The following is a 69,469-nucleotide window of genomic DNA, read 5'->3' on the forward strand; positions in this document are numbered from 1 at the left end:
TCACTCGTTTTTGTTTTTGTTTTTAATTATACTGGGCACTCGCTCTGGGCTGGGTAAGGCAATGTTCTAGGTGCTGGGGTAGAAGTCAAGATACCAACCCAAACTTTCATCCTCGTGAAATTTCCACTCTAGCTGGGATATAAACAACAAGCATGAAAAATAAGAATGTCATACAGATGTGAGAAGACCAAAAGTGCCTTGAGAGAGGGCCTGGCACGTTCTGGAACAGCAGGGTGATCAGTGGGGCTGGAGTGGAGAGTACAGGAGAGAAGGAGGCTAGAAGGGGAAAATGCGGCCAGGTCAAGTAGGGCCTTAGAAACCATTGTGAGGACTCCGTGCAATGGGGACCCGCTGGAGAATTCTAGCAGAGGAATATGGGAGACTGAATATATGAGCCAACAATGGCCAGGCTACATATAAAAACAGAACTCTGACACACACCTGCAGTGACCTGTACAGGAAACCACGCTCTTTTCTACAATCATCAGCGCAGGAAGCCAGCCCGCTGTACCGCAGGTTTGTGGGAAGCCACACCCCTTTCTCTAGTGATGATCCAGGAAGCCAAATAACAGTCTCTGTGACAAATGGCCTCCCAAAGGGTCAATAACCGACAGGTTCCCGCCTTTTGGTCCCTCGTCCCCACAACGGTTACATACATGGGACCATGCCATATGGGTTCTGAGACTGGCTCCTCCACGCCGCATCATTGCCTGCAGATTCATCCAAGTTGTCGCCTGCATCACTGGCTCATTCCCTTTTGTTGCTGAGTTGCGCTCCACGGTACAGATGTGCTGTCCTACGTTGAGCCACTCACCTTCTGAGGGAAATCTTGGTGGGTTCCAGGCTGGGGTTTTACAAACAAAGCTACTTAGGAACAAGTTCCTTGCAGACAAGTCCCTCTGCGAAAACAAGTCTTTAGTCCTCTGGGCTAAATGCAGTTGCTGGGCCCTTGGTAAGTTCATTTTTAATTTGGGAAGGAAGTGGTTTTATTTTGAAGACAGAGCCACAGGGTCATCCAACAGATTAGTTGTGGGTGTGAGAGAAAAGACAGGAGTTGGGGAAGGTTTAGAAGGAACGGATACACTTAGAGCAGTGCTGGGACATGGTGTTGGCTCACGTCGGCTAGATAGCAGCTACGCAATTGACAGCAAACAACAGCACGACGTCTGGGGAAATGAGAAGACTCGTGAGACACCACAGGCCACGGGCACCAGGGAGTCCGTCAGAGGGCAGCTGGTACATGGAAAGCCGTTTGATTATCTGCTTGTATCAAAAGTGAAAGAGGGGAATTCCGCTTTCTCTTGTGACGCAGAAAGGCACAAGAGAATGTCACTCCCATTCTAAAAAGAAAAAGCCAGATAATCTACAAACTGCAAGTTTTAAAACTCACCAGGCTGAGGTGGTTGTGAGCAACCAAGAGAACTGAATTCCCGGGAGTGCCAAGTGCCTCTTAGGAAAGACAGGACAGTTTGCTTTGGGAGCTCATGTGGGGGTCCAGAGGGAGTTGTCCCCCTTTCCCAGGAGGAAGACTAGAGGCAGAGCAGGAGGAGCAGGAGAGGGGAGACCCCTCCCCCCACACACATACATGAGCAGGAGGTCATTAGCTGCTGCTGGAGCTAATGGAGCTAACAGCCTCACCTGTTTCTCAAGGAGGTTCTCTCAACCCCCTCGGGTGGGGCGGGGGAGGGTGGGGCGCAGCCAGCTTTGGTTCCACAGCTGCTGGAGAAGGGGCAGAAACTAAGATCCTCCACTTTGGGGGAAGAATAAAAGTCAGACACCGCCTCTTGCCCTTGTGGGAGGTGCAGATCTACCACCAAGGTCGGGTTTTGTCAAAAACCCACTAAAAGACACAAGGCGAAGGTCAGGAGCAGGGCCCACCCTCTGAATCGCAGGTGCCCAAGTTGGGCGAGGCTGGGCCCGGGGAACGGAGAAACAGTAACAGAAGTCTACCACTAGGGGGAGAGCAAGAGCACACAGAGGGACGACTCGTCGCGCAGGCAGTCAGGGACCTCTGAAGGCTGAGGCTGGAACAGCCACAGCGGGACCCCCCCTCCCAGTCCCACCCCTTGCCCTGCACCCCAGGCTGCCTACAAGAAACCCACTTTAAATATAAAGACCTCGGTAGGTTAAAACTAAAAGAATGAAAAATAGACACGCCACGCAAACACCAATCCAAAGAAAGATCAAGTGCCTAGACTAACACCACACGAAGGAGACTTCGGGACAGAGTCAAGTTCATCAAGAGGAAAATCAACCTCTGGGGGGAGAACAGGCCCCCCAGGGATAATTACAACTGATAGAACCAAAAGGAGACATAGACGCATTCACTTGTCTCTCAGTACTTCAAAGAACGAGAGAGTAGACAATCTCAGTCTGGATGTATAACTCGAAAAACTGTTAACTGACTAAACCCGACTGACATTTATGGGACACTCCACCCAACAACAGTGGAATACACATTCTTCTCGAAGCATGTGGAACCGCCCCAACATTGATCATATTCTGAGCCATAAAACAAATCTCAAACAACTTAAAAATAATTAAAATCACACAAGGATGTTCTCTCATCATAATAAAATTAAACTATAAATCAATGACTGAGAGATATTGGGAAAATTCCTGGATATTTGAAAATCAAACAATAGGCTTTTAAGTAACTCATAATTCAAAGAAGAAACCACGAGACTAATTCAAAATACTGTCATTAAATAAAACAACACAACCTAGAAAAATTTGTGGAATAAAATTTAAAGCAGTGCTTACAGGGAAATGACAACATTACACATTTATATTAAAGAATAAAGGAGAGTATCTTGGTGACCTTGTGTAGGTAGAGATTTCTTCACTGGAACAAACAGTACAGTCCATAAAAGAAAAACATGATTATATTGGCTTTCACCAAAATTAAAAACTTCTGCTTTTCCAAAGGTACTAGCAAGAGAATGAAAACACAAACTCCAGACTGGGAGAAAATACTTGGATACAGTATTTTATAAAGTTCTTATAAAGAACCTATGTTGAAAATAGATGAAGAAGCCTTCTGACTCAATAATAAGACAGGCAGGCCATTTAAACATGGGCAAAGGATTTAAAGAGAGACTTCCTCAAAGATGAGATATGATGGAAATACATACATAAACATATTCTTACCACTATTTGTCATTAGGGTATGAAAAATTAAAAACATAATGAAAAAAGTGGGAAAAACCCCATAATGAAATACCATTACATACCTATGAGAATGGCTTAAAAAAAAAAAAGGCAGTCAAAAGTCCTGGCAACAGACACTTTATGGAGCAATAGCCACTTTGGACAATAGTTTGGCAGGTTCTTGTACAGTTAAGCATGCTCTTATCATATGACCTAGTAATCTCATTCCTCGATGTTTACCCAAGAAAAATGAAGACATATGTCCACTCAAAGATCTGTTTGTGAATGATGACAGCAGTTTTCTTCATAATGTTGCCAAACTAGAAATGACCCAAATACTCATCTTCTGGTAAGGGGGGGGGGAATCTATGGTCTCTGGGATGGGATATTACTCCACAAGAGAAAGGGACAAGGTATTGTCATACGAGGACAGGGATGAATTTCAAAAGCATCCCATTGTCAAAGACGACAGACACGAAAGGCCATGCATAGTATGATTCCATTTATATAAGGTTCTAGAAAAGGCTAACTGTAGGGGCAGAAAGGAGATCTGTGGTGGCCAGGGGCTGGAGGTAGGGGTAGAAAATTGGCACACAGAAGCGTGAGAGAACTTTTAAGGAAATATTTTACATCTTGATTTTGCAGGTGTTTTTTTTTTAACAACTGCACATGCTCATCAAAACTTATCTAACTGGGTGAATTTCACTGCATACAAATTATTCTTTAATATATCTGAATTAGTTTAAAAGTGAAAAAGACAGTTGCTGAGAATCAGAAGCGAGGTGGCTCTTGATGTCAAGTATCCTGGAAACAGAGTCGTGCCCCCTCTGGTGGTGTCCAGAGACAGTGAAGTCTGTTTTCTGGCTGAGAAGCTCCCAGCCAGCTGGGACCCCAGATGGAGGCCCAGACCCACATCTCTTGTCTGGCCCAGGTGCACCTCCAGCTGGATCAAGTCCCTCAGGCTCAGGATTTGGTTGCCCTGGTCATTGCAGGCACCGCCCCCGAGTTTTTTGAGGGTACACATATTGGTATCGCAAAGAGGGAATTCCTTCAGGACTTGATTATTTAATCAGATGTTAGCAAGCCCAGCAGGGAGAGGGCGGAGGACGTAAACTCTTTAAAAGCAAACAAGCAAAGACTTAAGAACCTCTCAAAAAGAAAAAGAAATGACAAATTGTCAACCTCGTGGGGTATTCTGGCTGACTGCAAGTTTCCAGCCAGTAGCAGTGACTCAAGTTGTAGCCTTTTTGCAGCAAGCTTTGCGTGCTGTCTCTGCATCCTGAGTGGGGTGCTTAAGACTGGAAGGGAGTGTTGCGTCCCTCTCATTTGGATCGAGATAGGGGTCTAGTTTAGCCCCCCAGCACAGATCAGGGGTACGGGAAAGCATGACGCATGCTGGGTGTTGGATAATTGTGGGCAACACTGACTGCGTTAGAGGACACAATGAAACAGGGTTCCATTTGCTGGTCTTTTATCCAGGTTTTATATGCACTGCCAAGAGTAAAATTGGTCTGTGGTTATCGTCATGCGGGCAGGTGGGGTGATATGGTTTTCTCTGTCAGATTTGGGTGTCAGGATTCTGCTAGCTTCATAAAATCCATTCAGAAGCATAACATCAATCTACATTTCTCCTATATGTTCTGGGAGAGTTTAGCATAGAAATGGCCTGCTCCCCCGGTTTGAAATAACTCATCCTAATACTCTCTACCTGTAGTGTCTCTTTAAGGGATGATAACTTTTTTTTTTTTTTTTTTTTTTTTAAGATTTTATTTATTTGAGAGAGAGAGAGAGAGCGCACAAACAGGGAGAAGGGCAGAGAGAGAGGGAGAAGCAGGCTCCACGCTGAGCAGGGAGTCCAAGGCGGGGCTCCATCCCAGGACCCTGGGATCATGACCTGAGCCAAAAGCAGACGCTTAACCGATTGAACCACCTAGGCGCCCCTAGAGATGATAACTTTAAAAATTTATTTTGTCGTTATTGGTCTTTTGCTCATTGAGTCAATTTTGGCAATTTACAAAAGTGTTCCTAGAATGCTCTGATTTAATGTTGAAACACTCGAACTTATAAGCATAGAGTTGTACATACTACTCTCTTTAATTTCCAAAATAACCTCCACGTGTTACTATTCCCTTTCTAATCTCATATTTTGTGTCGTTTTTCTTGACTAGACTCATTGATGGCTTGTCTGTTTTAATTTGTTCCTACCTTCCCCTGCTCGGAAAGAACAATCTAAGTATGAATTATACTGCTTCTAAGAGGAATTTTGCCTCCCACCTCCCAACCACTTTTTGAACTGCTGTTTCCAGGAATCATGATTCCAGAGAGCCGCAGAGGAAGGAGATGAAGGTTTGAACAGTGGTCTGGCTGTGCTTCAAAGCACAGGCATATGGCATTCTGTCTCTTTCCAGATGCCCACCTCTAGAAATGTGGCTCTCCTACTTACCAGCTGGGGGAAGTGGGGCAAGCCACATGGCTTCTCTTTGCCTCAGCTTCCCCATCAGCAAAATGGGAATAATAATAGCGCTGCCTTCAGAGGGTCATCGTGAGGATCAAAGGTGAATATTTGAATAGCACTTAGTGGGGAGCCTGGCACATGGCTGTGTTCCAGAAGTTACCTTTCGTTAGCATCATTCCTGGTGTGTTCTCCTGCAGGGTCTTCCCCTCCCATCCCCCCGGAAGGTACTAGCTCTTCCCCACCCCAAGGGCCAGATCTGCAGTGGCTTTGTGAACCAATGCACAACGTGGGGGTGATGGAAGGTTGTCCCAAAGAGGAAGAGGAAAGGAGGGAGGGATTGGGGAGGGCATGGTGGAAGCAGACAGCAGCAGGAGGCTGGGAGAGCATTGCCCTGGACTGGAGAGACGGGACTGTGCCTCTGTTCGTAGCACGGAAGGTGTCGGCTCTGGGCAGCACCCTGAGGCTGTAGTGAGCCTCCAGGCACATGTGTGGTGTCCTTGTGCCACTCCATGGAGTTCAGCCAGTGGGCCAGCGTGCCTGGAGCGGACTGAAGACAGAGGGTCCTGCTCTGTTGTTCGGGGTAAACCAACTAGGAGTCAGCGGTGCGAAGCAGGTTAAGTTTGATTTTGAAGAATTAAAAAGAAGAAGACGTGATTTCACATAGTCAGGGAATGTGGAAACCCAAATAGATACCCGCTCCCCTGCCTTCTGTGTTTTGAGTTTCTCTCTGAAAGCTTCTCGGGACCTTCTTAATCTCAGAAAGTTCTGCTCCAATGTCCAGGGTGATGTCTGTCCCCCACAGGCTCCGGTGAGAGTCCTGGGGGGTGGGTGGCCTCACTCATTCTCCCTGGCTAGCTGCTGCCGACCCCGTCCCTGGGCACCCTCTTCATGACTCAGTCTGGGGGGACGGCTGGGGGGCTTTTGGGCAGGCGTGTGGCACTTTCCAGCAAGTGCTGTGGTTGTAGGATGCACCCGCATGTAGACATAGGGAGGACCCAGCCCTGTGAGTGGCCACAGGGCTCAGAGGCTGTGGGTAGACAGCCCGTGGGGGGCTTTGGCCTCTTTTTTTTTTTTTTAATTTTAATTTCTTTTCAGCGTAGCAGTATTCATTGTTTTTGCACCACACCCAGTGCTCCATGCAATCTGTGCCCTCCCCAATACCCACCACCTGTTTCCCCCAACCTCTCACCACCTCCCCCCACCCCGCCTGCCCTTTGGGCTTTGGCCTCTTGTCCTGAGCAGGGAGGGGAAAGAGAGGCCTGGAGGAGCTGCGAAGCAGATGCCCCGCCCTCCCCCACCCAGGCTGGAGGGCACGTGTCATCAAGCTCACTCAGTCTGAAATCCTCAGGGCCCATGGGAACCTCCGTTGGGAGGCTGGCCTTAGAGGTATCATCAGGGGTGAGGTGGGCCTGCGGGTCGGGGTGAGGGCTGCTGGATCAGGCAACAGGACCTCCGATGCAGAGGGATAGGGGCTGGGCTCGTGTTCCCCATTTCTTTAGGGTCAAACATCCGGGGCTTTGTTTTCATGAAATCTGTAAATATCTCACAGGCCCCTTGCCCCTCCCTGGCCAAGCAGGGAGTGCTCTCTTCTGGTCCGTCCTACAGATTACAAAGCTCCTTGCCTAAAAGTCAGGAAGGATGTGGGCCAGCTAGGCCTGCTCACACTATAGTTACCAGATGCTTCCATGACCCAGACCTAAGTAGCTTCTCAAAAGAAGTGGGGTTTTTGTCAAGTGGGGGGAGCTAGGAGGGGTAATGTTTTCTCTCCGACCCTACCCAGTAGGTGCTGCTGCTCTGGGGAGGGGGTGGGCGTGGAACTAGGTGGCGGAGAGGGGAGAGGATCCAGGCTGTGGCCAGGAGAGTGGAGGGATCTGGGTCTGAGCGGTCCTTTCATCAGAGGCCTCTGCACCCCCGCTCCCCCAGCCCAAGGCCCCCTGGAAGCCTTTATGAAGGTTCTAGCCGCAGCCTGGTTTGGCATCTGATGCCCTCACTTCAGGGCAGATGCCTGTCTGTGGACTCCCACAAGCCTCACGATGCCCCAGGCCCTCCTCAGGCGGCTGTCTTGCCCCTGGTGCCCTGCTTGTGGTCCCCTGACCCGTCCCAGGCGTGTCACCACCTCTCCTCTCCTCTGCTCAGTTCTCTGGAAGACAAGACGCAGTATGGGTGTCCAAAGTGCCTGGCTCCAGGGCACAGGTGGGGAGACTGAGGCCCAGTGGCCAGGAGCGTTAGGTCCACAGCCAGGTCTCCTGCGCTTGCAGGGCGTCTGCTCTCTCTGTCCTTCCTGCTTCCAGCCATGCCCTCCCCAAACTGTTAGTACTTCACAGATCCCATGGCCCAGACCTGTGAGGAGGCTGACAGGAGGGCCGCTGTGCCCTGAGATGTTTCTCACAGCGTGGTCTGAGAGAGAGGTGGTGAGCTTCTCTGCCATGGGCCTGAGCAAGCTCAGGGTGGGGGTCGGGGGGGGGGGTACTGGGCAGGTGTCCAGGAGGCCCTTTGTGACCCAGATGCCACATGGGTGCCCAGACATGCTGGTGGAACCCCTCTGGGTCTGTGGGCCCTGGAGGGAGGTCCTGAGTGATGGCTTGCTCACCAGGCCTCTCTTCGTCCCCTGGAAGGTCCTGTGTGGGGCTGAGTGCTCAGCTCCGTGGGGCACACAGGACCAAGACGGACTCTGGCACTGAGGACCTCGCTGACCAGTCCAACACTATACTGTTTTCTTGGGATGGGAAGGATTCCAGCGAATCACCCTTCGGTTCAGGCAGGGAAGATGGTCCCACTCTTCCCCCATTCTTCCTGCTGTGGTGCTGCTCTCTCTATACCCACCCCACCCCACCCCAACCCTGTGCCTCCTAGGAGGCTTCCTAGAGCTGAGGGTACAGATACGCCCCCCTGAATACACCAGCACAAACCCGGCATTCAGCCCAGGCCCAGGACTGAGAGCATGGGTTCCAGCATGGGGTCTGTCTTGAAACTCACCTGGGCCCTCAGACAGGCTCCCCTTCTGGGTTCCAGTTGTCCGACCTGGGAACTGGGGACTTTTGACTTGACCTTCTAGGCTCCTTCTTGTCTGAGACCTCCCTTGCTCACTCTGGGAGCACCCAGAAAGGAGGGGTCTGGGGCTGGAATCGGGGCAGCATCTCTGGGGTACATATGGGCAAGGCCACAGCACAACGGGGAGACCCGGATGACAGGTTCCCACCCACACTCCTCAATCCTCTAGGCCGCCCTTCTCCAGCGCCTTACGGAGAGAGGCAGTGTCTCAGTGCCTGCCCTCGCCAGGAAAAGAATCCCAGCACGACTCAGTGAAGGGAGGTGTGAGGCTACAGACTGGCTTCACTGCAGCCTGTGGCCTGGGCTGGGCTGGGGCCCCAGGACTCTTCTGGAAGAACTGCTTGGCTCCAAACAGCCCTGCCTTTCCACCCTGTTGCTGCCAGGGGGCCCCAAGGCATGAAGCATGTGGGAGCCGAAGGGAGGTGGAGGGCTGGGCTCCCATGTGGCTCCCCCGTGCCTGTCCCTGTCACAGTGGCTCACCGGCTCTCTGTGTCAGCATGTGAGCCAGGCACAAGGGCATTCCCATCTTATGGATCGGGAAACCAAGACCCAGAGCATGCCTGACCCAAAGTCATATAGACAGTGAATGAGGAGAATTGGCCTTGGCCCCTTAGGGCCCTGGTTCTCGCCAAGTACCCGTTCTCACTAGTGTTGGTCCCCTAGGAAGGAAGGAGGCTGGCAGGGGCAGATGGGTGCAGAGATACTCCAAGAGGAGGGTGAGAGGTGCCCACCTTCTGCTTCTTCCTGCACCGACCTGCTGTCCAGGACCTCGGGGATACCCCACCCAGGGCAGGAGAGGGAGGGCTGCCCAGCCACGGGGCCTCCCTCCATCTCCCACTTGGACCCCGTTCAGCCAAGTACATTCTAGTCCCTTCCCTTCCTGGGAGATGCCACCCGCCTTCAGAAGTCTCTCCCACTTCCCATGGTCTCACTAGGCGTGGTGAACACATTCCTCCCGTCCCTGGGAGCTCCCTCACAGCAAGACGATGGTGCAGCCCCAGCACAGGCCGGGCATTCAGTAGGAACTCAATATGTGAGTAAGGCCTTCGGTGGCTGGTAGAATGAGGGACGGTGTGAGGAAGGGAGGGGGTGGGAGTGTGAAGCTGCAGGAGGAGGGGAGGGGGAGGTGGGGGACCCTGAGTAGGGGTGAGTGGGCTATAGCTACCGCTCCCGCCCAGGGTCTTCCCGCAGGGCTGTGGGCCCCTGGCCACACAGCAGCCTTGTCCTTGGGATAAACCCACCGGGTTTCCACACTGGTCAAGCTGTGGTCCTGACAGGTGGTGGCTGTCCTTCCCACATTCTGCTAGGGGAAGGAGGAAGCTGGAGGATGTCCCCTGAGCCCGACCTCGCTCTGGCCAGCCCAGCCTGGCCGGCCACAGTGCTGAACCACAGAGTAGAAAATCCTTGTTTTATTCAGCCCAGGTCTGGGCAATCTTGCTCTGTGATATGGCCAAAATATAAAAAATAAAAACCAACAAACGACAAAATACCGTTGTAGAGAAGAGTTAAGTACAAAATTGGGCCTGGCATCCGGAATCCCTGTGGTTTCGGTCTGCGTTTGCTCCCTGAGGCCGGCAGGGAAGGATGCCTGTGGCTTCCAGCTGCCCCTGCCTGTGGGGTGGGGGCGGGGGGGCTGAGCCCCTTGGGCCGGGTCTGTCCTGGCAGGAGGCTTCCTGGGGGAGCCTGGCCGGCTTTGGGGAGTAGGGAGATTGACCGTCTGTCCATCTTCTGTGAGATCAGGATCTAAGGAAAGAAAGCGAGCAGTCAGTGGTAGGCTGTGGGACAGGTCTCCTTCCTTGAGTGTCGGCAAGGCGCCCCTTCCACGGCCCGGATCCCACATGGGAGGGAGGGCAGGTGCGGGTGGAACCCTCAGCCAGCCCCAACCTCCAGAAGAGGGGTGTCCCGGCCTCCCCCACCCACGCAGGGGCCATCTTGGCACCACCCCCTCCCCGTGCCCCGGGTTCCACAGTGTTCTCTAGGCCATTAGGAGAGCTACTACTGTCTGGGAACGCTTTCTTGTTTTTTTTTTCTAACAAAGTACTTTTTTAAAAAAGCCTCCTTCCTCCTCTTCAGAAACACGATCGCAAGCCACAGGCGTCAGTCCTGTGGCCTTTCTGGGAACACTGCGTCCAGCTTCCTGTGCTCTGGCCCGGCCGCCCGCCTGCGGTCAGGGTACCACAGACGCTCTAATGAGACTTGAGCCTTTCCAAGCACTTATGTAAAGGGCTTAGAAAGGAGGGCCTCCGCCCTCCCTGGCCCATAGGCCCCTGGGGCTGCTTCTCCGTCTGCCTTGTTGAGGAGCCTAGCTTGTGGCATGGCTGGGGATAGGGATGCTGTTTTATTCCACCCTTCCCGGTGGCGGCGGGCAGGACAAGAGGGACGTAGGCTCCCTGCCTCCCTGCACACCCCTTGGCCCTCTTTTCCTCTTGTGTGCCCCTTCCTTTCTTCCTCCTTCTCCTTCCACGGTATTGCTTCCCAGAAACCCTCTACCGTTTATGTGACCCCTGAATTGGGAATGGCTGAATGAGACAGGCCCTGGGGAGGGAGGGGTGTCAGAAAACCAGGCCTACAAAAGAGCCGCCGTGCTGGGGATGGGGCAGGAATCAGTTGTTTTAAATATACTCTGTGACCTGGACAATCTGATCAAATTCAGTTTATGAGGAATCTAATCTCTATACTGGACTAAAGACCGCTATTCTAATTTTTAATATACATGGGCTAGTGGTGGTGGTGATGTTGTTGTTGTTGTTGTTGGTGTGTGTGTGTGTGTGTGTGTGTGTGTGTGTGTGTGTGACCAGTCAGCTTAGTGGTTGCAACTAAAGGGCCAAAGGGCTGTCTCTAAACAGGTTCTGACTCTGATACACAAAGTGAGCCTTAATCCTGGTCACACAGTGAACCCTAATCCCGGTCTCACGCTGAGCCCTAATCCTGGACATACACTGAGCCCTGACCCTGGTCACACATTGAGCCCTGACTCTGGACACACAGAGTCTTAATCCTGGTCACACACTGAGCCCTGACCCTGGACACACACTGAGCCCTGAGCCTGGTCACAGGCTAAACTTCATACCTGTCAATCATTAATAAGCATATGCTTTTGTCTCTCTGGGCCTTGAAATCTCTGCCATTTTCCCCCCAGATGATGGACTGAAGTTCTAGAACTAAGCCTGTTTTGTTTTAGTTTTTGTTTTAATGGCAAAGTGTTGATTTGAGCTGATTAAACATTTTAAATTCTCATGGAGTGGGGCGGGGGGTTTCTTGGTGAGTCTGTAAGCAGAAGGTCCCTCTGCAAAGTACTTTACCTGGGGAATCAGAAGAGAGGCTAAAGACAGATAGCCTGGAGCAGTGGCAACCAAAGTCCTGCCCCGGAGCCATGTGCCCAAGGTCTGGGCCAGAGTCCTGCAGTTTCCAGTACACCCGGGCCCAGCCACTGGGGGAAGCTCGTCCCAACCAGAATCAGCTCTAATCTGGGGCTGTTTCATTGAACGCACTTGACAGAGACACAGCTGCCATTCTCTGGGCACCCTCGGAAGGGTTCTCTGACACCACACAGCAGGCCTTTCAATCTTTTAATCTCCCAAGCCTGAATGGGAAGGGTCTCTTTTGTAGTTGAGAAAAGGAGTTCAGAGAGATGAGGCGACCTGCCCGATGTCACAGCTCAGAAGCTCAGAAGCAGGACTACAGACTTTGCCCCAGTTACACTGCCCCTGCCGGTCCCCCGCTCCTCCCCGTCTGAGAAAGCTTAGGGAGCCACACCATCTGGGCCCAGAGCCCCACCAGGAGCACTCAACTGGGGTTGGCAACGGACAAGGCTCTTCGCCCTGAGTGGTTCAAGTGGCCCCATTTGTTCCCCCGGGAGGACAGGGACCGCATGGAGAGGATGACGGGTGAGCACTTACTGGACGATTTTGCAGTTTGTTGTAGAAACATAGCGACCTGTGTAGTGAATGTTGCATCTCACCACATTGTTGGTGAAGTCCGACTCCAGAACAATGTACTTGGGGTTCACATGGACCTGAGGAAGAAAGGACACCAAGGGAAAAGGGATCCGGTCAGAGAGCCGCCCTTCACCTGTTCACCAGGGAAGGTGGTAGAGATGCAGACAGACAGACAGACAGATGCGGAGGGGCCAGAGGGAAGGAGATGGGAGGGCCAAGAACGACTACTTGAGACTGAGTGCTATGGAGACAGAGATATGCTGGTGCAGAGACGTGGAGAGATGCAGAGAGAGGAAAGAAGAGATCGTGCGTGGTTGAAGAAAACAGCACCAGGTCGCTCCTACTGGAAGATGGGAGGCTGCCCCAGACCCAGAGCCTAGGTCCCAGTGGGCCCTGCGTGGGGCGCTTAGGGTCAGAGAGTTTGCATCTCTGCCCCAGAGGACACAGCAGTGAACGAGGGGGGTTGAGCAGGGATCCTGAGCTTGGTCTCCCGAGTCCGAGTCCGACACCCTTTGACCACACATGTCTGTCAAGATGACACAGGCAAAGGCTGTCCCCTGTCAGGTGGCATTTCCCAGCGTGGAGCCGGAATGTCTGACACGGAGTTCATGGCCCAGGTATAACCTGTGCTTTTTGTCTGGAAAAGAGCTGTTGGGACACAAGGAAGCCTTCAGAATGTTGGATTAACGGTGGGGGAGGGGGGGCGGGCTGTACCAGGGGCGGCTACACCCAGACTTAGAGTTGCAGAATCTCTAAGAACATGTTACTTTTAAACCCTTTACTCTCCCCCCACCCCCAAGGCAGGAAGTGTGGGCTACGGATGTGGTTTGAATCCCGAGTGCCTGGAACTCAGAGGGCCTGTGTACACATGTGGTGAGTGGCTGGACATGGGAAGGAGAATAGCCCCACCAACCCTGGCCCTGGTCTGAGGCTGAGCAGAGGGGCTGCTGAGCCCGCTGGGAGCCACCAGGTTCGGGGCATGACCAGAGGCTTCTGGGTTGCCTGTGTTCCCAGTGCAGCTTTCCCAGCAGGCCGCGTTCACGCGGGTCAGCGTGCCTCCCAAGCCCCTCTTCACTGCTCACTGCTCTGTGTAGTGCTTTAGGGTGTGGAGCGGCGGGTCCGAGGGCCCACAGGAAGGTTCCCCGCCCTTGCTTCGCACCTGCACAAAGGAGGAGGCCATGACGCCCTGGTCCCAGAGCAGCGTGCGTGGACGTACCACACTAGGCTATGTGTCCTTGACACGCTTTTCTCCTTGTACCCACCCCGCCTCAGGGGAAGTGGCATTGGAGCAAGCAGACATTGGAGAAGGGGTTCAGGCCAGAAGGGACTCTTGGTCCCAGGAGCCTTTGGCTTTGCAGATATCCCTGTGGGGAGCGGGAGGTCTCTTTCGAGCACGGCGATGTCCTCTCGCAGATGGCACAGAGCCTCCCCTGTCTGCAGACAGGGGGTGCACCCTGTAGTGTAGCTTTCCTAGTCCTCTGTCCCCTAGGGAAGACAGTGTCACTACCCCCTCTAGTGGCGCCACACCTAGGCCGAAGGTTCATTTTCTTATAGAAAGGGAGGCTCTGCCTGCTTGAGGCCAATACCCTCCAATGGGAAGAGGACACCTCCACGTGATGTCCAGGCTGCTCCACAGCCGGGGAGGAGGGAATGCCCTAGAGGCCAGAGCACATCCCTGGGGCAGGGACATGGAGCGGGAGGGGCAGGCAGGAGGGAGCGCCCTGGACCAGGAGGCCCACCTTGAGGATGTAGTTCCCAGGCTGCACATCCGTTATGTCAATCCACTGGCAGTCGATGTCCGCATTGTAAGTGTCATAGCAGCCGGGGCTCAGACCCTGGGAAGAGGGACAGGAGTCAAGGCTGGGGTGCTGGGCCCTGCTCAGAGCCACTCCAGCAGTCTGGGCCCCTCCTTCCTCCCTTCTAGAGCCCACTGGGTAGATGGACCAGACAGAAGATAGGGAGGCATAACAGCCAGCTGGGAGGGACAGAAGGAGGGGGATGCCTGGGGAGTTGGACAGAGGAACAGATGAAGAGACAGACAGGCAGGATAGACAGATGTTCTGTGGATACCTGGACAGACTGACAGAAAGGTACATTTGGGTGGACAAACAGGCAATGGAACACCATGTCATCTAGAATTTGTTGGAATGTTCCTTTCTTTCCACAGGCGGACTCGCCTGGGAGCGATGCAGGAAGGGCTGCCGTGGTGACCCGATGACGGGTGAGAAGACCCTTGTTGCCATGGAGTGGAGTGGCCAGGAGCCTTGGCACAGGCCCAGCTGGGCATTGCTCTCTGCTCCCCCACCCCCCTCGACCCTGCTCCCCTGGGCAGGGCTTTGTCCCCGGACCCCTAGGTCCCCGCCTTGGCCCTCTCGCCCGGCCCGGACCTGCGTGTGAGACGTGCACGCGTAGCGCTTGAGGTTGCCGAAGTCACAGGTGCTGTCCTCCAGGCAGAAGCTGGCCTTGTGGCCCTCTGCCACCTTCTTGCCTGTGGCTGCATCCAGCAGGTCATAGTGGCTGAACTCATCCATGCTGTGGTAGTGTCTGGGGGCAGAGCACGGGAGGAGAGACAAGGGGGCCTAGTCACCCCTGCGCTTTCTGAGACGGGCCTGGAGAGCCTGCTGTGACCCAGACTCCTGACCATCTGGGCTCCTGGGGCTCCTTGTCCCCTGTGTCTCCCAGGGCAGTGTCTCTGGGGCTGCTCCCAGCCAGATCACCCAGGGAGAGCACCTCCTCTGGAGCCCTTGCTGGGCTCCCACCTGGGCTAGCCTTCCTTGGACCATTCCCTGTATTCTAGACATTCCCCCTTAAAACCCATCCTCCTCTGGGGAGCTTTAGCAAAGGAACTCTTGCCCGGGGGCGGGGGAGTGGTGTTGGTGGGGGAGTGGTGGCGCTGTGGATCCTGGCAGGCCCTCGCACCAGCATGGGCTCCGCCCAGAGCACGGAAGTGGGGGGAGGAGCTCAGGCACCAAGGCCCCGCCCCATGGGAGGGGCCCGACTTACTGATGGCAGCTGTGCCATTCCCACGTGTGCCTGGGCCGGTTGGGGAGGAAGTCCGCGGTGCCCTGGTTCTTCACGCGCTGGGGGAAGCGTAGCAGCACCCGCACGTCATAGTCGGTGGCCTCCGGGGTGTAGGCTGTGCTGCAGGGACAGGAGGGGAGACCGGAGTGGGGCTGGATCCGGGGGACACCGAAGCCCAGAATGGGCCCACCATCCCTGAAGTTCCTCTCCACCGACTCCCTGTCCTGTGGCGGAGGCTCAGGCCTCTCCCCATCTCCCCTGAGCGCAGCGGAGAGGCTGTCCGCTTCTTTCTGGCCTCCAGCCTGTGGCCGGCAGCTACCAGGAAAGCCTTGCTCAAGTGGCATGGGGCCTAACCAGGACAACCGCACCTGCTGGGGACAGCCTGGGGGGGGGTGTGGGGTGGGGAGAAAGGCATATAGAAATCTTTGGAGGGCTTTTTGAAAGTGGCCCTATCCAGGAGATTCTGATAAGGGGACAGAGCCCTGACTGTTGACCCAAGTACGCCATCTCTCAGGTGCGGCTCTTCAGTGTCAAAGCCGTTTCAGTTTCCCAATCCTGTCTGCCCTGCTGCTCCCCCACACATCCTGGGGTTCCAGCTCCAAACACTGTTTCTCGAGCAGACTTCTCTCCTGCTAAGCTATACTGTTGCGCGTGTTTGACCCAGAACTCACCCAGCCTCCTAGGCCTAACTCAGGTTCCCTCCTTCAGGAAGTCTGCCTTGATTGCCTCACTCACAGTCCTCCTGACTGCCTGTGAGCTCCAGCAGCACCTCCTGTGGCCCAGCCTGATACCACAGGCCCCGTGGGCTCTGTTAGTGTGACTAGGCCACCTTTCCCTGACTGCAAAGCTGCCAGGACTGAGAGGGGCTTTGTAAGAAAAGGAAGGAAGAGAGGAAAGAGGGGCAGCAGCAAGGGGGGTGAGACAGACAGCCCAACACAGACACAGACACACATGTGTGCAGGGACTGACCAAGGCTCCTCCCCTCCCCGGAGGCCTGCTGACAGCTGTCCTGGCTGGCCTCAGGGGCACTTCCTGGCACTCCTGAAGGTCTGGGTCCTGAAGCCAGAGGCAGGAGGCAGCCAGTTGCAGGGATTAGCTCGCTCTCCGAGAGGACATCTCCTGTCTGCCAGGACATAAGGCCCTTGGCCTTGTCTGGGGGAGGCTTGGAATCCGTCTGTGTCTGGGTTGGAACAAAACATCCTCCTTCCCTCTGTTCAGCTCAATCCTGCCCTTCTGTTGCTCAGCACACCGTGGGAACCCATCAGGGCCTAGGTTCGAGGCCCAGCTTGGCCACAGACTCGCGGTGAGACTTGGAGCGAGTCCCTTTTCTTGTCTCCGTTCGGCGGCAGCCTGTGCGCTGGCTGCGCTCTGCGGCCCGTACTGTTGATGATCGCGGAGAGCCCTGCCAGCTCAGCCTCAGTTCTGCTGGGTCTGTGCCCTGCACCCTGCTCCCTAGCCCGTCTGGGAGCTCAGGCCTGGGCCCGCAGGATGCTCCGTGAACATGGGATGGTAATTTGTCTTTGACTCAAAACTCCTCAAAACTCAGTCTTGGTGGGCTGCCACAGAGGCTGTGAGGTGCTCCCTGCCGGAGGGATTGCAGCGGGAGTCGGATCACGATGCCCTCTTCCCGGGGACAACTGATGAGACCACACCTAAATGCCCAGGCCAACAGAGTGGTATAGTGGACCCCCTGATCTGCGGTCTCCTTTTCCCTGGTTTTGGTTACCCGTGATCAAGGGCAAGATGTTCTGGGCCAAGGAAGCAGTGAGTGAAGTCACATTCTGGTACAAGCAACTTAGGTCATGATGGGCAGATGACACCTTGCAGGTGAGCTACCCGGAGCGGCGGCAGTTCTGTAAGTGGGAAAATGCTGAGAATCTGACAGCCTTCGCGCACACTGAAGAGTAAAAGCCAATAAAGCATTCAAATGCAAAAACAAAAATAGGGCAGCAAGTAACAAAGAAAAATAGGTGCTCTCCAGCATAGAAGGATGTCAATAGACAAGGCAGGCCGATGTCATCTTTAACAAATTCTTTCAGCACAGGGAGATGGCCCCTCAGCTCAGGTATTTGAGCAGAACGTTCGTGGTTCATACATTGGGAAGCAAGCTCGGCAGGCGATAGGATCACCCAGGAATTAGGGAGAGCTGGCGGGGCTCCCCTTCCACAGTCTTGCAAAGTGGTCTCCTTGCCCTCTCTCCCCACTGAGGCCTCTGTCATGTGTGCCCTCTGCCCCGGCTGGAGAGCCACACCTGTCCTCTGTGGGGACGGCTCCACACTCCCACCCTCTATCCTGAGGTCTCATTCCCCCCACTGGGCTTCCCTGCATCCTTGTGGGAGCACCTTCTCATGAGGGAGTGGGAAGGTTCTAGTCCTCTCTTTGCTCCTCGGCAGCCTGACTGGAAAAACACATACCTTCAGGGCTGGTGTGAACAAGTTCCCTGTCTCATGACCTCTATGGAAATGCTCACTTGTCCCTTTCCCCTCTTGGTTCCCTGGGGGTAGGCGAGACTCCCAGACGAAGAGGTCAGGGTCCCGAGAGGTTGAGGGGTTCGGCCAGGGTCATTCAGCTTGTGGGCAGCCTGACTGGCACAAGCACAGGCTCGGGGGACTCCCCAGAGGCCATCCCCATGTTCCACACTTCAGCCTCGGCCCCTTACCTGGCCAGACACTTCTCCTCCGCAGCACAGCGCAGGGAGTAGAGATGGGCTCTCTGCACATAAGTGGAGGCTTGTACGTAGTTGGGGTCTGGGACCAAGTCGGGGAGACCTGGAGGTGGAGTGGGAGAGACGGAGGAGGGGGAAAGAGTTGGCGTCGAGGGGTGTCAGGCTGGCCGCAGCTAATGCCCAGAGACCCCTTCAGCCACAACTGCCCTTTGTCATGCTCCTTCCTCCGTATAGGCTGTCACCTCCTCCAAGAAGCTACCTAACCAGAGCTAGGGGCATTGATTGGAACAATTCCCCCTGGGCTCAGGTGTGGGCCAGGGAGGTCAAGGAACTGGGGCTCACTTCTGGAGCCCCGTGCTATGGGAACTTCTGAGATCCCTGGAAGACCTGGGATAGGAGCAAAGCCTGGGAGGCAGGCCGGGGTCTGGTGAGCCAGAGAACAGGAAAGGGTATACTTGGCAGGAGAGCCGCATGAACAGGGGCCTGGAGGCAGGACTGAGCGAACCAAGCAATTTCCTGACAGAGGCACTCCCTCCATGTCCTCGTTCCCCAGGCCTCTGGACACCAGCCTCCAGATGCCTTCTTGCATTCTTCCCGAACCACCAGGAGAGCCCTGGGCTCTGGCCCCAAGTGGCTCCCAGAGAGCTCACGGGCAGAGCCAGGTGAATGGTGGTTGGCACAAGTGGGGTGGGCAGAAAGGGAAGGGCGAGTGGGAAAACACATCCCCAGAGTAGGCTGCTGACGGGGCATGATTCTCGGCCTGGGCACCTAGCCTGACCTTCTCAGGATTCCTTTCTTCTTGCCATCGGCCCCCAGACCTGACCGCACCCTCCTCTGTCTGCAACCCGAGGGGCCTGGCAGCCTCCTCTGCAGGGCCCAGGGGAAGTCTGGAGTCTGCTCAGCCCCTGTGATCACTTGCTTCCCAGGACAGGCGAGAGCCAGGGGCCTGTCCCTCCGCACCTCCCCCACCCAGGGAGCGGGTGGATTATTTGGAATTAGAAGAAACCAAACTCAGGTGTCCAGACCCCGTCCGCATCGGAATAGAGAAGGAATGATCTGATGTGGCTGCTGGGAGCACAGGAGCTGGTGGGGCCCCGGGGTGGGCTGGGAGGTGGGCAGGGGGACCCCGAGCCCCTGGTTCTCGCCCAGCTTGGCCGTGGACTTCAGGGTGAGTGAGCCTGGGGCTTCTCCATCCCCTCCACCCCCCTGGCTCCCAGGATTCCAGTAGTTAAGGGAGGACATGAGGCTACAGGTCGCTCTTCAGTTTCTTTCAAGACCTCTGCTCTCCAGGGACAAGTAAGGTGCGGGAATTCGAGTCCTGCCAAAGCATTCCGGCCCCTCTTCTTGCTGCCAAAACCCTCTCGTCGGCTTTCGGGTCCCGAAGGTGAGGCAGACACCCCCACCCCCTGCCCATCCCCTCGGCTCTGAGCCCCCAGCCCACTCACCCCAGGCCTGGGCCCCATGCGGGAGGCCGGCCCCGCAGCCAGCGTGATCTCACCTACTCGGAATGAAGAGGAAGCTTGGAGCACAGGGTGGGTGGGGATGAGGTGGCTCCTGGCTGAGGGGGGCGTCTCGGCCAGCCGAGGTCCCATTACTCAAGCTTCAGGAATGCCTGCAGTCATTTCCCAGGGGACCGTTGGGCCCTCAAAGCAAGGGCCCACCTCGCTGCCAAGCTGTTTCTCACCCTCTGGTATCCGGAAGCCTCTGGTGCGGGGAGGTAAGGAAGACAGGAGCAGTCCCCTTCCCCATCATCAAAGTGCCTCTCCCGCAGCAACGTGTGGGGGTGGGTTAGCCTGGCCGGAAGCCTCATGAGACCCAGTATTTGGCACCAGATGGCCTGCCTCCCCCACCCCAGGCCGGGTTTTAATAAACAGTGTGCAGATGGCTCCTCAAAGCTTTTCTGGCCCGACCCTTCCCCTCCAGGCCATTCCATGAGCTGGCTGGGCAGTCCAGCAAGGTTCCAAGAGCCAGCTGAGTAAGAGGCCAGAGGTACTGAGGCCCAGCAAAGGCTGGTGCCCCTTCTGGCTTATGGCTGAGCCCCGACCCTGGTCCTATACTGAGCCTGAACACACCGCAGTTAGATCCTATTAGCAACTCAGAGCCTCGAACCCATTGTTTGTCCCCAGAGTATGTATTAAAAACTCTGTATTTGAAACACTTCTTAAGGAATTGCTTTGACATCATGAATCCTTTTTACTGTAACTGAGTGGGTTTGGTTTGGTTTTGTAAGCTCCAAAGCTATGGGGGAGGGGCCTCTGTATTGTCTACATGTGGGGATTTGGAAGGAAGACCATGGACAGACACCTCAGAGCTGGTCCTCACAACCTGAGCTCTGGCCCTGGCCCTAGATACCATCTTCCTCTTATTGTTGAAGAATCTCAGATTCACAGGTGCCTCCTGCTCCAGGAAGTCCTCCCTGACTGGCTGTGATATTCCAGACCACACATAATATCTGTCTCACCACTAGATGTGTCTTGATCTTTAGTTGGATTTCATTGTATTTACCTGGATTTACTTCCCTCCAGACTCTGCACTCTCTGAGGGCAGGGACTGGGTCCCACTCACACTGTTGGCAGGCAATGCACCATGCTTTGGGGCTGACTGCCTGCCCATCATATTGGCCTCTCTCAGGCAAGTTTCTTTCATCCTAAGTGGCTTTACTGTTCCAAAGACTGGGTGTGCTCTGTAACCTGTCCCCTGCAAGGCACGAGGGCATACAGAGGTGCTGGAGGGACCAAGGATCAGAGAAAGCAATGAATTTGCCCATGGTTGCACAGCGAGTAGGGGGTAGCCCTAGGAGAAGCTCCACACCCCCTCCTAGCTCTCCGCCTATCATTGTTTTTATAAAAATGAGCTTTCTGGAAGTGTAATCTAGCCACAGAAATGCAGACTTAAGGTATACAGTTTTGGTAAGTTTTAACAAATGGTGCCCACTTGGGACCACGCCCATCGTCAAGCTCTGTACTGTTTCCATCATCCCTGAAAGTTCCCTGCTGTTCCTTCCCGGTAAATCTCCCTTTCCTCCACCACCCCAGGTAACCGTTACTCCTCTTTTTCAATCACCGTAGATAGCTATGCCTTTTCTAGACCTTAAGTGGAACCACTCCTACCATTCTTTTCTTTTCTTTGTTCCGTATCTCTGACCAGCACAGGGGTCCCATGTTTCCCCTAACAGGCTCCTCTTGGCCACGCTCCACCTCTGTCACACTAGGGAAGCTGCTGGAAGAGAGTAGCCTTGGGAGTTCAGGTGGCCTCTCCTTACTCCTGTCAGAGGAGGGGACACCCCCGCTCTCCCTGCAGAGGTCCCTGGGCACTGCAGGCCCCTCCCTCAGCTGGAACAATGCCTCCTGCTCCGCCTGCTCTCCTATGAGGCACTGCATCAGCTTATAGGAGCAGTGGGCCCTCAGGCTTGGGCTCTCAGCCCCTGGGGGGACTGAGGAGGTACCCCTGTGTTGTTAGAAGTGAGGTGGGGAAGGTGTAAGCAGGGGCTTGTGGATGTAGGGAGAGGGGACTGGCTTGCTGTTTCTGGCTTGGGAGGTCCAACCGGGCCTTCTGGGCATGATGGCCCATGTTGCCTGAAGTGTCACTACAGTGGAACCATGTGCCCATCCCCCATCCCAAGAGGTGTGCGGAAGATCCCCGGGAGAAGGTAAGAACAACACTCAGTCGTGAGGATGTCATTTTGAGGAGGGGCTGGGATCTTTTATCCAGAATATATGGAATCATCCAGCACTGGGACCTGGCACTGGAGCCTCTAGAAAGTGGGTTCCAATGAGAACACCTCCCAGAGATCCCCATTTCTCTAAATGCAGACACTGAATTAATTACAGTTCTAACGTCTGAGCAAACTAACCATTATTGCTGGTCTGGGTTAGGCCCCTCTGACATGTCCTCGGACAATTTGTGTTTCTGTATACAACCTGCAGTGTATTGGAGGCAGGCATGCATTCTTGAAACATTATAAATGAGATTGTCTTAGAATCTCATTCCACTTCTTGATTTTTCCATCAACGTATAAACTAGGGTCTACCTAGCTCATGATTTGTCATGGCTAGATAGGGCTCCTAGGGAGTGCCCTCTGTGGCCCACTATGGCCAGTCTTCCAGGGTTGGGTCGCAAGGTGAGACCAACCATGGACAGTCTTGGTGTATGGTTTGCTGAGGCTACCCAAAGGGTCCCTGGTCACCATCAGCATCCTGCCATCCCCTCCCGAGAGGGAGACAGGAGCCTGGTGGCTTACCCTCCTCTGCCACAGAATTTCTGTGGGACCCAGGGCCGGCCTGCCCCCTCTCCAGCCCCCACTGCCTCCATTCGTCCAGCTCTGCTTGTCCTCTATCCCATGCAAAGCCTGGAAGGGCTCTGGCCAAGGCCCCTGTGGGCACTGTTCCCCAGAAGCAAAGTGCTGATCGTGGGGGCTGGACACACAGGGACTCGGGCTGTAGAGTCCAGACCAGGGCTGGACGAACACAGAGGCAGAGAGCAGTAGAGGCCCCGGGGATGGCTGAAGCCAGGCTTCTCTGCAGGGAAGGGGCTGGGTGTAAGTGAATCGGGGTCCCAAGGCCATTCTGCAGGCAGCCCTGGAGGCACCCTTGCCCCCATCAGACCCTCCTGGGCAGGGAAGACCCAGAGCCCGGGATAAGGACCTTCTGCATTCCGCATTCCTGCTCCAACCCTGGTGCTTCCTCTGAGGGTGATGCAGGCCCCTTCACTAGGCCCTCGGGACCAGCCTGCCATGCTCCCCACCCCAGGCTGGCCCCTGGGTCAGCCTGCAGGAACCTGAGGCCTATCTCCCTTTTCCCTGGCAGGACCCGGTTGGGGCCTTCTCCGGAAAAGACACCAGAAGGCAAGTTTGCCCTCTCATTCAGTCCCTGGGTGGATAAACCCTAGGTCCGGTTTCCCCACCTGGACGACGGAGAGAGACTACGCTAACCTGCAAAGGAGCCGTGAGGAGGAGTTCGATGGCTCCCCAAAACACCTGGAGAGAAAATACTTTTCAGGAGCTCTTCAGTCTCTTCCCCAGCCTCGGGCAGGAGCCCAGACCTCTTACAACCTCTGCAGACGATTCTTCAGCAGCCAGGAAATTCTCCCACTGTCTGACCTAAATCCTTCCTGCTTCAGAAGAACTCTGGTCCCTCCCGCCCAGCAGCTCCTGGAGACTGCCCAGTGCAGAGGGCCTGTGGTTGCGTTCCTGCCGCTTGCTCACACCTCACCTGTTTCCCTCTTGGCTTCCCCCTTTTTGTGGGTTCCATAAACCTTGGCCCCTTTGAACGCTTTCCTCTCCAGGCCTCCTGCTCCCAAGCCACAGAGGAAGGAGCAAGGAATGCAAGAGGGCCCTAATCTCTTGAGTCTCGGGGGCTGGAGGATAAACAAGGTCCAGCAGGAACCGGTCAGCGGGCGGGCGGTGAGAGCTGTGTAGGGTGGGATGTTTTGGCTCAGCAGCCAGACTCTGGAGGAGCCCTGAGGTGGGGAAAAGGGGCAAGCTCACAGAGTTCGGCCTTGCATAAAGAGGAGACGACAGGGCCTACAGACTGGGAGGAGCTGGCAGCTCCGAGCCCTGTGAACTCGTCATCTCGTAATCAGGCTATGAGACTGTCTGGGCTGGCCCGGAGGGGCCGCACCTGTGTGATGATCGGGTGGGCAAGGTGGCTGTGGGATTCCCTGCATCCTGCCGGGAAGGGGCAGTCCCAGCCCAGGCAAAGGAGCTGTGACAGCTCTAACACCAGGCTCAGAACCTGCAAGGGCTCCCCGCCGCCTACAGAATTGGGCCCTGACTTCTCAGGGCGGCAGCTAAGACCTTCCGTGGTCTGGCCCTACCAGAGCCTTCTAGATCTCATAGCCTGAAGGGTCAGGAGGCAGCTCCCTCGCACACCAGACCTCTCCTGCCCCAGCCCCTGAGGCATATTTTGGAATTCTGCACACACGAGGGCACACGCTTGCACACACACACACACACATGACCTTGCATGTGTTCACAGTCTTTAGGCCCCAGACTTGTCAGTGCTGACTACCCCCCCCGCCAGCACACATCTGCCCCGCTCAGTGGGTGGAGACAGTCCAGGGGCCGTGACCACCTTATCCCTCCTTTGAGGGCCCAAGTCTGAGAAGGGGATCTGTGAGGGTTTATTCGTCTCAGCGACCACGCCGGACATGGGCTGGGGCTGAGCTGGGAGCAGGCTGACATAAACCTCTGGGGAGGTCAGCTGCCTCCCTGCACACCTCACTCCCTCACACTCTCCCCGCCCTGTGAACACAGGTCCCTGCTGCTTTCTGCTCACCTGCAGGTCTGCAGGGGCCCCCCAGCCCTGCCGCCAGGAGCCTTGGTGGATGCTTCTGTCCCCCGGGTCTCTCCCTGCCCCTCAGGCCCTTCACATTGACTCGAACTTCCATCTTTCTTATAAAACCTGCTCAAACCACTGCCTTCCCCTCTCAGCCCATGGCAGCTTTATCCTTCCAGTTGCACAGGCTACAAACCTTTGTGTTCATGCCTGACCTCTTTTTCTTACACCCCATGTCCAACCCATAAGGAAATCCCAACAGCTCCATCTCCAGACTAGATCCTGAACCTGACTTCCTACAACCTCAATCGTTAGCCTGCCTGGTGCCATCACCCCTGCCAGCATCTCTCCACCAGCCTCCCCACTGCCTATCCCAGCCCTGTGGTGAGGGGCCCTGTTTAAATGTCACTGCCCAGCTCAAAGCCTGCAGTGTTACCTAGTGCAGGGGGCAAAAAAGCCTAAGTCCTCCACGGTCCCGTGGCCTTTCTGCTCTGCCTCTTATCACACCCCTGACTCCTGTCCTGCTCTGCTCCAAACAGACGGGAACACACTTGAAACCCCCAGGGAATTCCTGCCTCCGGACCTTTGCACTGGCTGTTTCCCCTTCCTGGAATGCTATTCCTGATCCCTGCGTGCCTCACTCATTCTACTCCATCTCTGCTCAAATGTCGCCTTCAGGAGGCATACCTTAACCATCTTTGCAACCTGCTCCCCCCCTCCCACACCAGATCTTAGTTATCTCTATTTTCCCACAGTCCTTAGCACATTCTATTATTTCCCTATGTATTATTCTATGCAGGAAAATATGTCCGCAAAGGCAAGGGTTTTGTGTCTTTCTTTTCATTAAGGAAGATTCAGCTCTGGCCTGTGCCCAGCACACAGTAAGACACTCAGTAAGAGTTCCTGAGTGGATGAATCTCCATTCAGGGGAGGGACTGCCCTTTGCCTGCTACGCAGCTGTGGGCCCAGGTGTCTGCACATAGCAGGTGGGAGCAGGAGAGATCTGTGAGAAGGTGGTGGGTGGGGGATGTCTTGTGGCCTGGTTTCTGGCCGCTGTGCTGAGGCCTTCGTAAGGACAGGCCTGGCTCTGGCACACCCCCGACTTCTCTGTGCATAGCCTGGGGCTGGCCCTTGTGGGCCCTGGCGACCACAGGCACAAACACCTGCAGGGCCTTATGGCATCTGTCTGCGTGAGCAGACTTCATTACCAAGCAAAGGTTGGCACTGATTCCAAAAGTTTTTTCTTTTGAAAGAGGATTAGGGGTGCCTGGGTGGCTCAGTGGATTAAAGCCTCTGCCTTTGGCTCAGGTCATGATCCCAGGGTCCTGGAATCAATCCCCGCAATGGGCTCTCTGCTCAGTGGGGGGGTCTGCCCCCGCCTGCCTCTCTGCCTACTTGTGATCTGTCTGTCAAATAAATAAAAAAAATCTTAAAAAAAAAAAAAAGATTAGCTTTAGAATTGGAAAACCCATGGTTGCTGTTGGTCTACAAGCAGGAGGAGAGGTGGGTTGTCTGTCTCCTGAGGCTTCAATGGCAGAGGCCTCTGGGAACTTACATTCCCCACCTGAGACCCTTCCTGCTCTGGCGTTCGGGCACAGCCCATTTCCAGGTGACAGGGAAATAACCAGTTCCTGAGTGCTCGTCAGCAAGGGAGAGAGGGACCCAGGCCCAACGGTGGCCCCGTAATTCTGAATCCATACAGAAAGGCCCTCTGGGTCCAGCTGCCTCGGGAGAGGAGGCTGGTAGGTCAGAGCAGGGGAGGGGACCAGACCCAGCCTCTCCTTCCTGCTTCTGAGCCGATGGCTGCTCTGCAGGAATGCCCGGCACGGGAATTGGAAGCAGGTGTGGGCTTATGGGCGGACCACCCACCTCCTCCCCCACTTCCTCTCCTGCCATTCCAGTGCTGCCCTGGGGAGTTTTCCATGTGTTCTTGGCTTGGACAGGAGTGGAGTGGACTCAGGCTGGGACTGCTGGCAGTGTGAGTATGAGTGTGTGCACCTTCAGAGCTGAGAGAACACTGAGATGGGGACCCCTGGGGTTAGGAGAAGAGGGAGGAGGCAGGATGCCCCTAAGGCCCTAATGATTCCCACCCTGCTCTGCTACCACCCCAAAGGCCTGTGGGGCCTGCAAACTTAAGGCAAAAGTCCAAATTTTGGCTTTCTGGGGTTTTAGATCTGAGACAAACAAGGAGACAGACTTTCCCTGAGGGGCAAGAAGAGAGAGGCTTCAGCCGTCTAGCAGGAGAGAGGGATGGCCTGGCTCCGAGTCTGGCTCTCATCCATGGAGACCTTGGATGACTTATGAACTTCTGTGGCCTCGGGCTCCTGGTCTGTGGTGGGGGAGAGGGGTAGGCGGGAGGAGGCGAGCAATAACCCTATCTACCTGCCGCCCTGGGTTGCTGGCAGCACTAAATGAGAACATGAAAATCCAATGCTTAGCATTGTGTCTGGTGCACAGTCAGTGTTCAAGAAATACTAGCTTTGGTGATTGTTACTTAAAATAGGAGTCCTCTCTTTTTGCGAGGATGGTCCAGTTTGGGTCTCGGGGAGAGAGGATGTGGCCTTGCAACCCGATGATAACAGAGGAGACAGGAAGTCTGCCTGAGAGGAGACTGCTCGGGACACAGCTTGTTTGTTCTGACACTAATGACTTTGGCCAAACAGGGGAGGAGGAAGAGGACCCAGGTCCCTCTGTGTCCACAGCCTGTCCAACTTCTCTCAACAGCTTCCTCGGCCTGAAGGCTCCATTTCTTTCTGAAGGAGCATCCAGGACAACCTCAGGGAAGGAAGAAGGGAGGCTGAGCTGAGATCCTGGCTCTGCTCGTCACCAGTGATGTGACCCTGGACAAGCCACTTAACCTCTGAGAACCTCAGTTTGCTTGTCTGCAAAATGCGGCTGGTGAATACTACCTAGGGTTGCCTTGAGGATTAATGGACTTGAACCGTAAAGTTCCAGGAAGGGTAGAAGACACCGAGAAAGCACGATATAAGCGCTTGTGACAAAAGTGTTCTGGAGTCTAGAGTGAGAACGGCAAGCCTTCGCAAACACCACACCGGGAAGGGACTCTGTTTCCTAAGCCTCGCAGGTCTGCTGGCCTGACAGCCCGTCCCAGCCAGGGCCCGGCACAAACTGGACAGTCAAACAGCTTAGGAGTGAATAAACCAGGTGTGCAGCAGAAGCAAGAATACATCAAATTAAACAAAATTAGGTCTGGGGGTTAGGAACTCGGCATGGGGGTTCATGCGGGACCCACAACCTGGTTTCACAACTAAGAGGCTGTGTGAACAGCAGCGAATGAGCCTGTCGCCTCATCTATGAGATGGGACAAAGATTGGTACCTGGCTCGTGGGGTAGCTGCGGGGACTAAGGGTGGCGACGTGCAAAGTGCCCACAAATGCCAGTGTCAGTCTCCCTCCCCTGGTTGCAGCTGGGGAAACTGAGGCCCTGAGAGCCACTGGAGGAGGCCGAGGCGCTTGGCCTGACCCACCTGGCTTGCAGGTGGCATGTGGGTCCTCCTGGGGTCATCTGGGTGCCGTGCAGAGATGACAGGCTGGGCCTGAGCTCTGGCTCAGCCATGTGGGCGGGGAGGCTGCCCTGGGTGCCAGAGGAGCACTGTGCCCCCTCTCCGGGAGGCCGTGAGTGACACTGCACAGTTTAGCCACCCAGCTCAGTGGGTGCTCCTCAGCAGATAGCCTGCTTGTTATTATCATCCCTGACCTGGGGCTTGAACTCTGGATGCTTTGGGGATAGAGGCCAGCTTCTACTTTTCTCTCCATCTACTCCAAGCCTGAGGAGGTAGGGAGGTGACCTGGAGAAGGGGAGGTGGGGGTCGGGAGCTGGCCCAGGTGTAGGGGGGGGCAGGGAGCCAGGGCTACTGTCAGGGATAAAGGGGTCTTGTCTGGCTTCTTGGGTGCAGGAGACTAGATGGAGAGGGGAGGACACTAGAACACCTCTGGGTGTATGGGGAGGTGCAACCTCCAGGCTGGGGAGTGATCTGGTTCCCATGAGGCTGTGGGGGTATGAGACGGTGAGAAAGAAAGGAAGGAGGTGCCCCTACTTTTGGAGCAGTAGGCTAAGGCATTTATTTTGACCTGAAGGCCTTCAGGGGCCCCAGAACTTTCTTGAGCAGGAGAATAATGTGGTCAGCTCTGTAGAGGGACTGGCCAGGGAGAAGCTGGGAGCAGGGGAGCAGGGGAGCCGGGAGGAGGTAGCCAGGGCTTCCTCCTGGGCTTTGATTGGTCGTGTGGGGATAGGGTTGGAGGGCCATGCCAGGCAAGGCTGGCACAGCTATCCATCCGCGAGGCCCAGGAGAATGGCCAGGGAGCCTGCTCCATATTGTTTTCACAGGGTTTCCAGGACCGGTGAAGCAGGCCAGGAGTGGGACAGGGAGGCCTGGGGAAAGAGCTGGGGTCTTCAGGGACCAGGAGTCACCTTAGTTGGTCCAAAGACCACCAGCTCAGAAAAGCTGAGGCCATGAGGGGATGGGGTGGGGAGGGGGCAGTGGGCAGGGGCAGGGGCAGGGATAGGAGGCCAGGAAGGGAGGGCCTGGCCATGGTGAGGGAGAGGCACAGTGCAGGAGACACAGCTAGGCTTGGGAAGCCGCCGGCCACCCTCCAGGCATCTGCACGGATTTGCTGAGAGCCAGGCAAAGTATGTGACCCTCTCTGGGCCTCTGTTTCCTGGTCTCTCCAGTTACAAGTTTCAGAGTTGGAGACAATGGGATTGCAGGAGGCCCGGGCAGCCCCAGCACTGGGTGGGAGGGAAGAGGGTGCAGGCGCCAGAGGAATAAACCCGGGCTCTGGACAGACGCTTGGAAACCGCCCAGACGTGGAGGGATGTGGGCGGAGCGCACATGTGTTTGGTGTTGTGAGGACACATCCACGCCCACACGCACATAGGCTGCCAGCACCCAGCCTCAGACCCCTGGGTGTGTGGCCAGGAGAAATGAGGTCAGTCCCAGAGAATCTGCCCTGGACTCCCACACCAGGCCTGGGGGTCTGATCTCAAGCACAAGGCTTGGCCTTCTCTTAACTGGGATTTTCCATGGTCTGGGCCTAGCAGGGTGGGAAGGGGGAATCAATGATGAGAGAGAAGATACTGCTCCTTCCTTGGTCTGTGAGCCCCAAAGTAGCCTGTGCCCCCACACTCCCTCTCACCCCACACACCACGCCCCCACTCCCATGACTAGGGGAAGGAGCACCTGGAGGGTGCTGATGGCCCTTACCTGCAGCAATGCACAGGTACCTCCTCCTCCGGGAAGTCCTCCCTGAGCCCCCAGCCCCTGACTGGGGAGACCCTTCGTCTGGGCTCCCCTAGCTCATGCCTCCAATGCCTGCCCAATCACAGCACTCATGTGTCCCTTTTGCTATGCCTCCCCTGACCCCCAGCAGGGGTGGAATGTGATGCTTACTAGCACACTTTTAAGCCCAAACCAACTATGGGGCTCAGGGTCAAGACTGGAGACTCTGATAAGCACCAAGTACCCTCACTCCAGACATGGCCTTAGCCCTGGCCGGTCGCCTTTGAACTTTAAGAACCGTCAGGCCAAAGAGGGTCCCTAGAAAACCCCACTGGTTTGGCACACAGAGGCTGAGGACCAGGCTTAGCTCTGCCGGTGGTGCTGTAGCACTGGAAACCTCCGATTTCTCCCATGCCCAGAAGTGGGTCACTTCCAGCCGAGCCCCACTCTGAGGTCACAGAGCCTAACAAAGCCACTGCGAAAGCTTAGTACCCTATAAGGTGGGATGCCCTCTCCTCCAAGGAGCTCTAGGAGCAGATGATGCCCAACTTAGAGCACCCTGCTGCCAGGATGCACAAAGTCTCAGTGAGGACCAGATGTGGATGGGGCCACGATGGGCAGGAGGACACAACCTTCATCACATCCCACAAGCCCCCCCCCCCCCCAAATCAGGCTCCTGCCCCGAGGCCCCTGCAGGTTCTGCACTTGGGATTCGGCACCCAACTTGAGTGCTATGCCCTGGATGTGAGGCAGTGGATGCTACCAGTGGGGACACTCCTCTTCCCTAGCCTTGGGCTCCAGCAGCCCCAAAGAGACAGAACCACATTGCCCCTCTCCCCCTCGTCCCCTGCGCAGTGGCCTCTCACCTAGGTCCGTGTGGCTGGAGACAAACCAGCAGTCCCTGAGCTAACCGAGGTAGAGAAGCAAAGGTTGGGGCTGTGCCCCTGTGCCCCTGGGCCCTGCCGGGTTCAGCCCTCACCTGGTGAGCCTGGCCCGGCAACCTTGGAGTCGGGCAGAGAACTGGGGCACTGACTGCAGCCTGATGGGACTGAATGGAAAACCTTTGCTGAAGCTGACTTTGGGCTTGCAGATACAGAGGCAGAAAGGGGAACTCTAGGACAGCAGAGGATGGGCCAATAGCCATCTAGCCTTGGCCAGGCCCGTAGTGGGCCCTTACCACAGTCGCCCCCCTGTGTGTGGAGTTCTCTGTCTGAAGATGGAGAGTTTCCCCTTCGCTGTTCTTATGTACAGATGGTTTGGGCTTTCCCAAGACCAGGTCATATCTTCACAACCCCCCTTCCCCCAGAAAATACCAGAGGGAGGCTTGTCTACAGCTCCCTCCCGGGGCTCTCCTCCAGGACTGGCACTGCAGTGAGAGTGAAATGAGGGAGCTACTGGCCTGGGCACAAAACACTCAGCGACCACGAGAAGTAGTATTTGCGGCAACACTTTTAAAAATAAAGATCAGTGCCAGAAAAATCTGTGATGAACCAAATATCAGAATCTCACATAAAGACAGGATCAGTTTGCTTCAAGCTCCAGTATATGGCTTTGTATGGCACCGTTACTAATTCTACGTAAAAGCTGGATCTTTTGCTCATCACAGGTTTTTTAGATGTTTGCATTCGTTTTTTGACCTAAAAGGCATTAAAACATTACTTTCTTGATTCCTGAGCTTTTTGACATCCCCTTAAATTTTTCACCCCTGGCGGGTGCCTCACTACCTCTCCCATCTGGCCCTGGCAGTGTCCCCTGCGCTAACTCCTGTCATCTAGTCTGGACTCCTGCCTTGAGCCAGAGCGGCCTCCCTAACCTTCTGCTCATCCAGGCCAAGCTCACAGATGCTAGTGACTGGGACCTTGCCACACCTTCAGGGGCATCCCCAAGGCCTTTCTGACCCTGAAGACCCAGGTTTCTGATGCTGATACTTCCTGCTTCCCCCTGCAAGGCTGGCATAGGGGCATCTCCAGAGCTGGAAGTCAGGCCCTACTGAAATGATGGAGGGGCAGGGAGAAGCACTCCTTCCCTTTGTGCCCAGAGGACCCACTCCAGGTCTGGAAGGTGCTTCAACCTCAAGCCCAGCCAGTCCCTCCCACCCCCAACCCCTCCAGCCAGGGTCAGAGCCCAAGCCTGCCTGGCCAAATCCTGCAGCTAATGATGCGTGGACCTGGGGAGGTTGGGAGGTGGTACACACGGTGACTGTCGAGGTGGGGGGCCACTTAGCTCAGGGGAGGCCCACGGACCGCGTGGCTGTGGCCTGGCCGTGACCGCAGGGCGGCCGGCGAGGCACTGGACGGTACTCACCGCGGCCGTTCTGGTTCGGCCGGTACACGCTGCCCACACTGAGGCGGCCCTGCTGCGCGCCGCTGCGCTCCCCTCCTGGCGGGGGTGCGTCCGAGCTGCGCACGGGCAGGTAGGGTGGCTCCAGCACTCGGAAGGGGGGCTGCGGCTCCACTGCCCGCGGCGGGACGTAGGCCTCGGGCGGCACGTTGGCGTAGGGCGGGTACCAGCCGAGGCGGGGGTCGCCGGCGTAGGCACCGCCACCGCCACCGCCTCCGCCGCCTGTCGCCGGCGGCGCGTCGGGGCCCGGCTCCGGGTAGGCCTGCTCGAAGCCGGTGGTGCCCTCGTGGTAGAGGCTGTGCGAGTAGCGGCGGTCCAGGCCGTCGGCGGGCTGCGGCGGCGGCGGCGGCGGAGCGTAGGGCCTCTCCGGCGCGGGGTAGAAGGTCTGCGGCGGGTACTCGGGCTGCTCCTCGCCGCCGCCGTACTCCTCGTAGCGCGCCCGCGGCTGGAAGGGGTAGATGACCCCAGCCGAGGCCACGGCCGCCGCCCCGGCGCCGCCGCCACCGCCGCCGCGGTAGTACACATAGCCCTGGTCGTAGGTCCGCGACGCGGGGTCGTAGGTCTCGTACTGGCTGACGAAGGGCGCCTGCGGGTAGGGGAACTGCTGCGGGAAGGAGGGCGGCTGGCGGTAGGTAGTGGCGAAGGCCGAGGCCGAGACGGAGGAGGCGGAGCCCCCGTGTCGTTGCTGGGAGACGGAGGTGCGGACCCGGGCCATGCCTGTGCTGTCCCCGACGGCCACCTCTCGCCAGTTGTCGGGCACCTGGCCGAAGCCGAACGGGTGGCGCGCCTGGCCGCGCACGGTGTCCGAGCCGACGCGCCCCGGCAGGGGCAGCGTCGGGGCCTGCCTACGCCGGAGGCCTCCTTGGCTGCGCCTCTGAGGGGCCTGGGGAGCGCCGGCCAGTAGCACCCGGGAGCTACTGTCGGTGCGCTGTGGCCCGGCCGGCACGTACTCTGAGCCAGAGTTGAGCAGGCTGTACACCTGCCCGTTGTTCTCCCACTGAATCAGCTGCCGCCAGCGCCCCGCGTCCGAGCCCTGTCCCGGCCGCGCCTCCTGACCGTGCACCAGGATGCAGAGGCAGGCGCCCCACACCAGGGCCCCCAGCTGCCAGCCAGCTCGGGCTAGAGCCATCGTGGCCCCTCTGCAGCGGCCTGGTGGACGGAGAGGCTCTCAGGAGTGTACTCCTGTGCGTGCTTCTCTTCCCACGGCCTCGAGGACAGGACGGCTCCTTGCCTGCCTGGGCTCTAGCTTTGTCCATCCTGGCCTTGTCCCGAGCGGGACGGCTCCTCCGATGACAGCATTTCGAGGCCAAGGGGTCAGGGCAGGGCAGGGGCGGTGCCCAGGGCAGCACGAGGCTCTCTGCAGGGCACCGGACAGGCAGGACTGCCTGGGAGGCTTACATGGCCAGCCCGGTACTGGCTGGCCGCTGGGCAGGCGCTTTCCCACTCTGAATGAATAAGCAACAGGCTGGGAGCGTTGGGAGGTTTCAGGCAGCCTAGTCCGCCTGCTGGGGCCTCCTCCGCGGGGCCCTACGGCCCGCCGGGTTTTAGCTATGCTGCTTGTCCCACTGCTGCTGTGCTCCCTCAGTCTCTGGAGCTTCCAGCCAAGCTGCAGACCTACCTCTGAGAAAGGGAATGAAGCAGGGACTAGAAGGGGGCCTCTGGGGGTACAGGCAGAATGTGGCTGGGGTGTCAGCATCCCTAGAGCCCTTTCCACTTTGGACCCAGCATCTCTGGTCTCACCTTACCTGCTTCTCTGGGCGTGAATGAATGAACCCCCAGCCTCTCCCCAGGACCCCCTGAGCTCCCCTTCCCCGAAGTCAGTGCTAAAGGCCACCCTCCTTGTTGGTGGGCCTCCCTGAGGAGATGCTGAACCTAATATTGGACCCCAGGGGCATCTCAGTTGCTTAGGCCTGAGTACAAAGGGGCTGGAGCTTCAGCTTTTTCCTCTCTTGGCACATCTCTTGTGCTTACTCTCTTAATCTGTAGAATGGGCGTATGCCCTTGTGCTGACTAGAACTTGTGAAATCATGGGAGAGGTCAGCCTCTTATGCATCGCATCAGGGAGGTTTCTGCTCTGTGTCTCTTGAATCCTGAGTATGCCCATGGTTAAAATGCAAGCCAAGGGCTGTCTTTGATATGGCACAGCATAGAACAGCAGGAAGGGGGACTCAGGAGAGCTAGGCCTAGTCGTGATGCTGGGATTAATTCGATGGTTGATCTTGGGGAAGCTCCTTCTTTACTCTGATCAATGGAGGATTAGACCAGATGGTCCCCAAGAGTGCTTAGGGAGTTTCTCAGTCCTCTCTGACCATAGCAGAGATAGGAGGGATGCCAGAAGTTTGGACATCTTGGTATCCAAGAAGTCACCCTCTGAAGGACTTCCCTAGGCTGCTTTGTCCTACCTTGTTCGTGAGCTGGAGGGCAGAAATTTCCCTCCTGTGCTTATACCCCAAGTAGGAAGAACTTGCCCTTAACTTGGCCCCTGCAGATTCTCCTCTACTTTGGAAACTCCTGGAGCCCACCTGGGAGAAGCCTCCAGAGTGGACATTCCTCGGAGACCCTGGAGCCCCAGCCCTCACCCTTGCCAGCTAGCATTTTTTTGCCCATTTCACTGGGCCTCAGGATGAGGCTTGATTCAGGTGATTGTCTACCCTCATGAGCCAGTGGGCAACCATTCAACAGGAGCACCTCAGCTGCCCCATGTGGGGTTAGGTTTCAGACTCCAGGCAGGACTCCTGCAAGGAGTGATGGGTTTGCTGCCCCTCCCATGCCCCCCCACCAAGCTAGATGCAGATCTGGGCTCATGGAGGGGGCCGGGACCTGGAGAGTTAAGTCTTCCCTGCCTCCCGCCTGCCCCCTGCAGTGCTGGCCCCAGCTGCTTGGAATCCCTGGGGTCCTGTAGGCCCTCCCGCCAGCCAGACGGGCAGCAGCGCCAGGAGAGGAGGAGAAGTGGAAACAGGCCTCAGGGTACCCCCAAGTCGGGGAGGGGAAGGGGGGAGGATGGATGGGGAGAGGACAGAGGATGGCCATGAGGTAGGGGAGTCCCAGGGGCTGAGACTGGAGAAGGGCAAGGACCGCTCTTGGAGAGCCAGGCCCAGGGCAGGGGCTGTCTCGGGGCTTTGAGGCTGTGGGGAGATCAGGGCACAGGCTCTCGTTCTTAGCTAGACCCTGCCTCAGAGCCAGCACTTGGCGTGAAACCCTAGCCAGCGCTGGCTCCTGCTCCGCTTTCTTTTTTTCTTAATAAGGTCGAATCAGAGTGAGTTAGAGGAGCCAAGTTTCCTGTTAGGCTCTGTTTGAATAAACTCTGCTCTGAACAGAGCTTGGGCCTCTGCATCAGTTCCCTGGGCCAGGGCCATGGCCCTGCCAGCCGTCCCCGCTGAGACCAGAGAGCTGGGGTCCCCAGGATGACCCGGCCAGGGACCTGACTTGGCCCTTGGCCATTCCCTGGGGAAGCCCGTTCCGCTCTCAGGGCTTCGGTCTTCATCTGTGTCTTGGGGGTGATAATATGTTTCTTGTGGTAAATTTGGGAGGATGAAGTGGGAAGATTATGAAAAGTGCCCGGCACAGAGCCAGGCACACGGCCACTATCTTTCCTCCTCTTGCACCAGTGGCAGGAGGAGAGGCTCCTCTCCCATGGGTGTTCCCTCTCCCCACTTCCCCCTCCGTTTTCTCAGTCCCTTTCCTGTTTGGATCTGTCTCCAGCATCCTTCCTAGTCCAGGGGAAGCTTTGTGTGGAGGGGGCCTGGTACCACCCCTTTCCACCTCTTCACTTCCTCCCTCAAGCTCCTTCTCCCTGCCTGCCTGCAGCTCTGTGAGCCCAGGGGAGCCTGCCCAGCTCCCCGTCTCCAGACACTGTGCCAGGCCTTGCCTCAGTAGCTGGAGGTGTCCTGGCATCCTCCCAACTGAAACCTTCGGAGTGGCAGCTCACAGAGAATTGGACAGGCCGCAAAGGGTGCTGAGCTTGGCTTAAGCGAGGCCCTTGAGTCACCAGGCTGGGCTGGCCTGAGTTGTCTGGATGTAAAGGGATGGCGTGGGGGCTCCTCTCTAGGTCTTGTCCTTACAGGCTGGGATTCACAGCCACATTTTAAAGATCTAGCCCTGTGGTTGAGGTTTGTTGCACCGGCACTAGGAACCAGGCTCAGGGGACCTCAGGAGGGCCAGCGATCCAGGGCTGAAAGTTTGCCGATGGCATGTGACTTCATTAAGACCTACTGTGTGCTTGAATCTGGGCTTTGTTGGTGGTGCTCTCATAGAGCAATTAGCGTCCTGTGACCCTAGGATGGAAATCCAGGTTCTGGAAAATCCATGCAGGAGTGAGGAAGCATCAGGCCTGACCAGCAGAGGGTCTGGGGAGCAGAGGAGGAACTGAATGTGGGACTCCTCACTGCTTTGCAGAGGGAAGGACCAGGAGGCCCACTGGGGGGGGGGGGGGTTGGGGTCTGAATGTTTCTTTGATGGGGGGTGGAGTGGGGTGGTAGGGGTGAGGCAGAGGGGCTTCCCCTCCTCCCCATGATCACTGGCTGCTGAGCCCGGGGCCCTGGCACCTGGGTGGACAGCTCAAGAAAGGCCATTGATGGGATCTGTGTTGAATTGGGAATGGAAGCTGCAGCCCAACCAGCCTTGAACTACGTATACCCCCGGCACTGTTTCCGGACAGGCGGCTGAGGGGAGTGAGGAATGAGGAGGGCTGGTGAACTGGCACAGAAGTTGTGGACTCTGCAGGGAGAGGACCACCGAGTGACCACTGCCAGCTGAGGCCTGTGCTGTCCCCTCCCAGGCAGCAACATCTGGCGCAATGGTTGGGAAAGCAGGGGGGCTTTGGTCCCCAGAGCCAAGAAAGCCAAGGGAGGGGCCCATGGAAGGGACTTCGGCCCTTTGGTTTGGAGCAGCTCTCTCTAGGGCTGGAACTCTGGAGAAGTCCGGAAGTGGGGGAGGTGAGGTCAGGACCTTTTCAAGGGACAGATGTGGGGGGAGGGGAGGGAAGGAACCCACCCTTCTCTAGGACCCAGAGGAATTCAGTGGCTCTGGCTGCCTCCCACTCTGCTTTTCCTCCCAGCTTTCTGCACAACCCCCTCCCGGTTCCCTGGGGAATTGGAAATACCAGAGCTGAAATAACAGTCTGGGCACCGAGGCAAGTTTCCATGACTCCACGGAAGCAGGAAGCCCCCTCAGTCCCCCTCGGCCACCAGCCTGGCCAGTTTCTCCCTTTCCTGACTTTCTCCCCCACTCAAGAGGCAGGCATGGCTGGGGCCTGCTGATTGGAAACCTTCCCTGTTCCCACCCCCAACCCCTCCAACCCAGGGCTCAGAACTGGTAGAGGCCAAGCTGATCCTCAGTACCAGAAGGAAGAGAGGGGGAGCTCCTCCCAAGGCCTTCCTCAGTGGAGGGGTTGGCTGGGGCCTGCTGGGTGGAGAGCCCCTTCTGTCCAGGTTGGGGGGCAGGTGGACCTCAGCCAGCGTGCAGTGGGAAGAAGGAGGGAGCAGAGCCCCCTGTCCAAAGGAGAAAGACCCAGAGGGATGCCAGTCCCTTCAGCTACAGCCCTGTAAAGCTGGAGGAGAGAAACTGAGGAAGGAACCCAATGATGCTGACTAATAATGCCCTGGCAAGGCTAAGGGAAACCTGTGTCCTCTCCTTTTCCTGCCTCTTTTAACTCTCATTTGGGTCTCACTGGGTTTCTCTAGCTTTTGTTTCTTTTTCAATAGCCCCCCACTCCCCAGCCATTCACTCCCTCCATCTCTGCGGCTCGAAGTCTCTTCCACCCGTCTGTGCTTTCACGTGGCTTACCCACTCACGTCCTCTGCTGCCAGTGTTTCTCCCAACTAGTCCATTTGTCTGCGCATTCCATCAGCAGGCCCCCTGCACGCCAGCTGAATGCCAGCCCCTGGGCGGGCGGGGCGGGTGACAGAAGGTGCACCTGGCCAGTTCCCCAAGACCTTGAGTCTGATACTTGGGCTTCTACTAAGAGGGTGTTTTGCAGGCGGTTCTGGCCAAGAGGAAATGCTGAGATGGATTAAGCTACTGTATGTCGCAGGACTGGACAGAGTTAAGGTTCTTCACTGATAGTACTCTCTGTAGTTGAGTGTATGTGACCCTTGACCCCGACTCCAGGAGTCCTTCAGGAATTCAGTTTTACCCACCTGGGTCCTGGAAGTGGGGGGCACAGGGTATGAAAGCGGAGTGGAGACAAGATACCAGCGATCTCTCCCTTATGTCTCCTACAGCTTTTTAATTGCAGATTACAAAGGAAACATGTCAATTACAGAAAATTTAAAATGTAGACTAATAAAAAATTGACTTACTCTGTAACGTAGAGAAAACTACTCTCTTCGGCTTCCCCCTCCCCATCCCTTTAAAAAATCGAGATCGTACTGCCTACGTTGTCTTATAACCTGCTTTGTTTACGTGATATTTGGTGACCATTTTCCCATGGCAGAGTAACAGTCAAAACCTGCTTCCCTTTCCAAGTATTCTCATTGCTCACTGGAGCTCCTGTTTGCCTAGAAGAAGAGGTGGTCAAGCTTTCATTCCCTCTGGGTAGGACCCTGGGGGAGGGGGGCTAGCTCCAGCACCCACCCCTCCCCTGTGAAGCCCTCACCCCCTTCAAGGCTAAGCCTGGACCCTGAGACCATTATTGTCAGACCTTCCATTTCCCTCAGACAGGATGAACTCAGCTCTAACTGGGGACCATCCTGACAGGGTGAAGACGGCAGGTGGAATGGTAGGGGTTGCCTTAATTTCTATCTGCCCAGGAGGCTGGCCAGCTCCTTCCTTTTTGGAGCAGGTGGTAGTTACCAGCCTTAAGCCTACATAACCAGGAGGGACTGCGGGGACCCTAGAAGACCTGCACCACAGACATTTTTGTGTTTCTCAGAAAGAGAAGCATCTGGCAACTTAAAATTCCAAAAACAGCTGTAACATTTTTTACTATAATATATACATAGAAAAGAATGCGACGTGTACAGCTTGATGAATGATCGCAAAGTGAGCACATCCGTGGAATTACCACCTAGACCAAGAAATGGAACATCCCAGCAGCTGGCCACCGCTATCAGGAAGCTCCTGGAAGTTCTGCCTGTGTCAGCACTCGGCCGCATCTAAAACAATTTTTCTTCAACAGATTTTTAATGACTGAATTATGTGCATAAATCATAATAACCTCCCTTGGTTGGTTTCATTTTACTTTCTTAGCTCTTCTCAATGATGGTGTAATCTAGCACAGGAACCTTTGTGTCTGCCCTGCCCTGTACTGGCCTCAGAGTGCCCCGGTTTGGTGCCAGCCCTCCTTTGTGCATTGTAGGACTCACTCTGCCTTTTTTCTTTCTGTAAAATGGGAAGAACGATAAGGATTTAAATGAGGTGACATATGAGGTGTGTTTAGTACATGGTCTCATGTGTACAAACACTTAGAAAACAGCAGGCTTTATTAGTGCCTTAGATGAATTAGAAGTTGGATTTCTGGAGAAAGGGTTTGAATATTTCTAAGGTTATTTTATTTGTCAGAGAGAGAGCGAGAGAGCAGGGGGAGTGGCAAGCAGAAGGAGAAGCAGGCTCTCTGCTGAGCAAGGAGCCAGATGCGGGGCTCGATCCCAGTATCCCAGGATCATGACCTGAGCTGAAAGCTTAACCCACTGAGCCAGCCAGGTGTCCTTATTTCTAAGGTTTTGACACAAGTTACTCAGCTGCTCCCAGAAATGTGGTCTCCATTTACCTGCCCAGAATGCCCTGGCTCTTATCACTACCGTGTACTGTCTTCTTAAAAGAGCATTTGACATTGGGTAGGGTTACAAACACAGTGTATTTTTTTTTTTTTTCAGTTGTCTTTCTTTGATTACCTGGGTGAGTGAGCCTTTTCTCTTGTGTTTGTTGACCTTCCTTATGCTTCTATGTTTGTACACAAGTCTGTTCTAGGACAGTCGCCAGAATGGTCCTTTGAAGACATGAGTCAAAATTTCTCTCTTCTGCTTAAAACCCAGCAGTGCCTCCCCATTTCACCAGGAATAAAAGCCAAAGTCCTCTTTGTGGCCTCCTGGGTCCTCACTGTTTGGACCCTCACTCTCCCTGCTCCACCACACCTGCCCCCCCCACCATCCCTCCAGCACGCCACCCTGCCCCACCCCCCACAGCGCTCTGAACTTGTTCAAGGCTTTGCTCAATGAGATCCCAGTCCCTCACTCCTGATCTCCTTATTTATTCTTCTTTTTCTTTTACCCATAGTACTTCTAAAATACGGCACCATTTACTCCTTTGCTGCCTGTCTCCCCCTAGCATGTAAGCTCTATAAGGCTAGGCACCTTTGTCTTGGTCACTGCAGTGTCTCGAGTACCTAGAACTGTGTCTGGCAGGTAGGAGGCACTCGGCAAAATATTTATTGACTCACTGAATAAACGGTGAATTTCCTGGCCATAGTCTTCGACTATTGGGTTTTTAAAAAAATTTTTTATTTATTTGACAGAGAGAGAGAGAGATCACAAGTAGGCGGAGAAGCAGGCAGAGAGAGAGAGAGAGAGAGGAGGAAGCAGGCTCCCCGACAAGCAGAGAGCCCAATGCGGGGTTCTATCCCAGAACCCTGAGATCATGACCCAAGCCGAAGGCAGAGGCTTAAACCATTGAGCCACTCAGGCGCCCCATTCTTCAACTATTTTCCATCATCACAATCATCTGTGTAGTCTGGACTTATAAGATGTGATATATTTAGCACTTTTCCATACAGAACTCTGTCACATCTTACACAATGAATTTTTGAAGTTTGTTGTTCATATTAATATTTTTTATACTGATGTGCCAAAGGGCTTTGTTTTTTCTGCTGTCAAATTATTTGTTTCCCCTTACGATCTCAGACTTTGTCGTGTGACTTTTGCCTTCACCAAGCATATATATATTTTCATTAAAGTTTCTTTCATGGTTTTATGATTTCGCTTTTTAAAAAAAAGATTATTTATTTTGGAGACAGTGTGTACGCATAGTGGGGAGGGGCAGAAGGAGCCAGACAATGTTGTTAGGCTCCCCGCTGAACGTCATTCTCATTCTCGCTGGGGTTCAATCTCAGCGCTGAGATCAGGACCTGAGCCGAAAATCAAGACTGACTGTGCCCCACCCCCCCACCAGGTGCCCCCGTGATTTCATGTTTTAATTCCTTAACCTCTTTGTCTTCATGTGTGGTAAGAAGTAAGAACATAACTTTAAAACAAATTAAGCAACTATCCCAATATGGATCATAAGCGAATCACTCACTTTCTAGTCATCTGAAAGGCCATTAATCATATACTGAATATATTTTATGTGTTTGGGCTTTCCATTCCATTGGCCTGTCAGATCATTCTTACACTGATACTGCCCATTTTAATAATCGTGACAGTTCCCTTTATCATTTTGAAGTTGTGTTTTGCTGCCGTTATTTATTGCCAAAGTAAACAAAATCAAAACAATACTTCTGGGAACTGGAATACGATTAAACTTTTAGATTGATTTAGTGACAAACAACTTTACACCATTGAGTGTTTCCATTCAGAAACATAGTGTATCTTTCTACTATGAAGGTCTCTATTCTTGTTATTCTTCAGTGAAGTTTTGTTTTATAGATGAGTCTGTTTCATGCTTCTTTTCATGAAATGCAGAAATTGTGTCCATGGTGGGCGGCTTCTGAAATGGCTCACGGTGACCCCTGGAAATTCTCACTTGTATGATCCCCTCCCCTCGTCTGTGGGCTGACCCTAGTGACCCGCTTTTAATGAGTAGAATACGGCAAAAAGTGATGGGATGTTACTTCTGTGATTATGTTATAAGAAACTGTGACTTTTGTCTTGCTAGAACTCTCTCCGGCCCTCTCACTTGTCTGCTCTGATCACACCAGCTGTCATGTTTGTGAGCCACCTTATGGGAAGCCCACGTGGCAAGGAACTGAGGGTGACTTCCGGCCAAATAGTAGCAAGGAACTGAGGCCCTCAGCCCCACAGCCTATGAGGAACAGAATCCTACCCGCAACCATGTGGGTGAGCTTCCCCGAGTGAACCTTCAGATGAGACCACAGCCTTGGCTAAGAAATTGACTGTAGCCTCGTGGGAGACCCTGAGTCAGAGAACTCAGCTGAGCCACACCCAGACTCCTGACCCACAGAAACTGAGATGATAATGTTGTAAACTTCTAAGCTTTGGGGTAATCTGTCACAGAGCGAAGGATAACTAATTTAGCATCTTTTATTTGGTTTTGTTGTGTGTATTGTGTTTTCTAACAGGTTAGTAGGCAGTAGAAAGGACATTAATTTTTCTGTGGTTGTTCTGTAACTGGCCGCTTCACTCAAATCTTCTATTCTGATAATTTTGTATTTTCCGAGTTTTTCAAAGAAGACTGTTGTATTTACAAATATGTTATAATTTGTTCTCTCTTTTTTTGGGTGGGGTCTAACTGCATTAGCTAAGATCTTAAGAACAAAGTTGAATAACAAAACAGTAGAAATCTTCCTTGTCTCCGTATTTAATGAGAATGTTTCTTGACTTCCACTCTTTTGGTGTTGCCTGTGGGTTTGAAAGTTTAGTATTTTTTTTTATCATGTGAGATAAGTATACTTCAATTTCCAGTTCACTAGAGCTTTTTAAAAGAAAGTCAGGAAATGGATGTTGACATTTACCGAACATCTATTGGGCATGTGAAATGATCTTTTTCTTCTCTGACCTGTTGCTGCGGTTAATCAGCTCACTGTGTTTGGGATAGAACATCAGCCATGCATTCCAGGAAGGTTTGCTCATGGTGTATTATTTTAATATATTGCTGGACTTACTTTTGACTTCATCTGATTAAACTTTTATTAGGACTTTTACATCTATATAAATGAGACTAGTGTATGACTCACTCATGTATCCCATCTTTCTTCGGTGCTAGCTATATTTTAATACCAGGGTTGTTCTGGTTCTACAAAGAGAAGTGTGTGTGTGAGTCAAGGTCCTGGCTCCCTGTCTCCCAAAATGGCTTAGATAGAGACACCTGAATGAAGGGACGACATACAGATGTGTGAATAAGGGGAAGGGAACAGACAAGGGATGGCAAGGCACCTGGAGACTAGCAGTGAACAGGAGCCATTACCATCCCCGGGACCACAGGGACAGGGGAGGAACCCATGTGTCTAGAGCACAGAGACAGCTGGAACGGAGGCTGGGAACATTAATGCCTAGAGAGAGGGCACTAAAGTAGGGAGGGAGCAGGAAAGGGTATCCCAAACAATCCTGCCCCCCACCAGTCTCCTGCCCATGCCTCCTGTGGTCAGAAGCCAGCCAGAAGCTGGCAGACCAGGCAGCCTCCGGGATGAATGCAATTTCTGGGGGTCAGTTCTCTGGAACCTGGGACAAGGCAGGAAAGGGTGTGGTTTCTGTCTCATGATGGGACCCCGATGGATCTGTCCAGAGCCATGTGTCTAACTGCTTTTATTTATTTATTTATTTTTTAAAGATTTTATTTATTTATCAGAGGGGGGGGTGGAGAGAGAGCACAGGCAGACAGAATAGCAGGCAGAGGCAGAGGGAGAAGCAGGCTCCCCGCCAAGCAAGGAGCCCGACGCGGGACTCGATCCCAGGACGCTGGGATCATGACCTGAGCCGAAGGCAGCTGCTTAACCAACTGAGCCACCCAGGCGTCCCTCTAACTGCTTTTAAATATTCGCTCCCAGGTCTTTTATACAACTTCCTCAACAGATTTTTATTTTTTTTGATTCCTAAGATTTTGCTTCTCTCCTGCTTGCTAGGAGTGCATGGCTGAGTATCCCCCACCATGGAAAGAAGGGCTGTGTGTGATGTGTCCTAAGTTCTGGTGTGTAGGAAAGTCTTTCTCTCTTGTCTTCATGCAAGAACACACCTGGAAGATGGTTGCAATTTTAGTTCACAACTGTGACCTCTCAAAACGCTGTAGAAGAGTGGTTCCCAAATGTATTCCATTCAGCACCCTCTGACTGTGTGGGTTTTATGGGGCTCATGGGGTTTCATTGAGTTCGTGGGTTTCAAGGGTTTCATTGTCAAATAAATGTGGAACACTGTGCTCTCTAATCTTGCTAAGTTAACAAGATACACTAACACTTTAAAAGTCCCGAGAAAGCCTCATCAGTCTGGGATTTGTCTTTTTTTTTTTTTTTTTTTTTTTTGCTTCATTAAGCATTTCTTAAGTTTGTTTTATGGCAGAAGCTCTTTTCTCCAACAGAAGCATTTCTCAGCATTCCATGGAATCTCTCTTCCAATTATACATTTTCAGAAATATTGTAGATACTCCCTGCATCTCTCCTCCATGGGTGCTTATAGGATTATTTCTTTATCCTTAAAATGAACAAAATCTTGGGTGGTATTTCCAAAGATGCCTTTGTTTTTACTAATTTGACTTAGATAAGAAGGAACTTTTTTTTTTTTTTTTTTTTTTTTTTTTTTTTAGATTTTATTTATTTGACAGGGAGAGAGAGAGATCACAAGTAGGCAAAGATGCAGGCAGAGAGAAGAGGGGAAGCAGGCTCCCTGCCGAACAGAGAGCCCAATGCAGGGCTTGATCCCAGGACCCCGAGATCATGACCTGAGCCAAAGGCAGAGGCTTAACCCACTGAGCCACCCAGGTGCCCAAGAAGGAACCTTTTAACCTTATAGGCTCAGGCTTTTCATCAGCCTTCTTTCTACTTTGATTCTTGCTTTTGTATGGTTTCTTCTTTGGGTCTTGATGTCTGTTATGTTCTCTCCTATTGTTTTTAGCCCTTTGGGCTTTTCTTCTGCATTCTCAGAGAACTGCTATCTTCCATATTTATGGATTCGATTTTAGTTTTAGTTTTGTTCTTTACCATCTAAATTCAGTTTTGAATTCTGCTGCTGCTTTTGGTTTCTTTCTTTCTTTCTTTTTTTAAAAAAAGATTTTATGTATTTATTTGACAGAGAGATCACAAGTAGGCAGAGAGGCAGGCAGGGGGGCAGGGGAGCAGGCTTCCTGCCCAGCAGAGAGCCCGATGTGGGGCTCGATCCCATGAGGCCGAGACCATGACCTGAGCCGAAGGCAGAGGCTTAACAGTCTGAACCACCCGGGTGCCCCTGCTTTTGGTTTCTTTACAGACTTTTTTTTTTTTGGTATGGTTTGCTCTTAATTCCCACCTGCTTCTCAACCAGAAACTTTCTCATTTCATTCTTTCCATTTTGTTTCCAACTCTCCTTTCTGAAAATTCACATTTTAACTAAATGACTTGAGTACAAAGTGAGTGTGACCTGATAGTCCCTTACGTTTCTGTGATAAACCTTTGTCAACAGGACAAAGGTTTATCTTTTTCTCTGCCTTTCTAGAGACATGATATTTTCCCTTCATGATACAGAATCTTTCCGAAGACTGGGTTTGCAAGCCTGTGTTTGCATGTGGGTGTTGTTTGCTTTTACTCCTCCTTAAGAAAAAAAAAAAAAAAAGAGTATTTTGTGAAATCTTATTTTTTTCCCCAAAACAGGAGGGAAAGAAGGAGATCCTCTTTAGCTCACCATCCATCTGGGTGTTTTTCAATCGTCTGATCACATTTTAGGCTGAAGGACTGGTTAACGCAAACGTGTGTCACCGGGTGGCTATGAACACAGACTGTCTGTGACATATGGTCCCCCACCTCATTGCCGGAGTTGACCGTGGGTCTCACTGGCTCTGGGGTATCTATATGTTTGTGTATTGTGTACATATACCCGCTGTTTTCCATTCAATGTCGTCCAAGGGCCATTTACAAGCTCAGGGATCTAGTTGAGGGAAGGGAGGGCACTGGCAGAGGGCAAAACGAGTGGGGAACTCTGTGCATCAGGGCAAGCTATATGTCATGCCCCACCTCTAGGTAACTGACAAAGCCACGCCAAGACTTATGTCCATCCTGTCAGGACAGGAGAGAGGTGCCATCTGGGAGACACTGTTCAGGGAAGAGTTTCTCCCAGTTATCTACTTGGCCTAGCAACTATGGGCACCCCAAGACCTCGCAGTGAGCTCCTCCCAAGTGCTGTTGATCCCCAGCACTGACACATCGTTTTCTTTTCTTTTTATTTTTTAGATTTTATTTATTTATTTGACAGAGAGCACAAGTAGGTAGAGAGGCAGGCAGAGAGAGACGAGGAAGCAGGCTCCCTACTGAGCAGAGAGCCTGATGCGGGGCTCAATCCCAGGACTCTGGGATCATGACCTGAGCCGAAGGCAGAGGCTTTAACTCACTGAGCCACCCAGGCGCCCACTGACACATCTTCTAAATGACACACTGTCTGCAAGGCCCATGCTTTCCACCTGCCCTCCAAATTCAGAGGTGGTCAGCAAGTGCTGTCAGGATCTCATCGACTTGCTTCTCATGAGGGACGTTTTTGCTTTTGCACAAAGTAGAATTGTGATCCAGCTCCTGGGTAGGGGGTGCCTCCCTCCAGTCTGGATCTTGCCCATTTCCCATAGATCGATAGCATTCCTGGCCGAGGGATATGCCTCCCCTGGCTTTGAGGCCAACACAGGCTTTCCCTTCTTCATACTCGTCTGATCAGTTCCGCTGGGATCTGGGCAGGAGGAGAGCCCTGCAGCAGAATAACAGGAGGTTGCGTGGGACTCTTCCTTCTGTTCTGGAATGCAGCAGAGACCCAAGCCCGAGTACAAACAACACAAGAGTCCCTCTGTCCCTACACTCAGAGTTGCCTGTGAGTAGCGGAACTGTATCCTCTCCCTCTGGCAGGGCTCTCAGAGGGGCTGCACTGGCCCCTCTCTCAACAACCACCACCGCCTCCTAAGGGGAGTATGAGTGGGGGAAGCCATCTGTCATGAGGGGAGAGCGGGGTTTATGACAGGCTACTCTCTCCCGTCTTTGGGGGTGGGCTGCTTCTCCCTGAAGCCACAGGGAATTTTGAGTAAGGCAGACCAGCACGGTCATAGCCCAGGTGGGTGACTGTGGACCCTGGGAGCCCCCTCTGAACCGTCTGAGCAGGGAAAGGGCAACAGGAGAGAGACGGCAGGTGGAGACAGCCGTGTGTGCTGGCTGAGCTCATGCCTGTGCGTGCACACATGCTGCTGCCCAGCCCAGGAGGACCCCGGGCAGGGCTTCAGAGGATGCCTTCACAGGTCCTCCAGAGGGAGCCAGGTTTTGGACAGAGAGTTAGTTGGAGGAACAATGGAAGCCCTGATGATCCATCCAGGAAAGGACAGTCTTGGGAGATTTGCGTCCACATCCCTCTCCTGGACCCCCAGTCCGAGAGGTCCCCAGAAGAGAGAGCAGGAGGTTGGGTGTAGCCGAATTCCCCTTGCTTGGGCCATGCCACTGGGGCTTGGCGCTCTGTCTGAGCAGAGGTGGGGATGTCTGAAGGCAGTGAGCAGGAGCCCGTCTCGGTTCTGGTTTTGGAAGCTGGGGTGTTCCCAGAGATGCAGAGGGTGGGGAGTCGTGCCCTGCAGCCATCACCAAAAGTCCTCCCACCCAGCAGTAGAGGGGATTTTAGCGGCGGCCAAAGGTAGTGAGGAGGGTAGTCGTTAGAAAGCAATTCTACGGGCACCTGGTTGGCTCAGTGGGTTAAAGCCTCTGCTCAGGTCATGATCTCAGGGTCCTGGGATCAAGCTCGGTGTCGGTGTTGGGCTCTCTGCTCAGCAGGGAGCCTGCTTCCCTTCCTCTCTCTCTGCCTGACTCTCTGCCTACTTGTGATCTCTGTCTGTCAAATGAATAAATAAAAAATCATTTTAGAAAAAGGCAATTCTATACCTCAGCACATGGAGACTCAAAGAAATGTGCTACACTTGAACGAAATCTGTCTTTAAAAGCAAAAGGGGAACAGCCCAGCTTGGGAAAGTTTTAGGGTAGGGTAGGTACAGAACCATGGGATGGGAGCCATGAGCAGGGGACTGAGGGGCTGGAGGAGCATGTTCTTGCCCCTTGCCCTTTTCCTTGCAAGTGACAGAAGCCCCGTTCACACCAGCTTCTGCAGAAAGTGGAATTTAATGGAAGGTTCCCAGAGCATCTCACAGAATGTAAGTAAGAGTCCAAGAGTTGAGCGGGAGGAGGGGCTGGGCCGTTGGTGGGCATGAACGACATCAAGAACTGGAGGTCTGTGAGCCCCAGGGCCTTTGCACACCCTCCTGTTTTACTCACCATATTGTCCCCTCACGCAGACTCGTCTTCCTACAGGGCAGAAAATGCGACCACTGACAGCTTCCAAGGATTCGCCGCAAGACAGGACTGCCTCTCAGTGGGCCCAGAGGAGGCCTGGACCATCAACCTGGCAGAGCAAGGGGCACTCTGCAGACAAGCAGTGAAGGACCGTCCTGGGGGGAAGAGGGTTGGTGTCCATCATGTGGTAGCTACTGGTGTTTCTGGCGGGAATCTGATGGTCTGACGTGGCCTCCTGCAAAGACAAGCCTCCATGGTGGAGGTTCTGATGACCCTGTGCCCTCAACCTTCAGGACCCAGGGCAAGGGAAATGACCACAGTGACAATAGCTCACATTTATTGTGGGCCTACTATGTGCCAGGCCCTGGGCTGCGCTCCGTGCGAAATTTCACTTCATCCTCAAAGAAACTGTATTATCTCCACCCATTTCAGGGATGAAGATGCAGCAGCTTGGAGAGGGTAGGGGCCAAGGTCACAGGGGCAGCGAGGGGCCATCCTGGCACCTGGTCTGTATCTAACTGGCTGCCAAGCTCAGCTTCTGCACCGTCAAGCTCTCCTGCCTCCAAGATTGAGCACCTGGGCCCTGGCACTGGCAGAGAGGGAAGAACAGTCTTTCTGGTCCGGGCTGTAGTTCTGTCTTGTGGACTTGCAGCCTGGGACACTCCCTGGAGCCTGGCTGTGTCACCGTGAGCTCTCAGAGGGTCGTTTTGCACATCTGAGATGATTCTACCATAAGCTCCTGCTGTGGTCGGGGGGAGTGGCTGCGTAGCCCATCCTCCGTCCTGCCAGCTTTCAGGGCAGAAGGGTTCCCGGCTTCTGGTTTTCCCTCCTCCTATGCTAGATGGAGGGGAGTCCTTGTCTCTAAACCCGCCCCCCTCCCCGTGCTTTGCTACTCAGGCTCTAACTGGGTTCCGTGTGGATTGCAGGTAGCGCGATCCCCGGCAGAGGGCGCCAGAGCCTCTTCACACACCCAGGGTCGAGAGAAGGGAGAGCGGAGAGGCGGGTAAGCAGGACGGGGCCCGCAGGCTCCGTGCGCATTCCTCCGGCCTCAGCGGGTCTGCGGTCCGTGCACTTGCGCCCCTAGCTGACAGACAGATGTGCGCATGAGTCTGTGTGTGTGTTTGTGCGTGTCGGGGTGGGGGTGGGGGTGGGGGTGGGGGGGATTAAGTGAGGGTGGGGGGTGGATTCTTCCAGAAACCACATGTGGCAGCCCCTGCTGTGTCAAAGAAGGTCAGAGTCAGGGCATAGGGACAGATACTGATTTTAGGCACTGATTGTACAGACCCCAGGAAATCCCCATTTTCTGGGCAGGCATTTTAGTTCCAGTTTCTGTCCTACTGTGGGGCAGGCAAAGAATGACTTTGCATGAAGGGAGGTTACCACCCCTCCAGGTCTCGGCCAGGTAGGTCTTGGCTATCAGCTCACACCTGTCATCCTGGCTGACCTTCCCAATGGTCCCGTGAGCCAGAGCAATATTAGCCTCACTGTACAGCTGAGGATGATGAAAGCTCAGAGAGGTTAAGTAACTTGTCTGAGGTCACACAGCCTGGAAGTGGTAAAGCTAAGATTCAAACCCTAGCCACTCTGATTCCAAAATATGTGCTGGTTTCACATCTTTGAAACTGGATTTCTCAAACTCATGTTTTCCCCACATGCAGACCTTACCAAAAATGGGCTTGAGGGCAGCCCAGTCAAGTTTCAGGAGCTGTAGCTGGCTTGTGGCTGGAATGACTGAGCTGAGGAATGAAAGCTGATGGACAGTTTGCGGCCCGTTTTTAGGAGTCAAGGAATAGAGAACTATATTTAGCTCTTTGCTGTGGACTAGTCAGCTGAGTGAGGGCCCAGGTGGGGAAGGAGGAGGGAGAGGCAGAGACAGCGAGACAGAAATGAGAGAGACAGAAGGAAAGAGAGAGTGAGAGAGATAGAGACATAGAAAGAGACAGAGAGAGGAAGAGAGGGAGAATGAATGCGAGGCAGCCAGCTGCCTGGCCAACTTTCCACCTTTAAGATGGGTCTCTGTTTCTAGATTTGCAGGGAGGTGTGCTGACAGGCTGAGGTCTCTTTATGACAGGAAGGCCTGACACTATCACCAGGCTTGTGGGGCAGAGAACAGGGCTTGTCAAAGAGAATCTTCCAGGCCCGAGAGTGTCTTCTGCACATACATGATATTGGTGTATGAGCCATCCCAGCTCTGGAGACCAGCACAGGGCACAGCTCAGATCCCAAGAAGAGTGTCTCAGCACTGCAGATGTGTTCTAGAAGCTTTCAGGGGTTAGATGTGTCCCTTTCACTTACCCGACCTGGGTTGCCCCTCCCTGTGCCCCGGGGCATCTCTCTTCTTCCTCATATGAGGAAATGCTGGATCTCCCCCCAGCCCTACTTGGACTTGGTTCTCCAAAGCAGTCCGCTTCTGGAGAACAGAGAGAGGACCTCTGGCCTTCTCGCACAGAGGTCCGTGGTTCTGCCCCTTCCTGCCCCTCAAGAAACACTTGGCATGCTTTTGGGGTATTTCTCCCTGGCCCCCGTCTCCACTCTTCTCCCCACGTAATTCTCCCACTTCCCCGACTACCCCCCCCAATCCCTCAAGGTGGGGAGCTCAAAGCCGCTTGTCCACAGGACTCAGCTTCCCTAGAAGCCAGTGGAGCTATAAATAACAACAAAACTGCCCTATATATACTTTCCGGGACTCTCTCAGACTCGCAGAGAGGACCGTACATAGGCTGGAGCCCAGGAGACCACCAGCCTGGCCCATCCCATCCGTGTACCCACTGACCTAGAGCCGGCCACTTCCCTTGCCCGGCCTGGGTAACCCTGACTGAAACGTAGAATTCTCTAAGGTGGCCTGTCATTCAGGCCAGCGCCCTTCCCTCCAGACTACCCTGCCTCGAGCAGAGGCATGAGGATCCAGCGCGCCCACCTACTCCCTGTGCTGCCACGTGACCTCCCCCAAAGGCTTTCTGCTCTCTGCCCTTTGAGGGCGGCTCACAGCTGGGGTTGTGAGCCCCAGTTTTGGCTTCAGCACATCTGGGAGCCAGAGATTGGTGGGGGTGGGGGAGGTGCGTGAGGGAAGGCACCTGAAGGAAAAAAAAAAAAAAAAAAGGACCAGTTTGTAGATGCTGCCAATTTTCCTGGTGTAAATACTCCCCCTATGACCGATCTCAGGCTACCAACGCACTGTCCCTGCATGCAGAACTGGGAGACTGTGTGTGAATGATTGTCCCTGAGCCAGCACAAGTTGACTTGGGCACAGCGCTGTCTAAGGGGAAGAGGGTGGATCTGGGGACCCTGCCCTCAAGGGTGCGCCCAATTCCATTGGGGAGAACCCCCAAGCACATCTGTAGCTCTACGCATCCCTCTACCAATGGATTTAGGAAGGGGGAATCAAAAGCCCAAGGGAGCGTGGTGAAGGAACTTCTTTAAAAAACAATTAGATCACTTCACAGTTTAATTGCCTAAATATTTTTTTTTTACCTAATTTCAAATCGCTCGTCATGTGAGTAATTGGGCAATGCATTATTGAATTACGGAGGAATGCAGAGCGTAAATGGAAGAGGCAATTGAACATTTGTGTCTTTGAATCAAGTCGTTGATGGACACACGAGGAGGGGTCCATGCTGTGGCCGTGGCCTCCTCTGTGGCTCCTGTCTTTCCTGCACTTTGTGCCACTCCCGCTGCCTCCCGAGCTCCCCTTGCTGTCACTGGATTCTTCTCTTGCTGCCCTCAGCTGCTTTCCCGGTTCTGTGCTCTCCCTCCATCAAGCTGTCCTCCTATCTCTCTACTCCAGCCTCTGTCTCTCACTCTCTCCTGTCGACCTCTGTGTATTGTGTTTGTTTTGTCTGTTCGCTTTCTCTCTCTGCGTCTTTCTCTTCTCTCCTGGGCACCTGCTTTCTGTACCTGTTTCTCTTATGTCTCTGTTTTTCTTGGAGTCTCTCTTTTCTACGCAGACACACAGACACAGACGAGACACACCTGCAAACAGGCAGACACAGATTCACACATGTAGGCACAGACACACATGTAGACACACACAGATACACAGGGACACACACAGACACGCATGCAGACACGTGTATAGGAGCACAGACAGACGTCCCACAGACACACACACAGACGCATGTAGACCCCCTCCCCCTGCCGACACACATAGATACACACAGATACACACACGCCTGGCCCTTGTCTTCCAGTTCCTTCCTGCTCTGCTGCCCACCTCGCCTGGCTGCTCCTTGGTCCCTGGCTCCGGTCCACATCCGTCCAGGTACCGTGCAGCTGAACTGACTCCCCCTCCCGCTGATCCGGCCCTGCCCCTGCAGGGAAGCCCAGAGCAGGGGCCTGTGCTGGGAGGCCACACACAAACACAGGCTTCATCACACCTGGGAGCCACAGGCCGTGGGGAGCAGGAAGGGACACAGGCAATGCTGGCTCTCCAAAGAAAACGAAATCCTTGATTTGCAGGCTTTGCCAGCTTCCATGTGTAAATACTCTCCCTGTGGCTGATTGCGGGCTATGGACACAGTGTCATGGAATGCAGAATTAGGAAGAGATGTACTTCGGGGCTTCTGAGCCCATCCCAACTGACTTCAGAACACTGCCCAGCAAGGGGAAGGGGCTTCCTTCCTGCCTGCGGGAGCTGGGGGTCCCCTAACAGGGTGTAAAGCAGAAGGGCTAGAGGTGGCAGGGGCATGTCAGGCGGATGGCAGGAGCCAGAGTGGAGAGGAACAGCGCTGTGGTGGGTGGTGCAGGTGATGGTGAGCAGGTCAGTGCCACCGGAGTACAGGGAAAGTGAGAGGGGTTGCAGAAGAGGCAGACATGGGCCAGGGTCACTGAGGATCTTGAAGACAGAATGGAGGAGCCTGGTCTTTTCTGGTGGCCAAGGAGGAGGGGGACACTATCTGGTGCTCCAGTTCAGCTTCCTAGGAAACAGGTTTGTTGGTAAGGATTTGGGTGAAGTCCTTTGTTTGGGAGATGATCCCAGGAAGCAGGTGAGGGAGTGGGGCAGAGAGATCAGGTGGAGAGGAAAATCCATGAAGGGCGTATTACTGCTTCCGCTGTGGAGGGTGAGGGCTGTGCCCTGTCGCGGTGGGGACTCTCTGACTTCCACAGCATGCCTTAGAACAGTCCAGTCAAGGGGAAAGGAGCCACCAGTTCTCATTCCTTGTTGGTCGAGGGTTATTCCTGGGGTGTTAGTGCCCGGCATTCCCATTGGACCCATGTAGGGGCCAAGTTCAGTCCAGGGCCAGAGAATGCCCTTATGAAGAGAGACCAAGGAGCTTAGGGCATGTCCCCAGTGCTGGAAGCAGCAGGTCAGTGCTTTCTGACAGATGCCTTGGGGTTAGGTGGCACAGAGGCTGCTGGTGACTCTGGGAGGGCAGTCTCAGTGCCATAAAGGGGCAGACGCCAGAGACGACTGCTCCTGGAGAGAATGAGAGACAATGAGGAGAAGATAGACAATTCCGAAAAGTATGGACAATGGGAGCACTGCTGGAAGGTGCGGGGGGCTGGGGAGAGGGTGAGCTGGGAGCAGGCTGGCAGTTGCTTGGAGTGAGTGAGGGAGAGCAAGCAGGTGAACAGACAGGGGCAGTAGAGGGCACCGCACAGCCCCAGACTAAGGGAAGTGTAGGCGGGTGCTCCCCAGGGAGCAGCAGCCTGTGCCGACTCCCAGGAAACAGCCAGGGCATGGAGCTGACACCTCGTACTTCCATTTTTCTCCTTGGGAGCCATGGATTGGCTTGGCGTGACCCAGTTCTGCAAGCATTTCTTTGATTGAGTGGAAGCAGACAAGGCCTCTGCTCTCCAGGGGAGCAGATCCCATGCCAGGCATCAAAGGGGGTAGTGAGGAAATGAGGAAGACCTATCTTCATAGTTAGGAAGTTGCAGATGGCCATGACCGATGAACACAGCAGGCAGGGGGCATGCACCAGCGGACACACCAGCAAGCACGGGAGAGGGGCAGAAGGGGCAGCCGATCTGCCGAGGCTGGGGCAGCGGAGCCTTGAAAGATGACGGACGTGCAGAGGAAGAGGAAAGAGGCAGCAGGCACTCCTGGATTCCAAAGCCTTGCCGGCCTGCTTAAGCCTTCTGGTGGCTGGTTATCACACAGCCTCGACCCTGAGATCCAATGGGAGTTCTTCCATAGCCAGACCCTTCCCACCGTCCTCAGTGGAGTCTGACTGCCCTCACTGGGGAGATGGGAGAGGCCAAACAGGATGGTTGGAAGGAGGTGAGCATTGTCACCCTGCGCCTCCAGCTTAAGGGGAGAAGGCTGCTTGCCTAGGTTCCATTCTTTGGTGTCGAAGGCTGAGCAGCCCTCCCAAGAGATATCCAGATCCTAATCCCCAGAACCTGTGAATGTTACCTTATATGGCAAAACTGTGCAGATGTGATTAAGTTAGGAATCCTGAGATCGGGAGAGTCTCCTGGACTAGTTAGGTGAGTCCCAGTATAGTCTCGAGGGTCTCTGGAAGAGGGAGGCACGGAGGTCTGAGGAGGACATCGGAACCATGACCCTGGAAGTGGAGGGGGGCCCAGGATGCTGGCGGCGTCCAGAAGCTAGAAAAGGCAAGGAATTTCCCTTAGAGCTCCACGGGGAACCTGCCCTGCTGACACCTTGACTTGAGCCTGGTTGAGACTGATTTTGGACTTCTGGTCTCCAGGACTGTAAGAGAATAAACGTGTGTTTGTGTGTGTGGGTTTAAGCCACGGAAGTTTACGGTGATTCGTTATAGCACCAGAGGAAGCAGACTTAGCCGTTAGATGTGCATGCTCTTGGGGTGTGTTTTCGGGGGTGGGATGGTGAAGCGAGCAAAGGTGGGCAGAGGGAGCCGCTCAGCTGCTGGGGAGTCAGACAACTCCACGCGCCCCTGCCTTGGACGGAAGCATGAGCCGTTGCCACGTGACCCACATTCACGGAATGGGGCCGCTGGAGGCAGGGGATGTGGCCTCGGGGCGGGGGGACAGTGAGCCCTCCGCAGGCCACACTCACGGGGTCCTGAAGGAGGTCTGGGGGCTCTGCTCGGTAACCCCACAGCTGTGGAAGGTTCTTCCTCTGAGCCTTCTTCCTCTGGTCTGCAGACCTGGTAGTTGACCAGGTCAACTACCAGGTACTGCCCTCGACTTCTTCACCTACTGAGGGGCTCCACAGAACGTCCGCATCTCTTCCGGAGCCAGGAACTGGGGTTTTACTCCCAGTTTCTACAGCTACCACAGAGAACCTTCCAGGCACTGCTGTCTTTAATCCTGGGAAGAGCGCTCGCTATCATTCCCATTTTACAAATGAGGAAATGGATACTCGGGAGGGCGAAATGAAGGTCCAAGTTCAGGGCCAAGATGCTCCCGAGGTCTGCCTGGTGCCTCTTCGCTGCTCTGTGGCCTTGCCTCCCATCACTCAGCATTTTCTAATCAGTAGTGCCATCGCGAGCAGTCCCTTCAAACTCTTTTGGCCTCAGTTTTGTTTTGTTTTTTTAAAACGCTGTCCTGCCTCCCTCCTAGGGCAGCTTTCACTCAGCTCCAAGAAGACAAGATGTAACAGGCTTTGTAGGACCGCCTGTGACTCTGTGGCTCTGACTCCCTGGGCCCTCCCTCCCGGGGCCTCTCCCTCATCCATTCCCGATAGCTCTGGGCCCTGATCCAGGGGAGGAAAAGGAAGCAGAGGGGAAAGGTCTCATCTCTCGCTGCGCGTGATTTTCAAGTTCAGCTTGTCACCTTTGTTCAGTTTCCCCTAATGCTGGAAGTTACGCAGGACAGCTGTGCAGGCTCACGTGGTTTGTGTGTTGGGCCTCACAGAGGGGGAGGTGTGGGTTGAAATCCAGCCGCGATGGGCACCTTTTGCTTGGCACAAAGGTGCCATCTGCCAAGAGGCTGCGTCTGCCTGGAGGGGACAGCCTTTTCAAGTTGTCACAAAAGCCCAGCATTGGTTTGCGGTGGGCGGGGATGGGTTGGCTTTGCAGGGGGTCAGTGTTGCAGCTCTGGATCTACCCTGAAATCCAGAGTAGAGAAGGGAAGGAAGAAGCAAAGCCTCACCCAACTCACTGTGGCAGAACCAGAAGCCACCGCGGTCCCTCTGTGAGTGCTGCTCAGACCCTCCCAGAGATAAGCAGAGGGAGCACTGGGGCTCCAGGGTTGCCCACCTCTGGCCTTTGCCTGCCTCTCTCTGCATGCCTCTGCTCAGGGGGCCCCACCCCAGCGGGGCCCCAGGAGCCACGCACCAAAGGGCACCAGTCCCTGGCGGTAAATTCCCTCCTGAGTTCTCCCTTCAGGGTCCTGTCTGTATGAGAGGCTCCGGACCGCTTCAGATTGCTGTGCCTCAAAGCGGACTTCAGAAACTTCCTTGGTTGCACCTCATCTAGACTGGCGATTAGTGCCCAACACACACACACATACACACACACTCACACACCCCATACACCAAGCCAACAGCTGCTCCCTTCTCTCCCCTCATTTCCCCTTGGCTCCCTGCATCTCCTGTGCCCCAGAACCCACCTCCAGACCTTTGCACACACTATGGCCTTCCCCAAATTCTCTCCTTATGCTTTCCTTTCCACCATCTATATATTAACTTCCCATAAGTGCTGCACAAAACCCTGCCCCTCAGGCAGACCGGAGGGACATCTGGCATCTGCTGGGCAATGGGCCAGGACCATGGGCTCTGGGAATTCGGCTTGGTGCCTTGAGTGCCTTTGGGGTCTGGGTTTGAAGTGCACTCTTGGTGTGCCCTATGCAGGCCTGCACCAGATGCGGGGGAGGGGGACTCCCTGGGCAGGGTCGGACAGCACCCTCCGGCTGTGAGCAGGCCCCCAGGAGACTCCCAGGGCCCCCCAAGCTGTGAGAACCAAAAGTATCTTGTAAACTGGTCAACACAAATTACTGGGGATTTGGGACTGGAAGATACCAAGGCTGAGGGACTAGAATGCACTGTCCCCTACGGAAGCCACTAGCTCTGAGTGGCTACTGGGCACTTGAAATACAGTTCATCCCAATGAAGACATGGTTGCCAAAAATGTAAACTACACACTGAATCTTGAAGAAGACTTAGTAGGAAAAAAATCTCATTAATAATCTTTATATTGATTACGTAGTTGAAACAACACTATTATGGATATGTTAGGTTAAGTAAATGTGGCTTTTAAAAAATGTGGCTATTAAAATATTAAGAGATGCATTTGTGGCTCACATTGTGTTTCTACTGGACGCTGCTGGTCTTGGGGGTAGAAAACACAGGAGGGGTCCTTGGATAATTGGTCACACTGTGAAACAGGTAGTGTTTAGAAACTGGATAGAGAAAGCAGAGGCAGCCTCCCAGTCTAGCCCCGCGTGGGGCCCTGATGGTAGCTGGGGCCAAGCCCTGGCCCCGGGGTGCTGGTCCTGCTGTGGGAAGGCAGGGCTGGGGGCACTGCTCCCTGTGCGGGCACACCCCAGGTCAGAGTCCTTGCTAGCGGGAACTGCGGCATCCCAGGTGTACCACAGCGTGACCTGTGTGGGTGAAGACCTGGGGACCAGGGAGGAGGCTGAAAGGTCCTCTCCAGGTGGCCCTTGTTGCCACTCCGACACGACTCCACTCTGTCCCACCACCCTGCGTAAACCCAGGCCATCGGGATAACGGTCATCGCTCACAGTGAATCATGCTGGACCACCATGTGTGTGTTTTGGGTGGGGGGAATTCCCAGTCAAGAAAGGGGGTATAGGAGAGATCACGGTGCTCACTGCACCTGTTCCCAGGGCTCTGGAGCTGTCTAGAGATACATCCAAGGGGATCCCAGTGGTTCCTCTGTCCCAAGCTCATGGCTGGTTCTCACAAATCTGCAGCCAGAGTGGAAGGCTCAGGACCTCTGAGAGCCGAGAACAACAGATCCCTTCCTTTTACTCCCCTTCCAGTCTCCCAGAGCGCCTCTGGCCCAGAGGACCAAGCTTCGTCCCCTGCAACCCTTCCACCTAGCCAGAGAGCACTCAATTGCCCAGGGAGGCTGGGTGGGCTGCCCCCTTCCTGGTGCAGTAGGGAAGGGTCCTGGTTCGTGGAGGCAGCGCGCCCTCTGCAGGACGAATGTGCAAGTGCAGGTCCCACGGGAAAGAGGAGGAAGTGGCTTATTGCTGAGGCTCTACCTAAGAGCTGTGGGAAGTCACTGATCCTGGAGGTTCCCTCTCTCCTGTGGCTACTGTTTTTTGGGTTAAAGATGCACCTTACTCCTGCGGTGTCTTCCCGACAGCTGTGGGTTCTCTGAGTTGATATCTGCTAGACCAAAAACACTGTAATCCATAAGGTAGTATCTTTATTCCTAATTTGTAAGTGAGGAAATAGAAGCTTAGAGAGGCTTATTACCCAATCTGATTCTAGAGCCCAGGGACTAAGGCAGTTCCTTCTGTGCCTGTGTAAGGTTTGACCTTTTAGGAGGGAACTAGGGCTGTAAGGTCGCTGTCAGATGGAGAGTTCTGGAAACCTTCACTGAAGGGACCAAGCTGAGGTGAGAGTGTCAGAGGGATGTGGAGATCGGGGCTGTGAGGTAGGAGTGATACCAGGCATTTCCGTGGTCTCCTGAGGAGACATTTGTCAGTGTCTCTAGAGCCCCAGTTAGCATGTGCTCTCTTTCCCGACACTCACCCCTCCTGCCCCTCGTTCCCCCACATCTCTCCTTCCCCACTCATTCCTGCACGTCACCCTGCCATCAGCCACAGGGGCCTCTGAAAACAGGGTCCCTGCTGCCCTAAAAGAAGAGAACATACTCACCCATCACTTGGTTGTCTGTCTCCCTTCCTCCCATTTCATAGAAAACTGAAGCCCAGGGGGTTGTGATTGCCCCAACCATGGCTCAGCCCTTAGGTCTGTCACCCTGCCTGAGTGGCAGGGGGTGTGTAGCAGAGTCTTTGTCAAGGAGAGAGCAGTCAGGAGTCTAATCTCCCCAGCACAGCAGACCCCATATCTTCCCTTCTCTGTCCCCCTGCCTTTGCCCGGCAGGTTCTTCCACACCCTCCCCTCCTGAGGTTAAGGGTTCTGAGAGCCCGCCTTCGCCAGCTCCCCTTCCCCATAGTCACCTTCCCTGTCACTTCAGCGCTCATCTCATATTGGCCACTGCAGTGACCAGCGCCACTCCCCCCACTCCACCCCTGCCCCTGTTACTTGCACCATGGCCATCATCATGGGCCACTGCCGTTCTCTCTCTCCCTGCATTTGCTGCATCACTGGGCCCCTCCTCCTCAGGGCTTCCACCACCCTCCCCTCCTCACTGCCATCCTCTCCCTCTTGACCACGGTTAACATCACTCTGTCATCACCACTTTACTCACCGTGTTGCATGCAATATGGCCAATGCCATGACTGTCCCCACCACTGCCACTACTGTCCTCTCCCACCCCGTTTTCAGCCCTGTCATCACCACCAATACCAGAACCTTCACCACCCTCACCTCCTCCTCTGCCATCTCCTCAGCTATTTACTATTTCCATCCCACCACTCCCACCGTCACCTCTCCCACTGCCTCGTTCACCTCTGCCGTGCCTCTCACCACTTTTCTCCTTCAGAGCTCATGGCTGACCTTGAAAATGGGACCTGGGGGGCGCCTGGGTGGCTCAGTGGGTTAAGCCGCTGCGTTCGGCTCAGGTTATGATCTCAGGGTCCTGGGATCGAGTCCTGCATTGGGCTTTCTGCTCAGCAGGGAGCCTGCTTCCTTCTCTCTCTCTCTGCCTGCCTCTCAGTGTACTTGTAATTTCTCTCTGTCAAATAAATAAATAAAATCTTAAAAAAAAAAAAGAAAAGAAAATGGGACCTGGGACCTGGGCAAGAAGCTGGTCTGAGAAGAACACCCCCCTGCTTGGCAGACCCCTCCCCCCATTCCTCCCCAGCCTTGCCCCGCCCCCGCTCTGGATTTCTCAGCGAAGACCATCAGCACGCCAGGTGTCAGAACAATCGCTCCTCTTGACCCTTCCTCAGGATGCTTCTGACAGGAGACGACTCAGTCCTCCCTGTCAGCCACGCCTGTACCTAAAGAGACAGCTGCTGTCGGGTTGAAGGATCGAGGCCATTAATCCGGGGCTGCCCTTGTTTGCATAATGATTGCATATATTTGCATGTCATTTGCTCCCAGCTTCTGAGTAGGGCACTGTGGGTGTTCAGGTGCCATTTATATAACACTGCAGGTGAGGGTCAGGCCTTCGAGACTCGGGCCCTTATTAATTCCCTAAAGAGATTCTTTTATGAGCTGGTGCAGAAAAGAAGTTGGAACACCTAATTCTAGAGCCATCCAGCTGCAGGTGTCTCTGGTGGGGAGGCAGGGCGGGGGCAGCTGGAGGTGCGGGGGAGGCTGGTGGGGTGGGAGGTTTGGCTGCAGAGACCCTGCAGACTTTGGCCCACGGTATCCGTGTAGGATAGTGCCCTGCACAGCCACTCCTGGTCTCTCCAGGCCATAAGCCATTTGCTGTGTGACCTTGGGCAAGTCCCTTCCCATCCTGAGAGGAAGGAGGGCGTTAAACCTCCAGTGCCCCTCCAGCTGGCACCTGCTCTGAGCACCAGGATTCTCAGTCCCGTCTCCTGGGGAGTTTCTAAAAAATACCCACAGCCTGGCCCCGTCCCCAGAGAGTCAGACTTCATCAGCAGGCCTTGGGCATGGGTTATTTTTAAAAAACTCCCTGGTGATTATCATGTGCAGCCAACGTTCAAAGCTACCGTTCGTGACTCTACCTTCTTACCCTGCCCACAGCCTCCTGCAACCCAACTCCCTCATTTCCAGTTGCTAATCTTTCCCCTGCTATAGGCTCACTAGACCCAGGTTCTCTAGAGACAGTGTGGCTCTTAGTGCTTCTGTTCACTCCCAGGGAGTGCGGCCAATAGCCTGCATGTGGCAGGTTAGACCTTGGCATGGAACTTATCCGCTCTCCACCTCCGTCCTCCCCCACCTGGGTCACCTCACCCAGTCCCTGGGATAGGGACTGGTCACCCCTATCCCTCCTCTTCCACACTCACAGAGTGGCCTCATTCTAGCCGCCCAGGCTTTACTGCTGCCATTCTGTGCCTGGTGGAGAGGCACAATGACCCCTCTTTGGCCTTATGCTCACCTCTGCACCCCACGTCCTTGTACCCCCAGAGCCCAGCTCAGCCCCTGTCCCACAGAAGGAGTGGCCAGAGCAGCCTGGACTTGGTTTCTAAAACCAGACATGATCACAAGTATGGCTCTGATTTAGCCTTCTCTAAGCTTCTGAGGCAGGATTAGGGAAGTGGGAAAGGTCCCCTGCATGCTCTTCTTCGTTTTTTTTTTTTTTTAAAGATTTTATTTATTTATTTATTTGACCAACAGATCACAAGTAGGCAGAGAGACAGGCAGAGAGAGGAGAAGGGAAGCAAGCTCCCCGCTGAGCAGAGAGCCCGATGTGGGACTTGATCCCAGGACCCTGAGATCGTGACCTGAGCTGAAGGCAGAGGCTTAACCTACTGAGTCACCCAGGTGCCCCCAAGTTGTCTTTTATTCTGGGTTTTGGTAAAATGAAAACACAGTTTTGTTCTTGGAGAGCTGTATCTCACACAGGCACCCTTTAAAAAAAAAAAAATTTAAATGTATATTTTAAAAATTTATTTGACAGACAAAGATTACAAGTAGGCAGAGAGGCAGTCAGAGAGAGGAGGAAGCAGGCTCCCCGCTGAGCAGAAAGCCTGATGCGGGGCTCGATCCCAGGACTCTGGGATCATGACCTGAGCCAAAGGCAGAGGCTTAAACCCACTGAGCCACCCAGGCACCCCCCACACAGGAGCCCTTATTGAAATCAGCTGTCTCGGGAACATAAACCCAAGCAGCACAGTACGTGAATTTCCTGCCTGGAAACGCTGGCTCTTCAGCCACACAGGAAGACTCTGGTGGAGAGACCGGGGCCCCACTCTTCAGCAACACACGCCTCCAGCACTCATACAGCGGCCGAGGGACTCCGAGCTAGCCCTGGCTGGGGACTGTCACTTGAGGGGAAGGAGACCAGATACTAATTGGGGTTGTAGTGCCTTTTGAGTGACGGTCACTGAGAGTGACAGGATGGGAGCAGGAAGGGGCAGCTGGGGAAGAGTGGGAGGGATGGTTATGCCTCCTCTTAGGGGCCAAGGTCACAGCAAAATCAGTGGATCCTTCAGTCCCTCTGAAAAGATGTAGCCACTGAGCAGGTGTGTGTGTGTGCGTTTGCACATACACATGCATGCAGATGTGCACACTCTCAGAGCAGATATGGGGCACCTGGTCAACCCTGGCCTCTCTGTGGGTTCAGCCCCTTCTGGCCAATCCTTTGTCTGCCCTGAGGGCACCCTCCGAGCATGAGCAGGCTGGGCAGGGGCACTGTCTGGGAAGTGTGGGCGGCACAAGCTTTTGCCCCAGGGAGCGACTAGGCTGCCTGGGCTGGGGAACAGGGGGCGTTCTCTGGAGAGACTGACGAAGGCCAAAGAAAAGAGTTTAGTCTGAGGATGCATTCCAGGCTGAGATATGAAAGTGTGCTTATGAGGCTTTGAAACCAGGAGGGGAATGGCCTGCAAGCCAGAGTCCTGGGCTGTGTCCATCCACAGACCGCAGGGGAATCCGTGGATGAACCACTGAATGCAGGATCATGATGTTGGGCATAAGAGGGAAAATGGCAGTGTGTGTGCAAAGCCCTGTGGTCAGGGCCTCTTCTCAAGACCTGGTCCAGGGTTGATACTCATTCAGTTTGGCTAGGAGGCTCTCGAAGCTGTTTCCAGCCTGACCCATGTGCCTCCAAGTGTGGAACCACAGTAGAACCTTTCATTTGTGGAAGAGTTTCCAACGGGTGCAGTGTCCCTGGTGTGCCTGCCCCCTCACTAGTCTCGCCATCTCCCTGCTCACCCACCAGACCTCTCTCACTGTTGGACATTCCTCTCTGCCCCTGCGTGTCCGCAGGAGACACACTGCGCACCACAAACTGACTCCAGAGGCTGTTTCCTGTGTAGCTGTATTAGCTACCCCCTCACCCTAACGCCCGTTGGACCTCATGGCTGAAGCACCACCTCTGTCCTGACCATCGAGGGCATCTGTCCATTGAGAGAGTCCTCAGAGAAAGAAGTCCTTCAGTGGCTGAGGAACCTGGGGAAGAGGAGGGTGCCGGCAGGTTGAGGCAGACAGATGTTGGTCTGTTGCTCTCATTCCTCAGTCTGTCCAGCCAGTGACATCCTACTGAACCCCGGGGGGCCCAGCCCTGTGCCCGACCTGCTGGGATGGACGCAGGGCATGAGGGAGGCGGGCGGCGTGGTCGGGTGGCATAGCCTCCCTGGGAGGTGGGAGTTGCACATGCAAACGGCAAGGAAACCTTGCCAAGCCGCACCCATGGGCTGGTGGCAGAGAACGAGGCAGACACAAATTGTGACTCTGCAGCGGAATATCCTGCCATATGTCGGGGCTGGGCTCAGAAAATCAGAGAAGGCTTCTTGGAGGAGGAGGAGGAGGAAGGCAAATAATCCGAGCCACTTACATCCTTCTGGATGAGCTCAGCATACACCAAGCAGGCAGCAGAGATCAGCACGTCAGCATCAAGGTCAATGAGGTTGTTGCAGGCCTGTGCCAGGAGAGGAAGCCAGGAGGAAGCAGGTCTCCCTGGGTACAGGCGACTGCCTCCCACTTCCAGGGGAGAAGGTCACTGCTCCCAGCAGTAGCCGGGGCCACCTGATCTCTCCCCAACCAGCCTGGCACAATGCCGGAATTTTCACCTCGGGAATGTGGTATTTGTGGGGAGATGGTAAGTGTCATTTTCATACGGGACTCTGAGGGGGTACCGGGGTTCCCCTGAAGGTCTCAGGAGCTTCTAAGGAGAACTTGTTTTATAATTGGGCTGTCTTCCTAGATTTTTTTTAATTTTTTATTTATTTTTTATTTTATTTTTTATTTTTCCCTAGATTTTTTTAAAACCTAGACTGCTTTTTAGCAATGTCAGAAAACTCTCGGTCTTTTGCCACAGGGGGACCCTAGGGCCCAGGGAGTTAACTGGGAGGCAGTAAACCTAGAGGCTGAAAAGCTTTCAAGGCCTCAGTGTCCTCCTTTGCTAAATTAGGGTGCTGCTGTGATGGTCACTGTCCCGCTGCATCCGGCTTGTCGTGAGACCAGCTCGGTGCTCAGGACAACCCAGTTCCTGCCACAGCCGGAGGGCTGGGATGGCATGGGAGGCGTGGGAGGTGTGGGGGTGGGGGAGGGGCTGGCCCGGCCCCAGGGTCCTCTCACCAGGAGAATGCCGTCGCTGGTCAGGCTCTCCTGCAGCACCTGCTCGCGCACCATCTGCAGCATGCTGTAAGCCACCAGCACCTGGAAGTTTCTGCAGGGTTTCCCTGTCAGCAGAACCTGCAGATGGCCCACGAGTCTCAGCCCGGGCTTCCCGGCCCTTTGGGCCCTGTGCCTACTGACCACAGACCTACCCGGGGTTGACCATCCCTGGGCCTCACTGCTGACTCCCTCGCTCACTCAGGCAGGTGCTACCTCGGGGGATCCCAGGCATTGTGCTGGCTACTGGGGGACGCAGAGAAAAAGCCTCAGGTAATTCCTTAGCTAGAGGAGGAGAGGATGCGAGAGGAAAGGAGGGAAAGAGGAAGGGAGAGGGAAGGGGGAGGAGGAGGAGTGGAGCTTTGGCAAAGCGAAGGTTGACCAGTCAACAATCCAGAGGTGTCCCCAGGGGTCTGGGGGTGGCCGTGGACTTGGGCGTGGAAACCAGCAGGCCAGGAGGGAGGGGTAAGGCAGGTGGGAGTTGACTTGTGGGGCGCTGAATGCCAGGCGGAGTGTTGAGCTGGGCAGAGCAGAAGTGGGCAGTGGGTCTGTTCCCAAGGAGGTTCATGGGCCTATGGCCCGAAGGCCTGGGATCAAAGAATTGCACCTTTGACCTGTGCTCGGAGGGCCCCTCCTTCTCCAGGAGTGAGAGCTCACAGGGAGCCAGCACTCAAATGAAGGGGAAAGCAGAGGAAGGGGCAGCTGGGGACGTGGAACAGAGGGAGGCCTGCGGGGGTTAGAGTGGCAGGGAAGCCGGCCAGGCTTCCATCGCACAGGCTGAGAGCCCCTCCTTCTGCCCCCGCTGCCCTGAAGAAGGTCCTGGTAGGACAGGATGGACAGATGGACAGGCTGATGTTCTCGCCTCCTCCAACAAGGCCCCATAAACCCCAACCTGCTCAACTCCATCCCAAAGCAGCAATGAAGGGGAGGCAAGGAAACGGGCTTCCCCCCTGTTTGTTAAAGGGGTAGGGGTCTAACCCCTCCATCCAAAGAGGACTCACCTCCCAGAGCCTCCAGACATCCTCAAAGGACTTGAAGGCCCGCTGGAAGCAGAGGCAGAACCAGGGGAAGAGGGACTGCACGGCCCCCGCCCCCTTCCCTCCTGTGGAGAGAGAAGCGGGGTGTCAGCCCGGAGGACCCAGTGGGGGAAAGCAGGGGTGGTGCACTGATAGGTCGATCAGCAGGGCTCGAGAACACCCCGGGGAAATCCAAAATGCCTTCCTCTCACGTTGCCAGCTCTCCAGAGAATGTTTGGGGTGAATTTTCAACTGCCCGCGTTCCAACCCCACATCTAGACGAACCCTCCTACCGGGACCTGGAGAGAGGACCAAGGGCTCCAAGCTGCCGGGACAGGACTGGGGGCGGGGCCCTTCTCAGGCCCACCCTGTGGGTGGAGCTGTCCGTTTGCAGGGGGTTGGGGGTCGTCTACTCACTTAGGTGCTCCGCAAACACGGGGTCCAAGAAGTTGATCAGAGTGCTGAGCATATCCAGGTTCTTGCCAACTCCGATTTTGATAACACAGCTGTGCTCCTGAGAAAGATGGGTGGGAGCAAGGGCAACCGAATCTTTCTTGGCTTGAGGGCCGGCAGGGGGTCACCAGCGACTCAGTGCTAGAGGCCCTGTGTGTAGTTGGCTCCGGGCTGGGCTCGTGTCTGTATGAGCCTGGTTGTGTGTGCGCACGTCATGTCTGTGTCTCCGTGATCTGGGTGTGTAGGTGTACTCTTTCTTTCTTTCTTTCTTTCTTTCTTTTTTTTTTTTTTTTAAGATTTTATTTACTTATTTGACCGACAGAGATCACAAGTAGGCGGAGAGGCAGGCAGAGAGAGAGAGAGAGAGAGAGGGAGGAGGAAGCAGGCTCCCTGCTGAGCAGAGAGCCTGACTCGGGGCTGGATCCCAGGATTCTGGGATCATGACCTGAGCCGAAGGCAGAGGCTTTAACCCGCTGAGCCACACAGGTGCCCGGTTTGCTTTTTTATATATATGTGTATGCACCTACATGTGTGTCGGGGGTGGGGATCCAGGGATGTCTCAGGTGTGGCTCTCAACACAGCCAGCCTGGCTATGCGGACTGAACTAAGTGGGACCGGGAAGAGCATCAAGCCCATTGTTTAGGGGAGGGAGAAAGGGATGAGGTTTGATTCTGGACAGCTGCTCCCAGACCATGAGGAAGGGCTTTCCAAGGGAGGGTGTTCTGGAGAGAGCCACTTCAAAAGCCCTCAACCTGATCAATGTGGGGTCATCTGGGGAGTAGTCAGTCCCCTGGTGGGTCTGAACTGTGGGTCATATGAAAGGAGCAGTGAGAGAGAAGGCCACAGATAGTCCTTGAATGCCCAGCCAAGGTTACCGGAGCACAGCCCTGTTTGGGGGAGGGGGAGATGCCAGGAAGAAGCAGCTATCCCTGAGACTGGCCAGTTACACTCTTTCAAGGTTTGGTGAGAACTAGACTCAGAGCACCCTTCCAGCTCCCTCCTCAACTCCAATGCCTGCAACACACACAGCCCCCCTCCCCCAGTAAACTCACTGGGGTGAGTGTTGCCTGCCCAGGCTCCTCTGGGACCCAGAGGGCTGTTATGTGGCTGGAGGAAAGAGCCAGGGCTCCCATTGCTTGCCCGACCTCCGGGGGGGTGTCTGGGGAGTGGCAGGGAGGTGGGCCCTGAGCTCAGGCCCAGCCCTCACCGTTTTCTGCAGGAAGAACTGGAAAAGCCAGAATGTCTCATGGTCGTGTTCTGCCATCAGCTGGAAAAGCATCACCATCTCGTGGAAGCCCTGCTGGTACTCTGGGTGGAGGAGGGGAGACAGCGAGGACGGGTGAGCCCTGGCTTGGGCAGGGAAGGGGTTCCAGGAAGGAACCGAGAAGGGGGGCTGAGGGGAGGCTCAGCCCCACGGCCCACCTGCCTGGGTATTGCAGACATAACTCAGGAGCAAGATTTTCTCCAGTCTCTTCTTGTCGATAATGACGTTGCCTAGGTGGTCTTTGTCGTAGAGTTTCTGAATGTCATACGCTAGGTTGGGGACAAGAGACAGGTCAGCAGCACCAGATGGCCTCAGCAGAGGGGCCATGAATGAGTTTATTCCCCCAAAGGGCAGGGCCCAGGGCACCCTGGGGAGGGGATTGTGAAAATGACATCTGCCCACAAGGCTCTGCCCAGCACCATGCCTTGAGCTGCCTGACTTTGTCTTCACCTCCGAATCCTCTGCCAGGAATGTGCCCCCCCCCCCATCCCCACTCCCCTGGCCCCGTCCTTTGAAATCCAGTCTTGTTCAAGGCCAAAGGGGAGAGTTGAAGACAAAGCAGCAGGAACAGCATGCACTCAAGGGAATACGACACTAGGCATGTAGGAGCCTCTAGGAGACATGATGGGTGGACTAACCAGGGTTTAGCCAGCAGAATTCCAGAATTCAAGGCCTCTCCCAGGAATCGGGAAACCATCCGCCCCTGCATATGACTGAGGAGCAGGCAGGCATGGCCTCAGGCTCCCCTGCCCGACCCAGCCCTGTCCACACCGGACTCTGCTCACCGATGGAATTCCGAGTCTCCATAAAGTCCCGGTGCAGGTTTTCCAGAAGGGGTTGGATCTTTTTATACATCTCGCATAAGGCCTCATAGTTCTTCCTGGGCAGACAGAACTGAGGCTGGAGGAGACAGCCTTCCCCTCGCCAGTCAAGGGCAGTCTGAGCAGCACTCTCCACTGGGCTCTCCCCCTATCTGTGAAGCTTCCCTCATCTTGGTCTGTACCAGCCCTAACTATGCTATTCTGTGCTCATGTGCCCCCGGAAGACAGCATGAAGGCAGGTTCAGTCTTGTGGCCCTGGGGGTCTCACAGCTGTTCCTGATTTCTGGCTCCACAATTAATAACTGGGAGTTTGCAAAGAGGGTGAGGCCTTGGGGACATCATGATCCCTCTCTAAGACACAGTTTCCTCTTCTGTAGAATGGGGGTCATCCTGGCACCTTGGAGTCAGAAGGCCTGGATGAGACAGTGTTTAGTGTCCATCATTAGGACGTGCTTAGGTGCTGTAGGATGCTGGTGACCCTTCAAAGCCATGTCTACACCTTAACTACTAAATCCTGTAAATGTGAACTTACTCAAAAAAGGGCCTTTGGGGATGTAGTTAAGGATCTTGAGATGAGATCAATCTAGATTATCTCAGTGGACCCTAAATCCAGTGACAAGTGTCCTTCTAAGGACACGCAGAGACACAGAGACAGACAGAGGGGAGAGAAGAAGTCCGTGTGACCATGGAGGCAGAGATGGGAGGAGTCCCCAAAGCCACCAAAAACCTCAGAGGCAGGGGAGGACTCTCCCATAGAGCCTTCAGGGAGTGGGGCGCTGCTGGCACCTTGTTTTTGGGCTTCTGGACTCTAGAAGCGAGGAAATAGATTCCCACTGTTGCAAGACCCTATTTGTGGTACCTGGGACAGCAGCCTTGGAGAGCTAACACGGGCTCTTGTCAGGGCTCTCAAGCTTTCCAGGCCAGCCCTCAGTTCCCCGACTTCCCTGAATGGTTCTCCACTGGCCCTTTGTGCATGAATCTTCAGCTCAACTAGGCTGCTTAGGCCCTAAGGGAAGAAGGAACTGGGTGGTGGTGGGGACGAGGAGCTGTTGGGATTAAGCCCCTTCCGGGCCATCTGTGCAAGGCTGGTTGGAGCTGAGCAGCAGGAAGGTGCTGGCACCTCCAGTGTTCGTGCCCTGGGTCAGGAGCACAGGGGCGGTTTTGTCTCTTAGAATAAGAAATCCATTGGGGGGAAGAAGACTGCAATTGTCAGGCTGGGATGGGCACTGTCACCTACCCTCCCCTGACAGGGTCTGGAATGTTCTACCTCCTCGTACTGTCCACGGTGAGCCGCTCATCCTGGGAGCTCTGCCATGAGTAGTAGCCCGTGAGGAACTTCCAGGCTTCTGTCCTTACGAAGGGGTGCAGACCCTGGGGTGGGGGTGAGAGGTCAGGAGACCTCCAGATGCCTGCCAAGAGGGTGTCTCCAAATGCCACGCCTGCCCCTTGCCCACCTGTGCCCTCCAGTGCCAGGG

The 69,469-nt window shown here is 54.6% G+C and overlaps 2 protein-coding genes across 2 annotated transcripts in view; both read right to left on the bottom strand.

Annotated features, from left to right (window-relative positions):
• Positions 1–10,050: 10,050 nt before the first annotated feature.
• Positions 10,051–33,601, bottom strand: LOXL1 (lysyl oxidase like 1). Its single transcript, XM_059180427.1, has 7 exons — positions 32,099–33,601; positions 18,275–18,383; positions 15,598–15,735; positions 14,982–15,138; positions 14,334–14,429; positions 12,556–12,671; positions 10,051–10,399 (listed from the first exon to the last, which is right to left on the bottom strand). Exons 1-7 carry the CDS (start codon positions 33,261–33,263, stop codon positions 10,393–10,395), a joined length of 1,788 nt encoding a protein of 595 aa, XP_059036410.1. The 5' UTR covers positions 33,264–33,601; the 3' UTR covers positions 10,051–10,392.
• Positions 33,602–63,133: 29,532 nt separating this feature from the next.
• TBC1D21 (TBC1 domain family member 21) overlaps positions 63,134–69,469 on the bottom strand; it is a 13,108-nt gene continuing 6,772 nt past the window's right edge. The window contains exons 3-11 of the mRNA XM_059179589.1: positions 69,262–69,365; positions 67,959–68,053; positions 67,332–67,442; positions 67,117–67,217; positions 65,874–65,970; positions 65,442–65,542; positions 64,405–64,521; positions 63,662–63,745; positions 63,134–63,276 (exon numbers count right to left, since the gene is read on the bottom strand). Coding sequence (XP_059035572.1) covers positions 63,244–63,276; positions 63,662–63,745; positions 64,405–64,521; positions 65,442–65,542; positions 65,874–65,970; positions 67,117–67,217; positions 67,332–67,442; positions 67,959–68,053; positions 69,262–69,365 — 843 coding nt within the window. The 3' untranslated portion in view covers positions 63,134–63,243. The remainder of the gene's footprint in view (positions 63,277–63,661; positions 63,746–64,404; positions 64,522–65,441; positions 65,543–65,873; positions 65,971–67,116; positions 67,218–67,331; positions 67,443–67,958; positions 68,054–69,261; positions 69,366–69,469) is intronic.

The sequence above is a fragment of the Mustela lutreola genome, chromosome 7, assembly GCF_030435805.1.
Source record: "Mustela lutreola isolate mMusLut2 chromosome 7, mMusLut2.pri, whole genome shotgun sequence".
Lineage (NCBI taxonomy): Eukaryota > Metazoa > Chordata > Mammalia > Carnivora > Mustelidae > Mustela > Mustela lutreola.

Excerpts from the sequence above, each read along its gene's own strand:
- LOXL1 (XM_059180427.1), bottom strand. The coding sequence starts at position 33,263 with ATGGCTCTAGCCCGAGCTGGCTGGCAGCTGGGGGCCCTGGTGTGGGGC. Across the intron at positions 15,736-18,274 it reads GAGGAGAAGTGTCTGGCCAG|CACAGCCTACACCCCGGAGG; the intron begins GTAAGGGGCCGA and ends CTGTCCCTGCAG. Across the intron at positions 14,430-14,981 it reads CGTGCACGTCTCACACGCAG|GGTCTGAGCCCCGGCTGCTA; the intron begins GTCCGGGCCGGG and ends CCCTCTTCCCAG.